This window comes from Vicugna pacos, unplaced genomic scaffold, assembly GCF_048564905.1.
Source record: "Vicugna pacos unplaced genomic scaffold, VicPac4 scaffold_19, whole genome shotgun sequence".
Classification (NCBI taxonomy): domain Eukaryota; kingdom Metazoa; phylum Chordata; class Mammalia; order Artiodactyla; family Camelidae; genus Vicugna; species Vicugna pacos.
In genome coordinates, this window is record NW_027328740.1 from 29697803 (window position 1) to 29769891 (window position 72089).

Sequence of the window (72089 nt, forward strand, 5' to 3'; positions counted from 1 at the left end):
GACCATGGTGCATGATCTTTTTTTACATGATGTTTGATTCTGTTTGTTAATTAATTCTTGAGGACATTTACATCAATGTTTATCAATGATATTGGCCTATAGTTTTCTTTTTGGGGTATTGTTTTTGTCTGCTTATGGTATCAGGTTGATGTTGGCCTTATGGTGTGAGTTTGGGAGTACTCTCTCCATATTAATCTTTTGGAAGTGTTTTAGGAGGACCGGTATGGATTTTTCTTTGTATGTTTGGTCAAATTCCCCAGTGAAGGTATTTGGGTCTGAATTTTGTTTGCAGAGATTTTTTATTGTATTGATAATTGTATTCCATTTCTGGTGATCTGTCTGTTCAAATGGTTAGTTTCTTCTTGATGCAATATTGGTGGGCTGAATGTTTCCAAAAACTTCTCAATTACTTCCTGGTTATCCAGTTTGTTTCCGTACAGTTGCTCTTGATATTTCCTTATGATATTTTGTAAATTTGTTGTGCTCTTTGTATTTTCTCCATTTTCATTTCTTATATTATTTGGGTTCTCTTTCTTTTCTTGTTGGTGATCCTGCCCAGAGATTTGTCAATTTTGTTTAAAGTTTCAAAAAAGAATTTGATTAATTTTTTTCTATTTTTTAAACCCTATTTCAATTCTTTCCTCCTTGATCTTTACTTTTTCCCCCTTTCTGTTGACTTTTGGTTTTGTTTGCTCTACTCTTCATGATTAGTTTACATAGAATGTCAGATTATTTATTTGAAATTGTACTTCTCCTTTGTGGAGGGCTTTGTCACTATGAACTTCCCTCTTAAACCTGCTTTCACTGTATTCCATAGACTTTTTGAAGTGTTTTGTCATATTTCTTAAGATATTTTTTAATTTCTTCTTTTAATTCATCAACTCCCTCCTTTGTTATAGTACCATGTTTTTTAATCTGGATGCTGTCATTTCTTCTCCCTGTTTTTCTATGATTTATTTCTAGTTTCATGGTATTATACTTAGAAAAGATGCTTGAAATAATATTTACCTTCTTAAATTGTTGAGGCTTCTTCTGTGCCTGAGTTTATAATCTTTCCTTGAAAATGTTCCATGTGTATTGGAAAAGAATGTATATTCTGTTTTTGGGAGAAGTACTCTTTTGGAAGTATCAACCATCTCCAATTATTTTATCATGTTTTAGTATCTTTGTTCCCTTATTAATTTTCTGTGTGAAAGAGCAGTCCAGTGATGGTAATAGGGTGTTATAGTATCCTATTGTGATTTTGTTCCCAGCGATTTCTCTCTTTGTATCTATTAGTATTTGCTTTATGTATTTAGGTGCTGCTATATTGAGTGCATAAGTATTAATGGGTATAAAACCCTCATTTTGTATTGCTCCTTTAATCATCATATCATGTCCTTGTTTATCTTTCTCTATGACCTTTCTTGTAAAGTCTATTTGTGTGAAGTCAGTACTGCTAGTCCTGCTTTCTGGTCATGTGTATTTGCATGCAATATATTCTTCCATCTTCTCACTTTCAACTGTGTTTTCCACTTACTAAATTGGGTCTCTTGTATGCTTCATTATGTAGGGTCTTGTTATATTATCCCATCTGACAATATATATCTTTTAATTGAAGCACTAAGTCCATTATCATTTGTGAGAATTATTGATAGACTGGTGTTTATTTCCATTTGGAACTTCATTTTCCAGTTGATGTGGTATTTCCTTTTTGTTCATTTCTTTTTCTTTTTGTGGCTTGATAGTTTTCTTTTATTATCTTGGTTTCTTTATGGATTTGCAATTTCATTGTAAGATTTTGACTTATGTTTACCTTGTTGTGTATTTATATTGACCCATAATGTATCTATTTATTTTAACTGATAATAATACAAACTCTTACCCATCCTACAGAGAAGAGAAACAAGAAGAAAATACTCTGTATTGTCCTGTTTCATTCTGTGACCCTTAAAAATTTTGATGTTCTCTTTTACAACATCATATTTATTCTGTTGTAAGTCATTGTAGATATTGCCTTTATAATTATGCCTTTCTCTTTTCTATAGAATCCTGCTTCTTTTGTATTTAGAGTAGATCTTTCATTATTTCATTTTCTCTTGCCAAATTCTTTAAGTATTTGCTTGTGTGGAAGTTATTTACCTCTCCTTCTATTCTCAAAGATAGACTTGCTTGATATAGTATCTTTGATTACAGCTTTCTTTCATTCAGGAATTTCAATATGTCTTGCCACTGCCTTCTGCCGGCTGTATTTGTGTAGGAAACGAGTTTACATTTATTATGTATATAATTATATATATATATATATATATATATATATATATGTAAAGAACACCTAGAAATGAAGTTAACACATAAGTTGAAAGCATATACGTTAAAAAACTGAAAATATTGGTGAAGGAAATTAAAACTGATCCAAAGAAATGAAAAGAACTCTTATGTTAATGATGTGAAACTATGTGGTTGAAACAACCTTTCAACCCAATGGAATCTATGTTTAATGTGATTCATGTCAAAATAACTATGAGATTTTTCCATTATATAGAACAAATAATATCAAAATTTATATGTAACCACAAAGATCATGAGTTGCCAAAATAATCTTGAAAAAGAGTATTAAATGTAATGGTGTAAAGTTCTCTGATGTTAAACACTCCTACATAGCTTTAGTAAATAAAACAACATGATACTGGCTCAGAAACAGACACAAATCAATAGAAGAGAATAGAGCACCCAGATATAATCCCTCACACCTATGATCAATTAACCCATGAAAAAGAAATCTAGAGTATAAAATGATCATGAAATTGTTATACTTTTTCTGTAGAGGTTTTACACAAATTTCACTTTAAATTCCAAAACTTTAAAATTATTTTATTTTTTTTTTGCATTATTGATTCCATGTTCACAAATCAAGTATAAATTTGTGTACAAAAGTATGGAGATTGGTTTTATTTCATAGACCCCAAAATTAAATTATTTAAAAAGATTTTGTGGGGAAAATATTTCCACATCACACTATAAAAATAAGCAACATTTATGTTTCATTTTAACTGGATGAATGAGAAGTAAACACAGGCGGAATGTTACACTTAGGTTGCTAGGAGACCAGTCGTTTTATGATGCCACAGCTACTCAGGTTGAGAACAATTGTGATGGCCTAGCAGTTTATCTGTGCAGTCCTGCCAAAGCAGCATTTGAAGTTGCAGTGCTCAAAATCATGCAGATTAGAAAAGTAACTGTAGAAAAAGTTATTTGAGATGACACATGTTTCTTCAGAATTTCAAGATGTGTCTCATAAAGATGGACCAACTGTTTCAGGTAACTCTGGTAGATGTCTATTGTGTGATCAAACATTCTCTGAGGACTTGGACTTGAGGTCTGTGATTGAAGAAAATGCTTTTCAGAGTTTGTCTGAAGAATCTTTGATAAAAAGACCATGTTACACACATTGTGTCTCTGAACCAGATGAAGATAATTATTTTCGTTCTCTGACATTTCCAAGAAATCTCTGGAAAATGGCTAGGAGTAACCAATATAAATCCATCTGGTGGGATGATAATGGATCTTCCATCGTGATTGATGAAGATATCTTTAAGAAGGTAGTTTTGGAAAGAAAGGCCTCTTTCAGAATATTTGAAACTGGAAGTATGAAAAGTTTAGTTAGACAGCTTAACCTTTATGGGTTTAGTAAATTGCGGCAGAATTTCAAAGATTTGCTTGTCTAGCTGACTTTCTGGCAGAAGAAAAAGAAGTCTCTGTTTTAAGCAAGGTATTCAGAAATTTTAGTAACCACTTGGTAACATATATGAAAGTTTATGTTGTACATCCATCAATGGTAATATATATTTAAAGCTAGATTTTGAAAATTGAATAAAATTACCAAGTCTTAAATTCTTTATTTTTTTCTAAAATTGGGGACAGTGCCATAAGTATTCAAGATTCAGAGAAACTTTGCTTGCAATTATGAATCCTATCAGAAATATATATAAAGGTATTTAAAGCTGCTTGTGAAAAGTGGCATTCACCGTTACTGCAAATGGTAACTTCTTTAATTTGATGACTATACTACTTAAATGTGTATTTTACAAATAAGGAAATTTAAAAAATAGTCAGCAATGTTCATATTTTGATTATATTTTCTTTCAATTGTAAACGTGATATCTGATGTTTTATACGTTAGGCTTATTGTAGTCTTGTATTTTGGTTTAAAATATTACTAAAATTTTTCTCTATTTTTGTAGCAGCAGTTCTACCATAATTCAAATTTTAAACGAGTCTTTCCCCAGCTTTTAATCAGAATAAGAAGAAGAGTTGGGATTAAAAATGCCTCTCTGTTATCTTCATTGGCTGAAGATTTCAACAAGAAGCACTTTATAGCAGGGGGTAATGTGGATAAACATAATTCTGCTTTTGTGACTGACACTAGTGGAGAAAGTGCATTTTTACCTGTTGCAAAATTAAATATGCCTCTAATTAGAAAGCCCCCTACTAGACAAATAAATGGTGATAAAAATACCCCTATCAGCGGTGATTTTTCTGCTCCATCATCAAGGTCAGTTAGACCACCAGAACAAATTGCAGTGGATCAGCATGCTATTTTAAATCAGTTGAACCTTGTCCACAGGCACACTCAAAGCAGATACACTGAAGCAAATGACCATATTATGAACTCATTAAAACTACAAATTCTACATCTCAGTACAGCATCTTGTCTCCCATGCAGAGTAATTATTTTGGATGGTGGAGACTTCTGTTTTTCCAAATGGATATCACAACATATCTGCCAAAGAAGGTCGTTCTTCTAAACTTCAACCAGGGAGCAACGCACGGTTTCCAGTGAGAGTGACAGCTGATACATCAGCTACCTCTCTTACAAGGCCAACTCATCAGCCAACTTCACTTTATGAACGTCATCCTAATTACAAGGGATCTACCAGAGGACTACCAGTTTATGCAGGATTACAAAGATTAAAATTGATGTTGGCAAATGTCGACAAATATCTGCAATTTTCTTATTTGAACAAGAAACATAGATGTGTACCTGTATTTACCTTATATTTTTTTAAATTAGGTTAAGTGTTAAATGGGAGACAAAGTTAACATTTACAGTTAAAATGAGATACTTGATATGATCATTTGATGGAACAATATGAGAGTAAATTTAAATACTGTCTTGTAAGGAGGAAGAGAAAATGGAAGAATTTGGAAAAAGACTAAAACATGGAGAGGGGGTAAAGCACTAAGTAGTTTCTTGTTCACCCTGAAAAGTATTAAAAGTGTTGTTAGGATAAGCTGGAACAGGAGATAAATGCAGGAACCGGCCCAGGGATCATGGTCTCTATTATGTCATTCCTGGAATCATGAAGGTCACATGATGTAGTCTCAGATGGCACATTCAGCATGTGGTAGAATTTAAGAAGTAATTTTATCTATGGTCTTCTTTGTGCTGTTTTCAAAGCATTAAAATTGGTACTTTCATTTCCTGCCCTCAAGAGTCTACATTATATTTTCAAGTCAATACTTTATGTTGCTTTTATGTTCAAGCCAAAGACAAGCTTACATCCTCAGGGTGGCACTTAATGCCTTTCCAAATCTAAGCCCACGAATCATCTTGGTTTAGTCATTTCTTTATAAATCTGGCATCTCACTACCTTGGTATATCTTTATGTTTCACTGTATGTGGAAATATATCCAGGAAAACGATTGTCAGCTATGTTAGCTTCAACCTCACCACATATACTCTAGCTCATCCTTGGACTTTGGGTGTCCTCCTTTCATCTACTTAGACTTTCCCAGTCTCAGCACAGAAACCACCTCCTCCTGATGTTTTCTGTCTATCCCCCTTTCCTTGTCTAACTTGGATACCAGTACAGTATGCCCAGCACATGTCACAGGATGCATTTTTGTATTAAGTGAATGAAAAACACATGTTGACTTTAAGCAAAATCTACTTTATTGAAACAACAAAACTCTCATGGTTTTCAAACTATTTCATTATGGTCTTTACTCTTCACCGCAAACTAGATCTTTCATATCCCAAGGACTAGTCACTCAAGACAGTAAGTGGAGGTAGGTACAGGAGACAAAGTAATATTTACTTCTTAATTCATGCCTCCAGAGGCATAAAGCAATCCGTTCTCATTTGCTGGAGTTTTTCCTGTCTCTTCATCACCCACCCAACACAAAACAGCTGATTCTCTTCCCCATACCAATAACTATACTGACTTATGATTAATTTACATCTTAGAATGAGAGCTTTTTCCAGAAGAGACAGTGACGTTGCAAACATTTAATGTAGGTTTATACACCCTACATAACTTGTGCCCCTTCTAACCTTCACAAAGGAAGTATCTAAGTGGTACTATCCCCTTGGTTGGGGTTCTCGTATTCAGTAACCAAATTGCAATCAAAAATATGTGGACTAGAAGGAGGTGAGGGTGGTGGAATTAAAAATTTGTCCAACTGCAATAATACCGAATTTATACAGATATTAGGAAATATAAAATATTCATGGACGTCTTTGATGGTTTCCCATTAATTTAAAATAAAAGGTGAAGCATATTCAGAATGTGAAATACCCTGAAATGCTGGGAAAATAGTAGGCAATTTCAGGGACCCTAAGGCTTCTACTCACAATGATGCAGCTAGTGTCATCTGATAAGACCGTAATGGCAACATTGAGTCCTGAAAATGTGTCTCCATTTGTGAAGAAAGCCTTTGATAATCTGGAGAATGGGCAAATTGACCAGTGTAACCTGTAACAACATCCCATAAATATGACCTTCACCAAGAGAATAAAAGAGCCCACTTGCAGCAGGAGAATTGTGTCTGGACAGCAGTGGTGTTTCCTACAACAGAAACATCAAGTTTTTAAGTTTGTCAGCTCAAATCTGATTGTGGCTATGTTGTTGCTTACATTAGCAGTCTGGGGTTCAGATGGGCTGGTTCAGCAGCTTGTTTCCAGCTCTCTTATCACACAGTGGGTCTTACCGTGATCATCTTAACAAGGTTCTATACTGATAAGTCAAAAGCTACAGTTTACTTTCAAAATTAGAAATTCTAAGGAAGAATATTATTTGTTTGCCCATCTGTAGTTTTCTACCTGGGAAAAGCTAGACTATTGGCAAAAGTACAAAAGTTGGCTGATGCTTTGAAAATTATACTCTGAGCTCTGCCCACTGAATTCTTCCCACTAAATACTACAAATCTCTCTATCACTGTGTGTGTGTGTGTGAAGATGGATTGTTAAGCAGTAACTACGTTTGTCTTAGTTGAGTCATCAGTGAATTTTTCCTCTGCACCTGTCAGAATGTCTGTGAATTAAGAGTTTCATTGAGCCACCAGATTTTCTTCAGATTAGGGAGAGGTAGATTATATTTTTCCCTGTATACTAATTGTTACCTGTTCATTGAATCCAGAGCTGATGCAAGGGCCAAGCCACTGAATCCTTGAATTGGACTGAGGCATATACATTCTGCAGTCCCCAGAGCCCAGCACTGGACTGTGTCTTCTTTTTAATTTAAACTTATGTCTAAGTTTTTTTCTTTTAATTCTCATTGTTGACACAACTTACTTTGGCTATGAACACCCGTTGACTAATTTATAGGGACTGGAACACTGACTTATTCCAGTTCACCTTGAAATTGCAATAAACTTTTTTCTTTGTATTACCTGGAATAGAGTGAGCATAGTCATCATTTTGAGAGCAGTCCTCAGTCCTAATAATGCAGAAATTTGCACTTCTTTGCCCAGCACTTGAGCAAGAATATTTGTTGTGTATCTGAGGGATTATCCTCACATACCCTAATGCAACCATGAGAAAACACCACATTGTTATTGAAAATCAAGACTTTGTCAGTATTGCATTCCCATTGCAAAACAGTTAAGAATTGTAGGAGTTCTGAGATTTTACCATGCTGAGATTTTTTGCAACCTAGCATGTTCATTTCCTACAGATGCTGTCGGGGAGTTGAGACCATTGGTCACAGACATTGAACTTTATCACTCACAACAAGAGCAGCCAGTTTTAAATTTGTATCCATTCCCTAATCTCAGATGAATACACAGAGTGAAATTTTGATGCCTACAGAAGCAGTGGGCTAAGATGAAGAAAACTTAAAGCATGGTAAGACCCTAATTTTATTAGTATCTTTATGTATAATTTATTTGAATCATTTATTTATTAGTATATTTACCTATGATAAGTATATCTTGACTCAAGTTTTCTTGCTGCAAAACAAATCATGAAAAATGACATGGGAAACCATGATCATTAAATTTCCATTTTTACTAACGCTTTTATTGACATATAATTGGCATAAAAGATTGTGTGAGTTTAGGTGCACAGGATAGGGATTTGATTTATAAGTATTAAGAAATAAATATCATAGCAAGTTTAGGGAGAATTCATTATCTAATTTAGATACAATTTTAAAGAAATACAATTTGTCTTTTGGTTGTGATGAGAAATCTTATGGTCTATCCCCTTAACAACATTCATATAGAACATAAAGCAGTAATAATTGTAATTTTCATGTTTTTACAGGGCATCCCTAGAACAGGTTTATTTTACTGCTGGAGGTTTGTAGCTTTTGAGTGCATTAATCAAATTCTCCTTTCCCAACCACTGCCTCTGTTATGTACAAATCAAATTATTTTTTCTATAAGTGTGTTTGTTTGTTTTTGAAGTGCACTTTAATCTATAACTCTGTGTTAGTTTCTCTTACATAACATAATGTTTGCTATTTTTAATACATGTCAAACTGATCACAACAATAAATATAGTTTTGATAGTTGCTATTTAAAGATAATTCATAGTTATTGACTATTCCCCACATAGTAAATTTCTTGTCCCTGATCTTTTAATTTGCAACTGGATAATTTTCTCTCTTAATTTTCCTCAACTATTTGTTTTTCTTCACCACATTTCCCTCCTTCATGTGAGCAACCTTTTATTTTCTATATATATAACTTCTTTTCTGTTTTGTTATGTTCATTTCTTTAAATTCCAAATATGAGTAAAACTATTCTAAATTTGTCATTCTCTGTCTGACATTTTTCACCTAACATATTACCCTCTTGTTCTACCCATTTTTTGCAAATGACAAAAACTTATTCTTTTTATAGCTGAGTGATAACCCATTGTATTTTTATGTGTGTGTGTGCATATATATATATATATATATATATGTTTAGTGTGCATATATATATAAAAATATAGATAAATCTGTAGTTAATAGATGGGTAGATATATATACTATAAACACACATTTCTTTATCCATCATCTATTGAAAAGCAATTAATTTGCTTCTATAGCCTGGCTATTTTAAATAATGCCACAGTGAATATAGGGGTGAATTTATCTTTTCAAATTTGTGTTTATGTTTTCTTGGGATAAGTATTTAGTTATGGAAATGTTGGTTCATTTTTAATTTTTAGATAAAACTCCATACTCTTTTCCACAGAAGCAGCACAAATTTACATTCACTCAAGCAGTGCAGCAGGGTGCTTTTTCTTACATCCTCAACAATATTTATATTTGTTTCATTTTTGATCGTAGGCATTCTGACAGGAGCGACATAATATCTCATTGAGTTATGGTCTTGCTTTTTTCTCATGATTAGTCATGTTGACCATTTTCATGTGTCTTTTGATTACCTTTCCCCCACTGTATATTCATTTTTTTGTAATGGGCTAAATGACCACAACTGTCTGATTTCATTTTTAGGCATTCTGTTGTGTTCCATTATTCTGTTTGTTTTATGCCACTACCATATTCATTACTGTATCTTTGTATTAAAGTTAAAAATCAGGGAAAGTGTTACATCCTGTTTGTTCTTTGTCAAAGTTGTTTGTGTTTTTAGTTTGTTTGTTATCTTTACTTTTGTTTTTTTTGTGATTTCAACTCTTTTGTGTTTACATGTAAATGTAATAATTATTTTTTAAAAGTGTCTGAAAATGCCATTTTTATTTTGAAAAGCACTGAATTTAATTTGTGTATTTTCTTGGCTAGTATTGTCATTTAAACAATATTTTTCTCCTAATCTATGAACACTGTATATCCTTTCATCTGTTTTCATTATCTTCAATTTCTGTTATAAATATTTTATAGTTTTTTGAGTACAGGTTTTTTACCTCCTTTTTTGTATACATTTCTTGATTTTTTTTTTGTAATGCAACTGTAAATGAGACAGTTCCCTCACTTTCTGTATCTGTTAACTTGTTGTTAGTGTGTAGAAATGCAAGATTTCTGTATGTTAATTTTACATTCTGAAATTTTACCAAATGCATTGAAAAGCACTCATAGCATTGTGGTGTTTTTTTACGATTTCTGTTTAAGTATTTCATCTGCAAACAGATTCTTATACTCCTTTTCAGAAATACCTATATTTTATTCACTTTTATTTTGGATAGCTATGGCTAGAATTTCCAATACTATACTGAATAACAGTGGCAAGTGTGAACATTCTTGTCTTCTTCCTGCTATTACAGTAGATGCTTTCAGCTTTTAATCAGTGAGTGTCATGTTAGCTGAGTTCTTGTCATATGCGACCTTAAATGTGTTGAGGTATGTTTCCTCATACCCTTTTTGAGGAGAAATATAATCATAAATAGATACTGAATTTGTCAAAACATTTTATGAGACTTTTGAGGTTACCATATAATTTTTATTTTTCAATTTGTTAGTTTGGTGTATCATATTGATTAATTTCTGGGTGATGAATCACTTTTGCATCAGTGGGATAAAAGGGACTTAATCATACTATATAATTCTTTTAATGTTTTGTTTGCTTTGCTAATATTTATTGATGTTTTTTCATGTATGCTTATCAGTAGTATTTAAACTGTAATTTTATGAGATATTTGTTCCTGTTTTAGTAATAGTGTGATACAGAAAGGTGGGGTAGGAAACCTTCTTTCCTTTGCAAATTTTTTGAATTCTCTGAGAAGTATAGGTGATAACTCTTCTGTATATGTTTGGCAGAAGTCACCTGTGAAACTGTCAAGTCCTGGAATTTTGTTTCTTGGGAGATTTTGTTTAATTACTTATTCAATTTCATTAGTGATAATCAGTTAATATTTTCTATTTCTCATTCCATTTTGGAGATTAGATCTTTCTAGGAAATTGTCCATTTCTTCTAGGGATTCCATTTTAATTGGCATATAATTTGTTGTATCATCTTATGATGCTTTCTTTTCCGTTGACATAAGCTGTAACTTCTCATATATTTTGCAGCTTTTTAACCTGCATTCTCTTTTTTGCTCATGAGTCTCATTAAAGTTTATCAGTTTTATTTATCTTTCAAAGGCCATTATGTAGTTTCTTTAGATATTTCTACTTTTAATCTTTATTTTATGTATTTATGTTCCAAACTATCAGCTTTCTTTCTTTCTACTAACAAGTTTGTTTATTATTTTGCTTCATCTTTTGTTTGTAAGATTATGTTATAAGAGATAGATATTTCTTATTTGTATAAGTGGGATTGTTTTCCTATAAGCATCCCTATTAATACTGCTTTTGCTATATCTCAAGGTCTTTGTTTTTGTTGTTATATTTCTTTTTGTATTTTTTTATTTATGCAGCAATCCATTGCTTGTTTAATGTTGTATGATTTATCCTCCACACTTTACAATTTTTCTCATGTTTTTCTTTTTAGTAAATTGCTATTCTCACAGAATCCATATGTTTCTTCACAAAACAAGGAGAAAAATAATAAAATTTACACTAAATTCTGAAAGGCACAAATTTTCAAAAATTATCCTTGAAAAATGAACAAAGCTGTGAGTATTATCCTCCCTGACTTTAGAACATACTACAAAGCTACAGTAATCAAAACATCAAAATATGTCACTAATAGAGTCACAAAGATCAATGGAACAAAATAAAGAGCCCTAAAATAAACACACACACATATGGTCAATTAGTCTACAATGAAGGAGGCAAGAGTATACAATGGAAAAAAGGCAGTCTCTTCAACAAGTAGTTTTGGGAAAACTGGAAATTACATGTAAAAGGTAAATGGAAGAGCCCTTCTTTCCATAGAATACAAAATAAAATAGAAATGGATTAATTTCCTAAATGTAAAACTTGAAACTGTACAATCTCTGAAAAAAACAGGAGCAGAAGTGCCTTTGTGATAAATCTTTGCAATATGTATTTTTGATCTATCTACTAAGTAAAAAAAAAGGAAAACTAACAATAACTTTTTAATTATACTGAGGAAAAAATAGATGTAATATGGGATACAGTGATTCCACTTCTTGTATAATTGTGAAATGCAAAACCATTTGCAGAGCAAAGGAAACCTTCAGCAGGACTTACGACAATACACAGAATAGAAGGAAGTTTCATACTATGAAACCAACAAGGTGTTAATATCCATTATGTATATATAGCATATTAAACTCATTATTAAAAAAAAAACACCACAACTTAAAAACAGTTGAAGGATCTTCATGGAAACTTTTCAAAAACAGACATGTGGATGATTTTCATGTACATAAAAAGAAACATAATGTTGCTATTAATTAAGAAACCATAAATCAATACCAGAATGAATTATAATCTCACAGCAACCAAAATGGCTATTAAAAAAAGTCTTCAAATGACAAACATTAATATGAATGTCAATAAAAGGGAACCGAGGTACACTGTTGGTGGAAATATAAATTGATGCATCCACTATTAAAAAACTGTGGACAGTGCTAAGGAAACTAGAAATAGGAACATTATATGTAGCCACAATTCCAGTTTTTGTTATAAATCTGATAAAAATGAAAACATTAAATTTAAAGGATATATTACCCCCAATGTTCTTAACATCTTTATTTATAATAGCCAAGGATAGAAGCACAAATCAACTGCCCATCAACAGATGATTGACAGAGATAGATGTGAGATATAGATAACATAATAAAAACTTAGTCATTGTCATATCAAAAAATAAAATTCTGCCATTTGGAACAATGTGACTGGACCCAGATAGTGTTGCATATAGCAAAATAAGTCATACAGAGAAAAACACTCTATGTTACCACTTTCATGAGGAAACTAAATGTATAAGAGAAATTATCATAAAAAAACAGAAACAGAATCATATATATATGTGTAGTGTACCAAGTAGTGATTTACACTGGGGACAGGGAAGAAGGATGGGGAATACAGAAATATGCAAGCTACTAATAATAAGTTAGAGAACCAACAGGGTTATATTTACAGCACAGAGAAATATTTTAATAATTTAACTGATTTTAAAGAGATTATAGGCATATATTATACTAAAATGTGCATGCATGTGGGAAAATATTGAAGGAAAAACCCAGGAAAAACAAAGTATTTTGTAGTACTCTGATATTAAGGGAGGTGATTAGTTCACTTTCTTTGCTCTTCTTATAATGTCCTTATTAGAATTTAAGATTTTAAACGTAAAAGTATATTCTTTGAGAAGAGTGTCATAAGTTTCAACTATTTCTGTCTCTCCCCTTAAATCTACAGTCAGTGAAACGATCACATCTCAAGAAAAATAACTACAACACAAAACAATACTCCAGAACACATGTGTACAGCTGAAGTTTGGTGGGCTAAAACACATAAAGGTGGCTGAACTGAGGGAAGAGCAGAGTTTGTGCCTGCAACCATGGTCCACTTACTAGGGTTTCTGAGCCCAGAGTTTCAGAGTTCTCAGTAGAATCAGGGTCTCATTGGTTCACACAGCATCAGCCTCCAACTGCACCAGTACTCATGGTCACAGGTAACTTGGAGGGAGCCAAAATGGAGACAGAATTTCCAACCTTTTGACACTCAGACATTCATGACAATCTCTCTACTTCCCATTCACAGTGGTGGAGACAATGTACCTTGCAACATTGGACATGGCAAAGGCAGTTGCCTGAGTTCAACTACCCATCTGTCTTTACACCTTTCCTCAATGTGTGCACTGTGTCTTAAGGGATATCAGATAAAAGGAAGGGTTCACCGGCCAAGTGACAACGGTGGCATTAACTACCAGAGAAGTCTAAGAAGTGACAATGTAAACAATCTTTTATCCAGACAGTAGCGACTAGAATGTGCCATTTTGAAATATTTTCAGAGGTAGCTCAGTTAAGCAAAACCAAAAATTGTGCAATATTGCAAACTACCAGAAAACAAAAGCAAGGACTCCAAATCCCAATCTGCTTTTTAGTGTCATCAGAGCAATAATTTACCAGGACCATGACCAATCACAGTAACATTATAGGGCACGCACACCCACAGATACACACACACAGACACTGACACAGACAAAGACACACATGCACAGGCAAATGCATACACACACACACACACACGCACACAAACATCAACACTGCAGCAAACAAATTTAAAGTCATGGAATATTGCCGTATAACTAATAGAGAATCCAAAGAGATGCCATACAAAAACTCAATACAAAAAACAAAACTCAGAAAGCAGTTTAGTGAGCTCAGGAATAAAATAAATGTTGATAATGTATACATTACCTAAGAGACTGAAACTATGAAAAACCAAACATTATTGGAGGACCACATGAACTTAATAAGTGATATGAAGAATGCAACAGAAAGTATTGGATGAAGACTCTCTTGTGGAAGAGAGATTAGCAAACTCACCAATACAAAACAAGAAATGATAGGAGAGGGCAGAGATTCAAGATATTAAAAAGTGAGGATATTCTACAATAGCCATCAGACTTCTTCAGGAAGTGCATATTAGAGTGAAATCCTGGAGGGGGAAGAAAGTTAGAAGGCAGTTGATGGTTTATTTAAAGTTGATATAGTTGATAACTTCCTTAAACTGGGTAAGGAACTGATATACAAGTCTGTGAGCCAACAAAACACCAATAACTTTAAGACAATGGGACCTTCTTCAAGATACGTCATATGCAAATTGGCAAGTCAATGACAGAGTAAAATTTTAAAAGCAGCCAAGAAAAGTTATGTTAATCTACATAGAAACCCCCATTAGGCTATCAGCAGTTTGCTGAGCAGAAAACATACGCCGAGGGTAATTATAAAGACATTTTCAAACTACTGAAATAAGAAATCTCCCACCCAAAAATACTCTAACTTGCACAGTTATCACTTATTTGTAAAGTGAAAATAAAGACTTTACCAGACAAAGAAACCTGAATGAGATGTAAAAAACAAAACCTAGACACCTTACAAGAGGTTCAGGAAAGAGCTATTCTAAGAAAAATAAAATGGCAAATATACGCAAAATATTGAACAAAATACTAAGCAAAGACCATGAGAATGTTGCAACTGTTTCCTTAGGTATGTTTTTAAATGCTTCTATTTTATATGATTTAAAGAGAGAAAAATAGTAATTCACTTGCAATAAATATAGGTACATCAATCTGGTAACATGTTCAAAACAGAAATAGAAATAATTTGAGTCAGTATTCATAAAAGGTAAAGACTAAAATTGAAACAATATTAAAGGAAGATGCTATCAGCAGAAAAAGGACTAAATTATACATGAGATGTTTTATTTTTAATTGAAGAACAGTAGATGTACTATATTGTGTAGTTTCTGATGTACAGTATAGTGACTCCAACCACTTTTTAGATTAGATTGCATTATAAATTATTACAATAATTGTAACATACAATTATTTTAAGTTATTGCTTGTAATTCCCTGATCTATACAGATTATCCTTGATGCTTATCTCCTTTTTGTATACTACTTTTTATCTCTCAATGTCCTACCATTAAATTGTCTTTCCCTTCCCCTTTGGTAAATATAAATTATTTCCCATATCTTTCAGTCTTGCCTATCTAATCTCTCTATCTCTCTACGATGTCTCTATCTATCTATCTATCTATCTATCTATCTATCTATCTATCAATCTAACTGTCTAGCTATATGTCTATCTATCATGTGTCTATGTATCTATCCTTCTATGTATCTACTTATCTGTCATCTATCAACAGATATCTATATATAGATGTACACATATATTTGTTATTCTTTAGATTCCACATATATATCATATTATATACTTTTGTCTTTGTCTAAGTTACTTCACTAAGAACAATATTTACTAGGTCCAATCATGATGCTGAAATAGCCATGTGTTATACTTTTTCATGGCTGAGTAATATTCCATTGCATATTTCCAGAATCATCATATCTTCTTAAGTCCATAGTCTACTGTGGACACTTGGATTGCTTCCCTGTCTTGCATATTATAAACAGTACAGTTGTGAACATTGATTTTACTCATTTAGGGTTTCTTCTCCAGATATTTCCAAGGAGAGGTGTTAGTGTTTCATATGGTAGTTCTGTTTTAGGTGTTAAAAAAATCTGAATATTGTTTTAAAAAAAAGTTGTACAAATTTACATTCCTACCAAGTGTATACAAGTGATTTGTTTCTTCAAAGTCATCTCCAACAGTTTCTATTTTACGACTTTTTGATAATAGCCATTTGACCAGTGTGAAGTGATACCTCAATGTGGTTTTGAACTGCTATTAACTAATAATTAGTAATGTTGAGCATTTTTATCACTAGCATGTTACTTATCTGTAGGTTTGCTTTGGAAAAATATTAACTCAGGTACTCTGCTCTTTTTTTGATTGGGTTTTTCTTTTTCACATTAAGTTGTGTAACCTAAATCCATGTTACATCTATTAACTTGCATCTATTATCCCCTGGTCACTTGCATTATTTGCAAATATGTTCTCCAATTACACAGGCAGTGTTTTCATTTCATTCAAATTTTCCTTATCTGTGCAGAAGTTTTCAAGTTTATTTAGGTCTCACTTGCTTATTTTTGCTTTTATTTCTTTTGCCTTAGGAGACTGAAACAAGAAAATATTCCTGTGATATATATCCTATAGTGTATCACCTATATCCCCTTCTAGAAGTTTTATAGTATCAAGTCTTACATTTAGGTCCTTAATACACTTGGAGTTTATTTTTATATATGATGTCAGGGAATGCTCTCATTTCACTGTTTTACATGTAGACGTCCAGGTTTCCAAACACCATCCATTGACAAGACTGTCTTTTCTCCATTGTGTACTCTTGCCTCATTTATCATTTATTCAGTGCTCATAGGTGTGTGGAATTATTTCTAGGCTCTCTATCTGATTTTATTGATTATACCTCTGTGCCAATGCCATGCAGTTTTTATTACTGTAGCTTTGTACTATAGTAAGGAATCTGGGAGGTTTATTCCTCCAGATTTGTTGTCTTTACTCAAGATCACTTTGACAATTTTTAATGGTTTCATGTAAAACTTAGAGTTATTTATTTTCTGGTTCTGTGGGAAATACTACAGCTTCATAACAGGAATTGCACTAAATCTGTAGGTTTCTTTGTGCAGTTCGGCCATGTTAACAATATTAACTCTTTCAATCCAAGAGCACAAGACATCATTCCATTTTATTGAAACATTTTTAATTTCTTTGTCAATGTTTTTTAATTTTCAGTGTTTAGATCTTTCATATATGTGGTTACATTTATTCCAAGATATTCGGGAGACTGGGATTTTAAATAGTATTGCTTTCAACGTCCATTTTAGAGTATCTCATGATTAACGTGTAGAAATGCAAGAGACAACTTTACATTAATATTGTACCCTGCTCCCTTGTTGAAATAACTTATTGTTGATATTAGTCTGTGTGGAGAACTTAGGACTCAATGTAAATTGTTATGTCATCAGTACTGGTGCCAACTTTGCTCTTTCTTTCCATTTTGCATTTCTTTTTCTTCCCTTTTCCTTTCTTCTTTTACTATGGAACAGAAGTGCTGAGAGTAGGAATCCTTGTCTTATTTCCGAATTTACCCAGAAGGCTTTCAGCTTTTCCCCTAAGTATTATAAATTGTTATAAGTGACCTATAGTATGTTGAGAGATGTTCCCATTATACTCTCTTTCATGAGAGTTCTGATTATGAATGTATGTTGAATTTTGTCTAATGCTTTTTCTGTGTGTATTGACATGGTCCTGTGAATTTTGTACTTCCTTTATAAAATATGTGTCATGCTGTTTTACTTGTGTATGTTGAAACATCCCTGTGACTCTGGACGGAGTCCAACTAATCATCGTGTATAATAAATTCTATGTATTGCTGGATTAATTTGTTGATGTTTTGTTGAGAATTTTTTAATGTATATTCATCAAGGATATTGGCTTTACATTTTCATTTCTTTTTTTTGGTAGTGTCTTTGACTGGTTTTGTTATCATGTTATTAGTGGCCTCATAGAATAAATTTGGGAATTTTCCTTCCTAATACATTTTTTGAAATAGTTTAGAGGAAAGAGGTTTTAGTGAAGACATCCAGGCATTTTGTTCAAAGGATGTTTTTAAAACTATAGATTTTATTTAAATTATGCTGATTGCTCTTTTCAAGTTTTCAGTTTTCTTTTTATTCAGTGTTGACAGGCTGTACTTTTAAAGAAATTTGTCCATTTCTTTAAGGTCATCCAGTTAGTTGTCACGTAACTGCTCAGAGTGATTTCATAATCTTTGTTTGCATTTCTGTACTATCAGAAATTATTTCTAACATTTCATTTCTTATTTTGTTTGGGTTGACTCTGTATTTCTTTATAATCCTGGCTAAATGCTTATCAATTTGTTAATATTTTTAAGAAAAAAACTGTTGATTTTATGAATTTTTATTTAATTTTTAATTTTTATTTTATTTATTTTCAACCTAATCATTAAACTTTACTCACTCTACTGTCTTTGTGTTTTGTTTATTCTTATATCTATTTATTTTGGCTGGTTAACATTTTCCTTTGTGTGAGGTTTTTCTTTTTCCTTGTAGAAGCCCTCAATTTTTCTAAACTTCCTTCTTAGATTTGCTTTGCTGCATCCCATATATTTGATAAAGCTGTGTTTTCATTGTAATTTGTCTTCAGGTATGATTTTATTACCTCTTTGTTTTCATCATTGACCTTGTTTTATTTTATTTTTTAAAGGATGAGGTTTAATCTCATATTTGTGCTTATCTTGTTCTTCTTTCTAGAGTTGATGCATATTTCCATAATTTTATGTATGGAGAAATATTTGCTGTAATCTGTATTTGCTTAAAGTTCCTGAGGCTCAATTTATGACATAATATGTGGTTAATTCCTTAGATAACATCCTGAGCACACTTGAGAAGTTTATGTGTTCTCCTTTTCTGATGCAATGTCCAATACCTGAGTTAGGTTCAAATGATCTAATATGCCATTAATACCTTTGTTTCCTTACAGATATTCTTTTGTGATGATATGGCCATCAGAATAGTGAGTTGTTCAACACATCTACTATTATTGTTTTATAATAAATTAATTCCTTCATGTCTAATATTTCTTTTTATTCTTAGGATCTACGGTGTTGGGTCCATATATAATTTAATGAGTGTAATACTGTATTTTTATATTGATCTCTTTTTTTATATAATCTCATATTTCACTTTCACTGGGGCCCTTATTTTAAAACGTATTTTGTATGAGTTGAGCACTGCAAACTGCACTTTCTTGTCATTTCCATGAAACATCTTTTCCATCTATTTGCTGATTGTGTTTAACTTCCACCATAAAGTGAGAATTTTTGGGGGGATGCGAAGATGGTTGAGAAGAATGATGCTTGTAGCTCACCCTTTCCCACAAATTCATCAAGACTCACATCCACAGACCTACTCAACTAACCAGAGAACCTGCAGAACTATGATAGAACATTGTCCTCTTCAAAGATAAAGATGCAAAAAATCTGGTAAAAAAAATGAATTAAGAAGAAAAGGCAAAACAGATTGGGACAGGTCGCAAAAGGTAAAGATGCAAAAAATCTGGAAGAAGACAATGAAGAAAGAAAGAAGAAAAGGCAAAACAGATTGGGACAGGTCCCACAGTGATGGAGCAGCAAAGAAGGACTGGTGCTCATTCACTGAGTTTCCCCTCTCCAACTGAGAGGTCGGCAGGATGGAGGAGGAGCCTCCAAGAATTGAACCTCTATATGTTATAAGTTGACTGACAGTACTAAGTTAAACAGGCACAGAGGATCCCTATGACACCAAGCCCAAGAGGCAACCTGGCAGCTGGGGGCAGGGCCATGCTGCCCGACCTGGGTGGAAGATGATGATGGTTGCACTGAGGCAGCCCAGGGGAATGGAGGGGGCTGTGTGCCATTTCTGTGGTTGCAAAGGGAAAACAACCTGGGCCCTCCATTAAACAACAAGGCAGACTAGCCCTGTGAGGGGAAAGGTGCATTCCAAATCTCTGAAAATCCACAAAAGTATCTAGGACAAGAGACCTGGGGTTCAGACACAGCCACCATAGCCTCTGGTGCTTTGCACCCTGGCAGCAGCGAGAGCAAAACCTCCATTCACTCCTAAGGACTTAGCAGCCTTAAGCGCCTAATGGGGACTTGTCTACAGTCTGAGACATATAAGATATTACTGTCCTATTCCCTCAGAGAACTTGCTCTGACAATGCAAACAAGGAGCTGGGTTTTGACCCAGACCAGTGACAGGGCACATAGCTGTGGAGAGACTGGCACCCTGAGGGGGCTGATGGCCCGCCAAATTTTGGGCTGTAATGCAGCCCCTGACCATGTGGCTGGGAGAGGGCTTGATGCCCACTACTGCCTGGTCTGTCTGAAACATGTGACTGAGGTATCAGTCAGGGCAGTGACAAGACAGCCCAGAGTAAAGAGAGCTGCTCTGGAACCAGTGTTGGGAGTAGGAGTGTTCTGCTTGTTGACAGACCCTGGAGCTGCACAGATGTGGGCTCCAATGGAGGGCTTCTGGAAAAAGCAAGCTGAGCTTCCAAACCAGGATGAATACAGAAAGAGTTCACATTAACAGTACACAGTAACCAGGACACTCTGACCACCCCCTTGTTTTAATCTGTTTTTACCTATTCCATTTTCTATTATCCTATTAATTATTATTTCTTGGGCACTTGTATATACCCCCCCTTTTAAATCCCAGTTAAATTTATAAAAATAATTTTATTATTATTATCATTTTTCAAAACTCTGTTTCAGCTTGTTCTTCTATTATGTATTATACAATGTTCTCAAACATTTATTACCACTTCTTTAAAATTCTTTGCCTCTCTCTCTCTTTTCTCTTTCTTAGTTGTATTACTACATAGGCATTAGGTAGATAAACTCCTTTAGGACCACAGTAGTTAACATATACTCCATAAACCACAGTGTCAGAGAGGTAGGAGCAAGATATAGAAGCAGACAAACCATTCCCAATTAAAAGAACAAGAGAAATCCCCTGAAAGTGTGATCAGTGAAATAGACATCAATATCATACTAGATCAAGATTTCAAAAGAGGAGTGATCAAATTACTGGAGGAAATAAAAGATAGTGTTTAGAGATGTAAAATATGTTAAAAATGAAATGGAAGCTATAAAGAAGAGCAGAGTAGAATAGGAAAACCCGTTGACTGAGATGAGGAATGATCTAAAGGTGTTGCAAAGCTGACTAGATAATGCAGAGGAATGAATTAGTGATCTAAAAGGCAGGAAAATAGAAAGCACCCAATCAGAACAGCTACATGAGAAACAACAAGAATCAAATTAAAAAAGCACAAGAGACCTATGGGATAATAGAAAGCATGCCAAACTTGGCGTGGTAGAAGTCCCAGAAGAGGAGGGAAGATCAAAGTAGATTGCAAAGGTGTTTGAAAAAATCATGACTGAGAACTTCCCAAACTTAAAGAAGGAATCAGATATCCACGTACAGGAAGCTCAGAGTGTCCCAGACAGGAAGAACTCAAACCCACAGCAAGACATATAATAAAGATGGCCAGATTCAAGGATAAATAAATGATTCTAAAGGCAGCAAGTGAATCTCAAACAGAGAGTTACAAGGAAATCCCCATAAGGCTCACAGCTGATTTCACAAAACAAATACTACAGAACAGAAGGGAGTGGCAAGATTAATTCAAAGTCCTGAATGAAAACAATTATATACATTAGGATACTTTAACCATCAAGGCTATACTCTATGATAGAAGAAGACATAAAAGATTTCACAGACAAAAAAAGCTACAAGAGTTTAGCAACACTAAACCCATGCTAAAAGATATATTGAAAGTTCTACTCTAAAAAGAAAAGCAGCAGGATGCTACAGAAATGTGAAACTCACAGCTGGAAAAGAGATAACTCATAAGCTACTAATAAAATAAACACAAAATTTTAAAACAAGACATAGAAATCATTGACAGTGGGAGAGGAAGGCAGGAAAATAGAGAATTTTTCTGGGGGTCTTTCATTTTAAAATATTTTGTTCTTGGTAGGATGGTTTTGAGATCATGTTACTATCAGTTTAATAAAATCAGTTATAGTAATGGTCTAATAGACTGTATAAAAGGGCAAAAACAAGACAAAAACATATTCAGGGAGTCACTAAAACTAAATAAAATTCATGATAATACAAAGGAAAATGACCAAACCAGAAAAGGAAGATTAAACGAACAAAGAGGAAACAACAAATCAACTGGAAAGATAAGGTCAAAATGGCAATAAACACAAACATATCATCGATTATTATAAATGTTAATGGACTAAATGCTCCAGTCAATGTCATTGAGTTGCAGGCTGGATAATAAAGCAAGAACCTTCAATATGCTGCATACAAGGGACCCACTTCAGTGAGAAGGGAACATATGGATTGAGAGTGAAAGGATGGATAAGGGTATTCCATACAAATGGAAAAGCCAAAAAGCAGGTGTTGCAGTACTGAATTCAGACAAAACATTCTAAAACAAAGGTCATAAAGAAAGATAAAGAAGGACATTTTATAATAATTGATGGAGTGATACAAGATGAGGCTAGCACACTCGTTAATACATAGGCAACAAATAGAAGACTACCTAAGTACATGAAATAATTAATGACAGATATAAAGGGGGATAGTGATGGGATTCTAATTATTGTTGGAGATTTCAACACTGCATTAACATCACTGGACAGATCATCGAGATCAAAAATAACTTAAGCAACAATGAAGTTAAATGATACAATAGAAATATTACACTTGGTGGATATTTTCAGAGCATTGTACCCCCCACAAAATAGTACAAACATTCTTTTCAAGTGCACGTGGAACTTTTCCATGATTCATCATATACTTGGGCATAAAAGAAACCTCAGCAACTTTAAGAAGATAGAAATTACCTCAAGCATCTTTACTGACCAGAATGCCATGAAGCTAGAAATCAACAACAGAGAAACAAAGGAGAACAAAAGGAAAACATGGGGATTAAACAATATGTTATTAAAAAATTATGGGTCAAAAAAGAAATCAAAGCTGAAATGAAAATTTACCATGGGACAAAAGAAAATGAAAGCAAAACCACACAAAATTTATGGGACACAGCAAAAGTAGTGTTGAGAGGGGAGTTTATAGCAATAAAGACCTCAGAAATGAAGAACAACCACAAATAAACAATTTAACCTATCAGGAGAATGAACTAGAAAAAGAAGAAAAAAATACCCAAAGGCAGCAGAAGGAAGGAAATCATAAATATTGGGGAGGAAATAAATAAAATAGAGTTTAAAATGACCATAGGAAAAATTCAACCAATCCAAAGGCTGGTTTGTCTAAAAAGTAAGTAAAAAGGACAAACCTCAGGCCAAACTCAAAAACAAGAAAAGAGAGACAGCACAAATTGCCAAAATATGAAAGGAGAATGTAGAATTTACAACTAATAAAATAGAAATACAGAATATCATATGAGAATATTATGAAAAGTATATTGAACCAAACTTTATAACCTAGAGGAGATGGACAAGTTTCTGGAAACATACTGTGCACCAAGACTGAATCAAGAAGAAACTGACCCCTTGAACAAGCAGAGCACTAGAAATGAAATCAAAATAGCAATATAAAACCTCCCTACAAATAACAATCCAGGACCGGACGGCTTCACTACGGAATTCTACCAAACATGCATAGAAGAACTCATACCTGTCCTTCTCAAACTCTTCCAGAAAATTGAAAAAGAAGGAATACTCCCAAAGTCATTCTATGAAGCCACAATCACCCTGATACCACAACCAGGCAAACACAATACCAAACAAGACAATTATTAGCCAATATCACTGATGAATACAGACGCCAATATCCTCACCAAAATAGTAGCGAAAAGAACCCAAAAACACAGAAAAAATTATACATTATGACCAAGTGGGGATCATGCCAGGGACACAAGGGTGGTCCAACATAGGCAAATTAATCAATGTAATACAGCACGTCAACAAGAGAAAGGACCAAAACCGCATGATCATCTCAATAGATGCAGGAAAAGCATTTGATAAAATTCAACACACACTTATGATAAAAAATCTCACCAAATTGGGCATAGAGGCAACATATCTCTGCATCATAAAAGCTATAGATTACAAACCTACAGCCAGCATTGTACTGAATGGTGAGAAAGTCAAAATCTTCACACTAAAATCTAGGACAGTAAAAGGATGCACACTATCACCATTCTGACTCAAATAGTCTGGGAAGACCTAGCCACAGTAATCAAACAAGAGAAAGAGTTAAAATGATTGCAAATTTGAAAGTAAGTGGTAAAAGTCTCACTATATGCAGAAAATATGTTACTATATATAGAAAACCGTACAAGATCCAGGCAAAAACTACTACAGCTGATCGAAGAATTCAGCAATGTAGCAGGTTACAAGATTAAGTTTCAAAAATCAGTGGCATTTCTTAACGCTAATGATTCAGATAATACTACAGAACTACAGTCAACATGACAGCATTGTATTGGTAGGAAATGATACATACAGTCCAACGGAACAGAATTGAGAGCCAGAAATAATCCCACAAACTTTTGGTCAATTAATCTTTGACAAAGGAGACAAGAAAATACAATGGAAGAGAGACAATCCCTTCAGCAACTGATGTTGGGAAAACTGGACAGCAGCATGTAAATCAATGAACGTAGAACACTCCCAATGAATCTAGAACACCATACACAAAAATAAACTCAAAATGGATCAAAGACTTATACATAAGACAAGATACAATAAACTTCCTATTGGAAAATATAGGCAAAACAGTATCTGACATACGTCTCATAAATTTTCTTCTAGAAAAAATAAAAGCAAGGATAAACAAATGAGACCTAATGAAACTTACAAGCTTCTGCACAGCAAAGAAACTGGAAGTAAAACAAATATACAAATTAAGGAATGGGAAAATATCTGAACATGAAACCGACAAAGGCTTGATCTCCAGAGTATATAAGCAGCACATCCAACTGAATAAGAAAACATAAATCACCCAATGCAAAAATTGGCAGAAGACCTAAACAAGCAATTTTCCAAGGAAGACATACAAATGATCAAAAGACACATCAGAAAATGCTCAATATCACTGATTATCAGAGAAATACAAATCAAAACTACAAAGAGGTATCACCTCACACCAATCAGAATGGCCATCATTCTTAAATCACAATGACAAATGCTGGAGTTTCTGTGGAGAATAGGGAATCTTCCTTCACTGCTGGTGGCAATGCAGATTGGTGCAGCCACTGTGGAAAACAGGATGAAGATTCCTCAAAAACCTAGGAATAGGCTTACCATATGACCCAGGAAACCTACTCCTGGCCATAAATCATGAAGGAACCCTAGTTCTGGATGACACCTGTACCCCAATATTTATAGCCAGCACTATTTACAATAGCCAAGACATAGAAACAGCCTAAATATCCATCGACAGTTGACTAGATAAAGAAGAGGTGGTATATTTATACAATGGAATACTGGTCAGCCATATAAAGTGAAAACATTACGCCATTTTCAGCAACATGGATGGTCCAGGAGAAAATCAGTCTAAGTGAAGTAAGCCAGAAAGAGAAAGTAATATACCATATGATATGGCTCATCAGTGGAATCAAAAAAACAAACAAAACAAAACAAAAAAAGCACAAATACAGAAGAGAAATAGACATGCAGACGTAGAATACAAGCTTTTGTTAGCCAAGGGGGCGGGGTGTGGGAAGGGATAGACTAGGAGGTCTAAATTTTATAATAGATAAACAGGATTATACTGTATAGCACAGGGAAATATATAAAAGTTCTTATGGAAGCCCACAGTGGAAAAAATGGGACAAAAAATGTATTTTTGTTCATTGCAACTGCAAAACTGTGCTCTACACTGGGATTGGAGACAATTTTGTAAAATGACAGTAAATCAATGAAAATTTAAAAAAATTAAAAAAAATGATCCTAAATATTACAGGTGTATATATACATTAGAGACAAAAAGAAAACTATGCAAAAGAGCAGTAAAACCAAAGATTATTTTTGTTTTTTTTAAGATAAGCAAAATAAAAAAAACCTCTAGGTAGGTGCATCATGAAGAATAAAGAGATACCCCAAAGAAATTAAGTAAGGAATAAAAGAAGAGAAATAACAATTGTTACCTCAGATACACAAAAAAGGGATCATTTTGTCAACACTTACATTCGAATAATCTTGACAACTTTGAAGAAATAGACAAATGTCTAGAAAGAGACAGAAATAAGGAGAAACAAATAATTTGAACAAACTATTTTCTAGAAGAAAGTATCTGCATTTAAAAAAATCGTTAAATAGAAGTGCAGATTTAAACAAATTGTGTGGAGAACAAAAATACAAAGCATAACTTATACTCTTCAAATTATTCAAAAATAGTGAAGATGTGGGAAACTCCCAAATTAATCCTATGAAGAATTTATCACCCTGATAGCAAAGCCAACAAACAAACTACAGGCAAAGGGAACTTCAAGCCAATAAATTTGACAGATTTTGATGCAAAAATTCTACAAAATATTATTAGCAAACTAAATCCAGCAATGCCAAAAATCAATCATACACCATGATCAACTTGGACTCATGGCAGTGTCACAAGAGAGGTTCAACATGCACAAATCAATCAGTTTGATACACCACGCTAACAAAAGGAAAAGAGAAAATGATGTGGTCATCTCAAAAAATACATAAAAAGTATTTCAGAAAATTGAACATTTTATTCATTAAAACAGCAACAACAGCAACAACAACAACAACAACAATAGGAACAACAACAGAAGCCTCTTACCAAAGTAGGATTCAGGAAACATATCTCAACATAACTAAAGTCATTACTTACAAACCCACAGACAATATAGTATACAAAAGTGAATAACTGAAAGCCAAATTAAGGAATAAGACAAGGATGCCCAATCTCACCATTTCTATTATACACAGTATGGGAAGTCCTAGTAACAGCAATAGGACAAGAAAAAAAGTTATTCAAGTTGAATTGAATGCAGTAAAACTGTTATTATTTTAGATGACATGATAATCTATATAGAGATCCCTAAAGATTCTCCACACCAGAACAACTAAAACTAATAAAGACATTTAGCAAAGTAGCATGATTCATGATTAATATAAAAAACTGTCACATTTCTTTACACTAACAATAAAATATTCCATTATTTTAAAAAATCCATATGAAATCAGGTCAAAACATGAAAAACCTCAGGAAAATCCAACATAATAAAATCTATAGGACACTTATAAAGAAATTTGAAGATGATGCAAAGAAATGGAAAGAAATCTCAAGGTCTTCATTTAGAGGAATTAATATTGTTAAAATATACATACTACAAAATATGTCTACAGATACAAATTGATTCAGATCGAACTACATGATATTTTCCACAGAATTAAAAACAGTCCTATGATTTGAATGGATCTTAAAAAGGACCAGAACTGCAAAAGAAACAATGAGGAAAAAGAACAAAGTTGGATTCATAACCCATAACCCTTCCAGATCTCAGACTATATTACAAAAATTCAGCAATCAAAACAGCACAATACTGGAAAAGAAACAAACATCTATATCACTGGAAAAGAACACAGATGCAGGAATAAAACATCACAACTATGGTCAACTAAAATATGACAAAGGAAACAAAAATATACAATGCCTTAAAGACAGTCTCCAGCAAGTGATGTTGAGAAAGCTAGACAGCCACATGAAAATCAATGAAATGAGAACAATCCCTCACACTGTACAAGAATAAATTAAAAATGTTTTAAATATATGAATCTAATGTGTGACACAATAAAACTTCTGGAATCAAACATAGGTTAAACAAAACAAAAATTGTAGCAAAATTTACTTATGTCACACTCCCAAGCTGAAAACAATAAAGTTAAAATAAACAAGTAGGTCCTAATTAAACTTAAAACTTCTACACAGAAAAATAAACAGAATCAATAGATGAGCTTCCAAATGGGAGAAAACATTAGGAAACATTGCAATCAAGAAGAGGCTAATTTCTAAAATACACAGAATGTTCATGCAACACCGTTTTGAAAATCTACAAACAACTCAGCCAGAAAATGAGCAGAAGACAATTCTGAAAAAGAGACACACAGATGACAAACAGGAATATAAAAACGTGCTCACAATGCAAATCATTATACAAAGACAAGACAAAAATAAAATAATGTTTTACCTCACACTAGCGAGAAGGGCTGTCATTAAAATGTCTACAAATAATAAAGACTGGGGAAGGTTGTGGAGAAACAGGGACTCTCCAATGCTGTTGGTGGGAAATAAAATTGGTGAAACAACTTTGGAAACAGTATGGAAGTTCCTTTGAATAATAAAAATAGACCTATCATATGACACAGCAATCCCATTCATGGGCACATAAAGCATAAAACATGAAATTAAAGAATCCTAGGGTAAAACATAAGAAGTACACTCTGATATTGGACTTAATTTGATTCTGCATATGCCTCCTCTGTCAAGGAAAGCAGAAATAAAACTAACAAAATATGATTGTGTCACACTAAACAGATTTACACTGCAGAAGAAATGATCAATAAAATTAACAGTCAACCAACACAATGGTAGAATATATTTTTAAGTGATAATTTACAATCAAGTGTTAATATCCAAAATATATGGCAAACTCTTACCCCAAAACAACATAAAAAAGAACAAACAATCCAATTTAAAAAAAGTCCATAGGAACTAAATAGATAGATCTGAATCAATTTTCTGTAGAAAACATAGAGTAGGCTTTATGACACATAAAAATGTGTTCAGAGTTACAAATTATTAGGAAAGTCATAAACCTAATATGAGACAAGACCTCACACTTTTCAGAAGGCTCTCATCAAAAAGAAAACAAATAGATGTTGGTGAGATTGTGGAGAAAAAGGAACAGCGTGTACACTGTTGATAGGAATGCAAAGTATTGATTCCATTGCATATATACATCAAATTTTCTTCATCCAGTTTTCTGTCAAGGGATGTTGGGTTTGTAGGCCCCTGTCTGAAGGCTCTAGAAAATAAGCCCTTGGGCTGAACTGATAAACAAGCTGTGAGGAATGTCACGTATCCAGGCTGGATAAGTAATGGCCTACTCAATGTATCCAGTATGGAAAGCTGGATAGCCTATGCTGGGTAAGATCGTCAGAGGAGGACAAACTAAGACAGGCAAAGCCGGCTGGATAAGAGATGGCCTACTTAATGAAGATCCGTGGTGAACTTTAAAACAATTCTGATCATTTAACATCCTGCGCTTACTGCAGGAGCATGGGAACATAAATAGCTTAAGATTATTAACATTGTTATAACCTAGATTATATGTGTGGCATTGTGCATGTCCTATATAAACCCTTCTTCTAAGAATCAAAAAACAGAGAACTGCTTCGCTTCTATCCACACAGTGTTTGTGTGTAAATTATATCGTGCCACTGACAGGGTTAATTTAATTTGTTGGGAGTATCTTAAAAGGATGTTGTATTATATACAATGCTCTTTCCGCACTTATTGTGATGATTGTGTGAGTTTTATTTCTCATTCAATTAGTGTGGCATGTCATCTTTATCGATTTGAATATTTTGAAGTATCCTTAAACCCAGGGATATATACCTTTACTCATGTATGTTTATGATACATTAAATGTGTTGTTGAATTCATTTTGCTTGTGTTTTGTTGAGAATTTTGGCACATATGTACATCAGGGATAATATTCTATTTATTGTATATAATGTCCTTTCTAGTTTTGTTAAGCAAATAAAGCTCGCATCATAAAATATGTTTGGAACCTTTCACCCCCTTCAAACTCTTGGAAGATTTGGGGAAGAATTGGTGAAAAATTGTCTTCAAATGTATGACAGAATTCACCAGTAAAGTCGTTTTGTAAATTTTTTCTGGCTTTGGAAGTTAGAATTATTGACTTACTCAAACACATTTTTGCTCTATTATCTTTCTAATTACTTCTTGATTCAGTATTGGAAGACATATGTTTCTGGGTATTTGTCTTTAGTTCTAGGTCATTCAAATCATTGGCTAGTGGTAATTTCTTATGATGCTTTGCATCTCTACAACATCAGTGGTAATATCTTATCTTTTATTTCTAATTTTATTTGAGTCTGTATTTTATTAGCCAACCTAAACATTTGTCCAGTTTATGTTTAAAAGAAACAGACTTAGGTATATTTTTTTCTAGCTTTCCAATTGCATCTCTTGTTATTTGCCATACTCTCTTTCATTCAATTTTCTTTTTATTCTTTCTGATTTCTCCTAAATCCATAAGGTGTAAAGTTAAGTAGTGTGAATCTTTGTATTTGATTTATTATTAAATATTTTTTATTTAGTTATTATTTATTTATTTATTTATTTATTTATTTATTTATTTATTTACATGTTTATTCATTTACTTATCATTGAATTATTGCCATTTACAATGTGTCAATCTGTGGTGTATAGCACAGTGTCCCCCTACATGCATATATTTATGTGCCTATTAAACATTACTTCACAATATTTAACTTACTGCCCTGTGTCATAAAGAGAAATTTTGAAAAAATTTACTTTTATATATAGAGGAAAAAATTTATGAATCTACAGCTCCCAAATATATCCTCTCACAGCCCCTTTCCGTTGTAATCATATAATTGCTTAGTAGATCTGTGAGTTTCTTTCAATTTTGTAGATGAAATCATAGTGTTCTCATCCAAATTTTTTTTAAGGTTCCCCATATGTCATGTCATGTATTATTTTTCTTTATTTTTCTGGCTTACTTCAATTAGATGACACTTTTTGGGGACATCCATTTTGCTGCATATGTCATTGTTTTATCATTTTTTATTGCAGAAATGTATTCCATTGTGTAAATACGGGATAACTTCTGAATACTGTTATCTGTTGTTGGACAATTAGGTTGCTTCCATGTCGTGGCTGTTGTATATAGCACTGCAAAGAACATTGGGGTACAGGTGTCTTTTTGAATTTGGGTTCACTTTGGTTTATACCCAGAAGTGTGATTGCTGGATCGTATGTTAAGCCTATTTTTATTCTTTTGAGGAATCCCCACCCTGGTTTTCGCAATGACTGCACCAAACTACATTCTTTCCAACAGTGAAAGAGGGTCATCTTTCTCCACAGATAACCCAGGATTTAATGTTTGTGGAATTTTGAATGATGACCATTGTGACTATTGTGAGGTGATACTTCATTAGAGTTTCGAATTGCCCTTCTCTGATAATGATAGTGAGCAATTTTTTTTTCATATATCTATGTGGCATTTGTATGTCTCTATTGGAGAATTGCTTGTTCAGGGCTTCTGCCCATTTTCAATTTGGGTTTCTTGTTTTTTTTAAGTATTATTATTAGTTTGTATGAACTCTTTATATTTTGGAAATTAAGCCTTTGTCAGTTGCACACTTCTACATATTTTCTTTAATACTGCAGGTTGTCATTTTGCTTTGTTTATGGTTCCCTTTGCTGTGCAAAAGCTTATAAGTTTTATTAGGTCCCATTTATTAATTTTATTCTTACATTCATTACCTGGGTAGTCTGTTCTAAGAGATCATTCCTGAGATTTATTTCAAAGTGTTTTGCCAATATTTTCTTCTAGGAGATTTACTGTGTCTTGCCTTACATTTAAGTCTTCAAGCCATTTTGAGTTTATTCTTGTGTATGGAGTGAAGGAGTGTTCTAACTCCATTGCTCTGCATGCTGCTATCCAGATTCCCAAAACCAGTTGGTGAAGAGATGGTCTTTTCTCTGTCATATTCCTGGCTACTCTGTCAAAGATTAATAGAACGTAGGCCTGTAAATTTATTCCTAGGCCTTCTATTCTGTTCTTTTGGTCCATATGCCTCTTTCTGTATGAATATCTTGTCATTTTGTTCATTGTGGCTCTGCAATAGTGTATGGAGAACAGGTAGTTTATTCCTCCAGCCTCTTTCTTTTTCATTAATATTGCTTTGGAAATTATGGATCTTTTATGACTCTATGTAAATCTTAGAATCAGTTGTTTCAGTCCCAAAAAGAAAATTTTGGCATAATTTGATAGGAAATCACATTAAGTCTGGGGATTGCCTTGGGCAATATGACCATTTTAACAATTTTGTTTCTTCCATTACGAGACCATTGGGCATCTTTCCTATTCTTCATTCTTTTTTGATTTCCTCAATCAATGTTTTCTAGTTCTCCATGTATATTTCATCACCTCCTTGGTCAGAATTTTTCTTAAGCATTTTTTTGCTTTGGGTGCAGTTATAAAAGCGGTTGTCTCTATAATTTGTTTTCCTGTTGATTCAATGGTAGTGTAAAGAAATGTAATTGGTTTTTTTACATTGCTCTGGGTACCATGCCCAGTTCCTTTTTCAGCCTAAGTAATATTTTGTGAAGCTTTTACAGTTTTCTATATATAGTGTCATGTCTTCCTATCATGACAATTTTACCTCTTCTATTCCAGTCTGAATCCTTTAATATATTTTCCTTGTCTGATCATTGTGGCTAGGAATTCCAAGACTATATTGTATTGAAATTGTGAGAATGGGCAACCTTGTCTTGTCTCAGGTTTTTGTGGGAAGGGTTTCAGTTTTTCACCATTGAGTATTTTGCTGGCTATATGTTTGTCATAAATAGCTTTCATTATGTTGAGATATGGTCCCTCTATGCACACTGTTACAAGAACTTTTACTGCAAATAGGTGTTAATTTTTCTCAAATGTTATTTCTGCATATACTGAGATGATCATGTGTTATTTTGTCCTCTCAGTTATTGATATGGTGTATTACAATTGATTTATTTGCATAAGTTAAACCATCCTTGTTTTCCTGGAATGAAGTAACATTACCATGGTGCATAATCTTTTTTTACATGCTGTTGGATTCTGTTTGTTAATACTTTCTTAAGGACATTTACATCTATATTTATCAATGATACTGGACTATAGTTTTCTCTTGGGGTAGTGTCTTTGTCTGGTTTTTGTATCAGGTTGATGTTGGCCTCACAGTGTGAGTTTGGGTGTACTCTTTCCATATCAATCTTTTGGAAGAGTTTGAGGAGGACTGGTATGTATTTTTCTCTGTATGTTTGGTATAATTCCCCAGTGAAGCTAGTTGGGTTTCAATTTTGTTTGCAGATATTTTTTATTGTATTGATAATTCTATTCAATTTCTGGTGATCTGACTGTTCAAATGGTTAATTTCTTCTTGATGCAATATTGGTGGGCTGAATGTTTTCAAAAACTTCTCCATTTATTCCTGGTTATCCATTTTGTTTCAATACTGTTGCTCATGTTATTCACTTATGATAATATGCAAATTTGTTGTACTCTTTTTAGTTTCTCCATTTTCATTTCTTATATTATTTGTGTTCTCTCTCTTTTCTTGTTGGTGAGCCTGTCCAGAGTTTTGTCAATTATGTTTACTATTTCAAACAAGACTTTGATTGTTTTTTTCTATTTTTTAATGTGTATTTCAATTCTTTCTTCCTTGATCATTCTTATTTCTCTCTTTCTGCTGAGTTTTGGTTTTGTTTGCTCTTCTTTTCATGATTAGTGAACATAGAACCTTTGATTAGTTATTTGAAATTGCTCTTCTACTTTGAGGAGTGTTGTCACAATAAACTTACCTCTTAAGCCTGCTTTAAATGTATTCAATAGATTTTGTGTAGTATTTTGACATATTTCTGAAGATATTTTTTAATTTATTCTTTTACATCTTCACCTCCCCTACTTGTTATAGTACCATGGTGTTTAATTTTCATGCTGTCATTTTTTCACAATGTTTTTCTGTGAAGGATTACTATTTTCATAGTATTATACTCAGAAAAGATGCTTCAAATTAGTTTTATTTTCTTAAATTTGTTGAGGCTTCTTCTGTGCCTGAGGACATAATCTTTTCTAGAAAATATTCCAGGTGAACTGGAAAAGAATGTATATTCTGTTTTGGGGAAGAGTACTGTTTTGAAAATATCACCAACTCTAATTATTTTATCGTATCTTTTTGTATCTTTCTTCCCTTAATAATTTTCTGCCTGAAACACCAGTCTAGTGATGGTAAAGGGGAGATATAGTCTCCGAATGTGATTGTGTTCCCATCCATTTCTCCCTTTTCATCTATTAGTATTTGCTATATGTATTTATGTGCTCCTATATTGAGTACATATATATTAATGAGTTTAAAACCCTCATTTTTATTGCTCCTTTAATCATTATTTCATGTCCTTGTTTATCTTTCTCTATGACCTTTCTTGTAAAGTCTATTTTGTGTGAAGTCAGTACTGCCAATCCTGCTTTCTTGTCATGTCCAGTTGCATGCAATATATTTTCCATCTTCTGAGTTTCAATTAATTTGTGTTCCTCTTACAAATGTGGGACTCTTTTATGCTTCATAATGTAGGGTCTCATTATATTATCCCATCTGACAATATATATCTTTTGATTGAAGCACTAAGTCCATTAACATTTATGAAAATTATTGATAGACTGGTGTTTATTTCCATTTTGAACTTCATTTTCCAGTTGATTTGGTATTTCCTTTTTGTTCATTTCATTTTCTTTCTGTTGCTTGATAAGTTTTCTTTTATTATCTTGGTTTCTTTTTGGCTTTGTTACTTCATTGTAAGTTTTGACTTATGGCCACCCTGTCTTGTATGTATATTGACACATTACTATATCTTTTACTTTTAACTGATAAGAATAGAAATTCTAACCCCTCCTATAGAGAACAGAAACAAGAAGAAAATACTCTGTATTGTCCTGTTTCACTCACTGACTCTTAAAATTTTTGATGTACTGTACTGCAACATCATGTTTATTCTATTGTAAGACATTGTAGCTATTGCCTTTCTAATTATGCCTTTCTCCTTTCTATAGAATCCTGCTTCTTTTTTTTTTAGAGTCGATTTACATTATTTCTTTTTCTGTTGCTAAATTCTTTTAGTACTTGCTTTAGTGGAAGTTATTTATCTCTCCTTCTATTCTAAAGAATAGCCTTGCTTGATAAATTATCTTAGATTACAGCTTTCTTTCCTTCAGAACTTTGAATATGTCATGCCACTGTCTTCTGACTGTTGTATTTGTGTAGGAAACTTGTTTACAAATATAATATATATAATTACATATATATGAATAGAATACATAGAAATGAAGTTAGGAAATAAGGAGAAAACCTATACATTAAATAATAGAAAACATTGATGAAGGAAATTAAAACTGATCCAAAGAAATGAAAATTTCTCTTATGTTAATGATGTGATATAATGTGGTTGAAACAAACATACTACACAAAGCAATCTACATTTAGTGTGATTCATGTCAAAGTAACCATGAGATTTTTCCATTTAATAGAACAGGTAATTTCAAAATCTTTATGTAACCACATAGACCATGAGTTGCAAAAATAATCTTGAAAAAGTGTATTAAATCTAATAGTGTATAGTTCTCTGAAGTTAAACAGTCCAACAAAGCTTTAGTAATTTAAACAACATGAAACTAGCTCAAAAACAGACACCAATCAATAGAAGAGGATAGAGCAACCAGATATAATCCCTCACACCTATGATCAATTAACCCATGAAAAAGGAAGCAAGAGTATAAAATGAAAATAGACATTCTCCTCAATAATTAGTGCAAGGGAGATTGAACATATAAAAGATTGATTAGAATAGATCCTCACATTGTTTACAATCCATAAGCAGAGAATATCTTTCTATTTATTTGGTTTACTTTTATTTCTTGCACCTGTAATTTATAGATCTATATTTAGATCTTTTATTTCACTTATCAAATGTATTCCTAGTTTATTCTTTTTGGTATAAATATATACACAATTGTTATCCTAATTTCTCTTGCTGATAATTTGTTCTTAATATATAAAAATGCAACGGATATTTGTATATTGATTTTGTATTCTGCAAGTTTATTAAGTTTGTTCATTATTTCTAACAGTCACTGGAGGAGTCTATGGAGTTTTCTATCTATGCATAATTATGCCATTTCTAAAAATTTTACTGCTTTTTTACAAGTTATATGCCTTTTATATTTTTTTCTTGACTAGTTGTTCTGGCTAGGTCTTCAAATAGTGTAATTTAGTACTTGTGAGAATGGGCTACCTTTTCTTATTAGTGGACCAGAGGAAAAGTTTCCTGTATGTTAACATTGAACTTGATGTTAGTCATGGGCTTTTCATATATGACTTTTATTATGTTTAGTTGAAATGTATTAAAAGTGAATTTGTTAAGAATATTTTTATAAAATGTAAAGATCAGATTGCTCAATAAATTTCCTACAATTTTTGAGATTGATGTTTTTGAATTCTCTGCTATTTAAGGGATTGTATCACATATATTGATTTGAATTTGATAAGTAATATTTATGAATCAGGACTAAATCCCTCTAAACTATAGTTTATAATACTTGTAATATGTAATGAATTCAGGTTGCTAGTGTTTATTTAGAATGGAATGTTCACATACTGAAAGAAAAATTTACATTACAGCTTGAGTTTACATTTATTTATTTAAAAAATTTATCCCTCATTTTGAATTTGGCTTATGTTTAATGGAATTTATTTTTAAATAAAGAATATAATTTTGGTAGAACTGGATTTACTACAGTTTACTGATACAGAACATAGCTATTATTTACATTTAGTGAACAAAACACTTGCCTTAAAATGCCGTATTTTACTAACAATGTCAACTGTTTCAGGACTGAGATACATATTCCTTCCAAAAATGCATTACCTGGCCTTTTCCACCCCAAATCACATATAGTGTTATTTCTTTGTTTTTTGATTGTTTGTTTGTTTGACCCTTAATGGAGACACTGCTTATTGAACCCAGGATCTTGTGCATAATTGTACTTATCAACATCATTTTGGAACACTTAACAGAAGACACAAGTGAATGGATTATAAAGATGTAAAGAAAATTTATTGCTTCTAGGGAATGAAAAACCTCTGATTGAAAGAATGGCAAAAATAAACATTTGTAAATATACAATAAGATTTTCTCTTATGTAATTTTAGAGTAGATTATTAAATTAAATTTGTTTTACTTATAGAAATGAATTACAATTTAAAACAAAAATTCCGCCTTATGGGATTTCTTAATTTGATGCATTATTTTATCTTATTTTATTTCATAATTATTAAACATTTATTTATATACAAAACAAATAAACTGACATTTAATCTGCTCATGTTTTGAATATTGAATTACTTCTTATATAGTACACAGATAAATACGTATTTCAATTTCCTAATCAAATTATGTTTCACTTTAATTACAAATGATATAGAAATAGATATATATTCTCTGTACATGTTTTACACGAATTTCACTTTAAATTCCAAAACTTTAAAATTATTCTATATATTTTGTGCAATATTTATACTCTGTTCACAAATCTGGTATAAATTTTAATACAAAAGGATGGAGATTGGTTTTATTTCATAGACCACAAAATTAAATTATTTAAAAAGATTTTGTTGGGATAATATTTGCAAATCACACTTTAAAAATAAGCATCATATATGTTTCATTTTAACTGGATGAATGACAAGTAAACAATGGCTGAATGTTACACTTGAGTTGCTAGGATACCAGTCGTTTTGTGATGTCACAGCTACTCAGGTTGAGAACCATTTTGAAGGCCTAGCAGTTTATCTGTGCAGGCCTGCCAAAGCAGCATATGAAGCTGCAGTGGTCAAAATCATGCAGATTAGAAAAGGAGCTGTAGAAAAAGTTATTTGAGATGGCACATGTTTCTTCAGAAATTCAAGATGTGTCTCATAAAGATGGACCAAGTGGCTCAGGAAACTCCAGTAGATCTCTATTGTGTGATCAAACATTCTCTGGGGATTTGGACATGAGTTTTATGATTGAAGAAAATGCTTTCAGACTTTGTCTGAAGAATCCTTGATAAAAACACCATGTTACACATATTGTGTCTCTGAACCAGAAGAAGATAATGATTTTCGTTCTCTGACATTTCCAAGAAAACTCTGGAAAATAGATTGGAGTGACCAATTTAAATCCATCTGGTGGGGTGTTCATGGGGTCTTCCGTAGTGATTGATGAAGATGTCTTGAAGAAGGAAGTTTTGGAAAGAAAGGCCCCTTTCAGAATATTTGAAACTGGAAGCATGAAAAGTTTACTTAGACAGCTTAACTTTTATGGGTTTAGGAAAGTGAGGCAGAATTTTCAAATGTGTGCTTGTCTAGCTGACTTTCCAGCAGAAGTAAAAGAAGTGTCTGTATTAAGAAAGATATAAAAAATTTTAGTTACCACTTGGTAACTTATATATAAAATTTTATTTTGCACATCAATCAATGGTAATATAAAAGTAAAGCAAGATTTTGAAAATTGTATTAAACTATTAAGTCTAAAATTCTTTATTTATTCTAAAAAATGAGGACAGTGACTTAAGTATTCAAGATTATGAGAAACTTTGCTTACAACTATGAATCATTCCAGAAATCCATATAAAGGTAATAAAGCTGCTTTTCAAAAGTGTCATTCACCGTTACCGCAAATGCTAACATTTAAATTTGATGACTATAATATTTAAATGTGTATTTTCCAAATAAGGAACTTCAAAATATTGTTAGCAATGTTCATATTTTGATGATATTATCCTTACATAGTAAACGTGGAATCAGGTTTTATACTTTAGGCTTATTGTAGTCTTGTATTTTGGTATAATTACTAAAATGTTTCTCCTTTGGTTGTAGCTGCACTTTTATCATAATCCAAATTTTAAACGAGGCTGTCCCCAGCTTTTAGTGAGAATAAAAAGAAAAGTTGGGATTAAAAATGCCTCTCTGGTGTCTTCATTGGCTGAAGACTTCAAAGAGCAGCACTTTAAAGCAGGGTATAATGTGGATAATAATAATTCTGGATTTGTGGCTGACACTATTGGAGAAAGTCCATGATTACCTTCTGCAAATTTCTAAAAAGAAAGCCCTCTACTAGCCACATAATTGGTGATACAACTACCCTGATCAGAGGTGATTTTTCTCCTCCATCATCAATGTCAGACCACCAGAACAAATTGCAGTTGGTCAACGAGCTATTCTAAATAAGTTGACCACTCTCCACTGGCACTCTCAAAGAAGTTACAATGAAACAAATGGCCGTGTTGTGAACTCCATTTAAACTACAACTTCTATTTCTCAGTAGAGTATCTTATCTCCCATACAGGGCAATTATTATGGACTGATGCTGGAGCCTTCTACTTTTCCAAATACATATCACAACATATCTGCAAATGAAGGTCGTTTTCCTAAACTTCAACCAGGGTGCAACCCACGCTTTCCAGTGCCAGTGATAGCTGATACATCAGCTAACTCTCTTTCAAGGCCAACTCATCAGCCATCTTCAGTTTATGAATGTCATCCTAATTACAACTGATCTACCAGAGAACTACCAGATTATGTAGGAAACAAAAATTATAAATGATGTTGGCAAATGTCGACAACTATCTGCTATTTTCTTATTTGAACAATAAACATAGATGTGTACCTGTATTTTCCTTAATATTTCTTAATAGAGTTAAGATTTAAACAGGAGACTAACTTGCCATTTAAAAAAAAGAGATATTTGATTGATAAAATCTTTTGATGGAACAATATGGGAGTAAATTTAAATAATTTCTTGTAAGGAAGAAGAAAAAAATGGAAGAATTTGGAAAAATAATAAAACATGGAGAGAGGGAAAAGTAATAAGTGGTTTTTGGTTCTTCCTGGAAAGTATTAAATGTGTTAAGTTAGGATAGTTTGGAACAGGAGATACATGCAGGAACCACCCAGGGATCATGTTCTCTAATATGTCATCCCTGGAATCAAAAAGGTCACATGATGTAGTCTCAGATGGCACATTCAGCATGTGGTAGAATTTAAGTAGTAATTTATCTATGGTGTTCTTTGTGCTGTTCTCAAAGCATTCCAGTTGGTGCTTTCATTTCCTGCCCTCAACAGTCTACACTATATTTTCTAGTTAATAATTTATGTTGCTATTATCTTCCAGGCAAAGAAAAGCTTACGTTCTCAGGATGGCACTTAATGCATTTCCAACTCTAATCACACAAAATTAACTCAATTTAGTTTAGTCATTTCTTTATAAATCTGGCATCTGACTACCTTGGCATATCTTTATGTTTCACTGTATCTGGATATATATCCAGCCAAATGTTTCTCAACAATGTTAGCTCCAAACTCAACAGTTTTATTCCAGCTCATCCTTGGACGTTGGGTGTCCTCCTTTTACCTACTTAGACTATCCTCCTCTCAGCACAGAAACCACCTCCTCCAGATGTTTTATGTCTATCCCGCTTTCCTTGTCGGCCTTGGATACCAGCACAGTAAGCACAGCACATGCCATAGGATGCATTTTAGTATTTAGTGAATGAAAAATACATGTTGACTTTAAGCAAAATCTACTTTCCTGAAAGATCAAAACTGTCATGGTTTTCAAACTATTTCGTTATGGTCTTTACTCTATACCACAAACTAGCTCTTTTCACAGTGCAAGGACTAGTCACTCAAGACAGTAATTGGAGGTAGGTACAGAAGACAAAGTATCATTGTCTTCTCAATTCATACTTCCATAAGTCTAAATCATTCCTTTCTCATTTGCTGGATATTTTCCTGTCTTTTCATCACCCACCCATCCCAAAATAGCTGATTCTCTTCCCCATACCAATAACTATACTGACTCCAAATTAATTTACTTCTTAGAATCAGAGCTTTTTCCAGAAGAGACAGTGCCATTGCAAACATTTAATGTAGGTTTATATACCCCACATAACATTTGCCCCTTCTTACCTTCACACGGGAAATTTCTAAGATGTACTAGACCCTTGGATGGGGTGGTGGTATTCAGTAATCAAATTGCGATGTAAAATGTATGGACTAGAAGGAGGTGAGGGTAATAGAATTAAAAATTTGTCCAACTGCAAGAATACCAAATTTCTGCAGATATTAGGAAATTTAAAATATTCATGGAAGTCTTTGACTCTTTCCCATTAATTTAAAAAAAAACACGAAGCATTTTCAGAATGTGAAATGCCCTAAATTACTGGAAAATTGTAGGTAAGGTCAGGGACCCTAAGACTTCTACTCACGATGATGCAGCCAGTGTCAGCTGATAAGTCTAGAATGGCAGAATTGTGTACTGAAAATTTGTCACCTGTTGTGAAGAAAGCTTTTGATATTCTGGAGAATGGGCAAATGGGCCAGGGTGAACTCTAGCAACATCTCACCAATATGACCTATACCAAGAGAACAATAGAGACCACTTGCAGCTGGAGAACTGTGTCTGGACAGCCGTGGTTCTTCCTACAACAGATACATCAAGCTTTTAAGTTTGTCTGCTGATCTCTGATGGTGGCTATGTTGTTGCTTACATTAGTCGTCTGGGGTTCAGATGGGCTGGTTGAGCAGCTAGTTTCCAGCTCACTTATAAGACAGTGGGTCTTACCGTGATCATCTTAACAAGGTTCTATACTGATAAGTTAAAAGCTACAGTATACATTCAAAATTAGATATCGTAAAGAAGAATATTGTTTGTTTGTCCATCTGTAGTTTTCTACCTGGGAAAATTAGAGTTTTGATCAAAGTACAAAAGTTTGCCGTTGCTATGAAATCTATTCTCTGAGCTCTGCCCATTGAATTCTTCCCACAAAATACTACAAATCTCTCAAACACTGTGTGTGTGTGTGTGAAGATGGATTGTTAAGCAGTAACTAAGTTTGTCTTAGTTGAGTCATCAGTGAATTTTTCCTCTGCATCTGTCAGAATCTCTCTGAATTAAGACTTTCATTGAGCCACCAGATTTTCTTCCGATCAGGGAGAGGTAGATTATATTTCTCCCAGTATACTAATTGTTATCTGCTCATTGAATCCCGAGCTGATGTTAGGGCCATGCCTCTGAACCCTTGAATGGGATTGAGGCATACATATTCTCCAGTCCCCAGAGCCCAGCACAGGACTGTATCACCTTTTTTATTTAAGCTTATGTCTAACTTTTTTTCTTTTAATTCTCATTGTTTACACAACATATTTTGGCTTTGAACACACGTTGAATACTTTGTAGAGTCTCAACCACTGAATTATTCCCGTTCACACAGAAATTGCAATAACTTTTCTTCCCTTGGACTACCTGGAATAGAGTGAGCATAGTCATCATTTTGAAAGCAGTCCTCAGTCCTAATAATGCAGAAGTTTTACACTTCTTTGCCCAGCACTTGAGCAAGAATATTTGTTGTGGATCTCAGGGATTATCCTCACATTCCGTAATGCAACCATGAGAAAACACCACATTGTTATCCAATATCAAGTCTTTGTCAGTATTGCATTCCCATTGCAAAACAGTTAAGAATTGTAGGAGTTCTGAGATTTAACCATGCTGAGATTTTTAGCAACCTAGCATGTTCATTTCTTACAGATGCTGTCGGGGAGATGAGACCATCGGTCAGAGACAGTTAACTTTATCACTCACAGCAAGAGCAGCCAGTTTAAAATTTGTATCCATTCCCTAATCTCAGATGAATACACAAATTGAAATTTTGATGCCTACAGAAGCAGTGGGCTGTTAAAATGAAGAAAGTTTAGGCATAGTAAAACACTAATTTTATTACTATCTTTATTTATAACTTATTAGAATCACCTATTTATTAGTATCATTATCTAGGATAAGTATATCATGACATAAGTTTACTTGCTGCAAATACGAACATGAGAAATGACATGGGAAAAATTACCATTGAATTTCCATTTTTCCTTCTGCTTTTATTGAGATATAATTGGCATAAAAAATTGTGTAAGTTTAGGTGCACAGGATAGTGATTTGATATACAACTATCATGTAATAAATTTCATAGCAACTTTAGGGAGAATTCATTATCTCATTTAGATACAATTTTAAAGAAATATAATTTGTCTTTGGTTGTGATGTGAAATCTTATGGTCTACTCTCTTAACAACATTTATATTGAACATAAATCAGTATTGCTTGTAATTTGCAAGTTAATATGGGGCATCCCTAGAACACGATTATTTTACGGCTGGAGGTTTGTAGCTTTTGAGTGCATTAATCAAATTCTCCTTTTCCAACCCCTGCCTTTGTTAATTAGAAATCTATTTTCATTTACCGTAAGCATGTTTGTTTGTTTTTGAAGTGTACTTTAATCTATAACACTGCGTTAGTTTCCCCTACACAACATAATGTTCACTATTTTTAATACATTTCAAACTGTTCTCCAGAATATATGTAGTTATGATTTGTTGCTATTTAAAGATATTTCATAGTTATTGACTATTCCCCATACAGTATATTTCTTGTCCGTGTTTCATTTAATTTGCAACTGGAAAAATTTCTCTCTTAATTTTCCTCAACTTTTTCTTTTCCTTACCCCATTTCCCTCCTTCTTGTGAACAAACTCTTTCTTTCTATATGTATAACTCCTTTTCTGTGTTGTTAAGTTCATTTGTTTAAAATTCCAAATGTGAATAACATCATTCAGTATTTGTAATTCTCTTTCTGACTTATTTCACTTAGCATATTACACTCTTGGTCTACCCATTTGCTGCAAATGACAAAAACTTAATCTATTTGGAGTTGAATAATAACCCATTGTATTTTTATGTGTGTGTGTATATATATATATATATATATAGGTAAATCTGTAGTTAAATGGATAGATACATATTTTATAAACTCATATCTTCTTTATCCATCATCTATTGAGCAATTAATTTGCTTGTATATCCTGTCTTTTGTGAATAATGCTGCAGTGAATATATGGTTGAATTAATCTCTTCTAATTAGTATCTTTATTTTCTTGGAATTAGTATCCAGATATTTAAATGTAGAATTATATTTCATTTTTTATTTTTAGATAAATCTCCATGTTGCTTTCCACAGTGGCAGCATATATTTCCATTCACTCCAGCAGTGCATCAGGGTTGTTTTTCTTAAATCCTCACCAATATTTACGTTTGTTATCTTTTTGATAATAGTCATTCTGACAGGAGTGACATAAAATCTCATTGGTTTTTGGACTTGCATTTTTCTGATGGTTAGTGATGTTGATCGGTTTCATGTGCCTGTTGGTTTCCTTTCCCCACTGTATATTCATTTTTTGTAATGGGCTAAATAACCATAAGTGTCTGTTTCCAATTTCAGGCATTTTTGTGTTCTATTATTCTGTTTGTTCTGTGCCACTACCATATTCTTTTCATTACTGTAGCTTTGTATTATAGTTTAAAATGAGGGACAGTGATATATCCTCTTTGTTCTTTGTTAAAGTTGTTTCTGTTTTCAGTCTGTTTGTATTCTTTTCTTTCTTTTTTTTAGTGATTTCAATTCTTCTGTGTTTACATGTAAATTTTAGAATTATTTATTTTAAGTGTCTGAAAATGCCCTTGGTATTTTGATAGGCACTGAATTTAATTTGTGCATTTTCTTGGCTTATGCTGTCATTTAAAAACTATATTTTTCCTCATCTATGAACACAGAATATCCTTTCATCTGTTTGCATTACCTTCAATTTCTGTTATAAATATTTTATAGTTTTCTGAGTACAGGTCTTTTACCTCCTTGGTTGGATACATTTTTTGATTTTTTTTGTAATGCAACTGTAAATGAGACAGTTCCCTCACTTTCTGTATCATTTAGCTTCTTGTTAGTGTGTAGAAATGCAAGATTTCTGTAAGTTAATTTTACATTTGAAAATTTTACCAAATGCATTGATAAGCCCTAGTAGTATTGTGGCACCCTTTTTAGGATTTCTGTTTAAAGTATGTCATCTTCAAACAGATACTTTTACTCCTTTTCTTAATTAGCTAAATTTTATTTACTTTTATTTTGGATAGCTATGGCTAGAATTTCCATACTATACTGAATAAAAGTGGTAAGTGTCAGCATTCTTGTCTTCCTCCTGCTCTTATTGGAGATGCTTTCTGCTTTTAATCAGTGAGTGTCATGTTAGATGAGTTCTTGTCATATAAGACCGTAACTGTGTTGAGGTATGTTTCCTCATGCCCACTTTGAAGAGAAATATAATCTTAAATAGATACTGAATTTGTCAAAACACTTTATGAGTCTATTGAGGTGACCATATAATTTTTATTCTTCAGGTTGTTTGTGTGGTGTATCATACTGATTAATTTTTGGGTATTCAATCACTTTTGCATCCCTGGAATAAAGTGGACTTAATCATAATGTATAATCTTCTTAATGTATTGTTTGATTTGCTAACAATTTAGTGGGGATTTTTGCATCTATGCTTATCAGTAGTATTTAACCTGTAATTTTTTGAGGTATTTGTTCCAGCTGTAGTAGCAATGTGATACAGAAATGTCCGGTAGAAAGCCTCCCTTCCTCTCGAAATTTTTGGAATTCTCTGAGAAATATAGATGATAGCTCTTCTTTAAATGTTTGGGAGAAATCACCTGTGAAGCTGTTAGGCCTGGAATTTTGTTTCTTGGGAGATTTTGTTTAAATACTTATTCAATTTCATTAGTGATAATCTGTTCTTATTTTATTTATCATTCCATTCTGGAGATTAAGTCTTTCTAAGAATTTGTCCATTTCTTCTAGGGTTTCCATTTTATTGGCATATAATTTGTTGTATCATCTTATGATGCTTTGTATTTCTTTGATATAAGCTCTAACTCCTCATTTATTTCTCAGCTTATTTATCTGTAACTCTCTTTTTTGGTCATGTGTCTGGTTAAACTGTACCAACATTATTTATCTTTCAAAAGCCATTATTTAGATTGATCAAATATTTATATTTTTAATCCATATTTTATTTAATTATGTTCTGTCCTTTCAGCTGTCTTTCCTTCTACTAACAAGTTTTTTTTTATTATTATGTGACATCTTTTGGTTGTAAGAATATAAGAGAGAAATTGTTCTTATTTGTATAAGTGGGATTATTTTGCTATAAGCATCCCTTCTAATACTGCTTTTGTTATACCCCATGAATTTTGTTTTTGTTGTCATTTTTCTTTATATATTTTCTTTGATTTATACAGCAATCCAGTTGTTGTTAATATTGAATAATTTATCCTCTACAATTTAGTATTTTTCTCAGGTTTTTTCTTTTAGTAAATTTCTATTCTCACAGAATCCATAAGTTTTTTCACCAAACAAGGAGAAAAATAATAAAATTTACACATATATCTGAAAGATCCAAATTTTCCAAAATTATTTTAAAAAATAAACAAAGCTGTGGGTAATACCCTCCCTGAATTTAGAACATAATACAAAGCTACAGTAATCAATACATCAAAATATGGCAATTAAAGAAACACATAAATCAATGGAACAAAATAAAGTGTCAGAAAATAAACCCACAAAAATATGGTGAATTAGTGTACAAAGAAGGAGGCAAGAGTATACAATGGAAAAAAGACAGTCTCTTCAAAAAGTCGTTCTGAGATAACAGGACAGTACATGTAATTGGTAGATGTAAGAGCACTTCCTTCCATAGTATAAAAAATGAGATAGAAATGGATTAATTTCCTAAATGTAAAGCCTGAAAATTTACAATTTTTGACCAAGAACATGAGCAGAACAGACTTTGAGATAAATCATAGCAATCTTTATTTTTGATCTGTCTCCAAATTAAAGAAAAAAACACTAATAGTTACAATTTTTAGTTTACTGAGGAAAAAATAGATGTACTATGCGATACAGGGATTCTATTTCTTGTATTAGTGTGAAGCGCAAAATCTTTTGCAGAGCAAAGGAAACCTTCAACAAGACATATAACAGACAGAATAGAAGGAAGAATTTCACACAATGGGACCAACAAGATGTTAATATCAATAATATATATATATATATATATATAGCATATTAGACTAGATATTTAAAAATAAAGACCCCAAAGTAAAAACAGTTAAACAATCTTTATGGAAACTTTACAAAAACAGACATGTGGATGATTTTCATGCTCATAAAAAGAAACACAACATTGCTATTAATTAGGAAACATAAATCCAAACCAGAATGAAACATAATTTTACAGCAACCTAAATGGAAATTAACAAAATGTCTACAAATGACAAACATTAATAAGAATGTCGATAAGAGGGAACCCAGGTACACTGATTGTGAAAACATAAATTGATGCATTCACTATTATAAAACTGTGGACAGTGCTCAGAAAACTAGAAATATAAGCATTATCTGTTGCAGCAATTCCTGTTTTCAATATAAATCTGAGAAAAAATGAAAAGATTATCTTAAAAGATATATTACCCCAAATGTTTTAACATCATCATTTATAGTAGCCAAGGGTAGAAGCACAACTCAACTGCCCATCAACAGATGATAGACTGAAATAGATGTGAGATATTGATAACATAATAAATACTTCATCATTGTATATTAAAAAGTAAAATTCTGCCATTTGGAACAATGTGACTGGACCCAGAAAGTGTTGCATATAGGAAAATAAGTCATACAGAGGAAAACACTCTATGTTGTCACTTAAATGAGGAAAATAAAGATATAAGAGAAATAATCATAAAAAAACAGAAAAAGAATGACATATATATGTGTAGTGTAACAAATAGTGGTTTCCTGTGGGGAAAGGGAAGAAGGATGGAGAAGACAGAAATGTGCAAGGTACAAATAATAAATTAGAGAACCAAAAGGGCTATATTTGCAGCACAGAGAATTATTTTAATAATTTAATTGATTTTAAAGAGATTATAGGGATATATTTTAGTAAAATGTGCATGTAGGTGGGAAAAACATTGAAGAAAAAACCCAGGAAAATCAAAATATTTTGTAGTACTATGATATTAAGGGAGGTGTTTTGTTCACTTTATTTAGTGTTCTTATAATGTACTAATTAGAATTTAAGCTTTTAATTGAAAAGGTATATACTTTTAAAACTGACATAAGTTTAAACTATTTTTGACTCTCCCCTTACATCTACAGTCAGTAAAACATTGACATCTGAACAAAAATAACTACAACACAAAAAAATACTCCACAACGCATGTGAACAGGTGAAGTTTGGTGGACTAAAACACACATTGGAAGCTGAACTGAGGAAAGATCAGTGTTGGTGTCTGCAACCAAGGCCACCAGAGCAGGATATCTGAGTCCACAAGTTCATAGAACCCAGTAGAAACAGAGTCTCAGTGGCTCACAGAGTTTCGGCCTCCAACTGTACCAGTATCATGATCACTGGTAACTAGGAGGGAGCCACATTGGAGACAGAATTTCCATCCTTCAGACACTCAGACATTCATGAAACTGTCCCTACTCCCCATTCACAGTGGTGGAGACAAGTTATCTTGCAACACTGGACATGGCAAAGGCACTTGTCTGATTCCAAATACCCACCTGTTTTTACACATTTCCTCAATGTGTACACTGATTCTCAAGGGATATCAGATAAAAGGAAGGGTTCACAGGCCCCGTGACAACAGAGGCATTAACTACCAGAGAATTCTAAGAAGTGACAATGGAAGCACATCTTTTATCCAGACAGTAGCGACTGGAAAGTGCCATTTTGAAATATTATCAGAGGTAGCTCAGGTAAATAAAACGAAAAAGTGTGCAAGCTACCAGAAAACATAACCAAGGACTCCAACTCCCAATCTGTTATTAAGTGCCATCAGAGCAATAATTTATCAAGATCATGACCAATCACAGTAACATTATAGGGCATGCTAACACACAGATAGACACACACAGACACTGAGACAGACACAGACACACATGAACACACACACACACCTGCACACACACACACACAATGACAACCCTGCAGCAAACAAACTTAAAGCCATGGTATATTGCCATAAAACTAGTAGAGAATCCAAATAGATGTCATACAGAAACTCAATACAAAATACATAACTGAGAAAGCAGTTTAGTGAGCTCAGGAATAAATGAAATGATGATAAGGAATACATTACCTAAGAGACTGAAACTATAAAATAACCAAACATTACTGGAGGACAAGGAGAACTTAATAAATGAGATGAAGTGTACAACAGAAAGCATTGGATGTAGACTGTCTTTGTGGAAGAGAAATAAGCAAACTCACCATTACAAAACTAGAAATTATAGGAGAGGGCAGAGATTCAAGATATTAAAAAGTGAGGAAATTCTACACTAGCCATCAGACTTCCTCAGGAAGTGCACTTTAGACTGTAACCCTAGAGGGAGAAGACAGTTAGAAGGCAGCTGATGGTTTATTTAAAGAAGTAATAGTCGATAACTTCCTGAACCTGTGTAAGGAACTGATATACAAGTCTGTGAGCCAAAAAAACACCAATAACTTTAAGACAAAGGGACCTCCTTCAAGATACGTCATATGCAAATTGGCAAGTCAATGAAAGAGTAAAATTTTAAAGGCATCCAGGAAAAGATATGATAATCTACAAAGGAACCACCATTAGATTTTCGGCAGAATTCTGAGCAGAAAACATATGCCAAGGGTAAATAAAATTGTATTTTCAAACTACAGAAATAAGACATCACTCACACAATAATACTTACACAGTTATCTCTTAGATATAAAGTGAAAGTAAAGACTTTAACAGACAAACAAAACCTGAATGAGATGAAAAAACAAAACCGAGACACCCTATAAGAGGTGTAGAAATGAAGTCTTCTAAGAAGTATAAAATGGCAGAAATATGCAAAACATTGACCAAAATTCTAAGAAGAGACCATGAGAAAGTTGCAACTTTTTCTTTGGTTATGTTATTAAATGCTACTATACTATATGGATTAAAGAGAGAAAAATAAGAATTAGGGGCAATAAATATAGATACTTCAAACTGGTATCATGTTTAGAAGTTTAAAAGAAATAATTTGAAACAGTAATCATTAAAAGCAAAGAGTGAAATAAAACAATATTAAAGGAAGATTCTATTAATGGAGAAAGGACTAAATTATATATGATATGTTTTATTTTTTATTGAAGTACAGTAGATGTATAATATTGCATAGTTTCAGATGTATAGCATAATGATTCCAGCCAATTTGTAGATTATATTGCAATATGAATTATTACAATAATTGTAACATAAAATTATTTTAAGCTATTGTGTATAATTCCCTAATCTATACAGATTATCGTTGTTGCTTCTCTACTTAATATATACTACTTTGCATCTGTCAATCTCCTACCATTAAATTCTCTTTCCCTTCCACTTTGGTAAATATAAATTCTTCCCATATCTTAGAGTCTGCTTAAGTCTTGTCTATCTAATCTCTTTACCTCTCCATCATGTCTCTATCTATCTCTCTATAGCTCTATCTACCTATCTATCTATCTATCTACCTATCTATCTATCTATTTATCATTTATCTATATATCTATCTATCATGTATGTATATATCTATACTTCTAACTATTTATCTGTCATATATCAATAAATAGCTATAGATAGATGTACACAGATATTTGTTATTCTTTAGATTCCACAGATAAATTAAATTATACACTTTTGTCTTTGTCTAAGTTAATTCACTAAGCACAATATTTACTAAGTCCTTTCATGATGCTGAAATAGCAATGTGTTATATTTTTTCATGGCTGGGTATTATTCCATCATTTATTTATAGAAACATCATATCTTCTTAAGTCCATAGTCTACAGTACACTTTTGGATTGCTTCCCTGTCTTGCATATTATAAACAGTCCAGTTGTGAACATTGGTTCTTCTCAATTTAGGGGGTTTTCCCCAGATTTTTCCTAGGAGAGTTATTACTGGATCATATGGTAGTAAACATTTTAGTTTTTACACAAATCTGAATACTGTTTTCCTTAGAAGTTGTACAAATTTACATTCCTACCAAGAGTATACAAGAGATTTCTTACCTCCACATCGTCTCCAACACTTACTATTTGTAGACTTTTTGATAATAGCCGTTTGACCAGAGTGAAGTGATACCTCATTGTTGTTTTGATATGCAATTATGTAATAATTTGTAATGTGAAATTTTATCACTTTCCTGTTACTCATCTGAATGTTTTCTTTGGAAAAATATTAACTCAGGTACTCTACTTTGGTTTTTGATTGGGTTTTTGTTTTTCATCTTGAGCTGTGTAACCTAAATCCATGTTATATCTATTAACCTACATTTATTAACCCCTGGTCACTTGCATTGTTTGCAAATATGTTCTCCAATTACATAGGCAGTGTTTTCATTTCATTGATAGTGTCCTTAGCTGTGCAGAAATTTTCTAGTTTGTTTAGGTTCCACTTGCTTATTTTTGCTTTTATTTCTTTTACCTTAGGAGACTGATATAAGAAAATATTCCTATGATGTATATCCTAAAGTGTATCACCTATACTCCCTTCTAGCAGTTTTATAGTATCAGGTCTTACATGTAGGTCCTTAATACACTTGGAGTTTATTTTTGTATATGATGTCAGGGAAAGCTTTCATTTCACTGTTTTACATGTAAATGTCCAGATTTCCCAACACCATCCATTGACGAGACTTGTCTTTTCTCCATTGTGAACTCTTGCCTCTTTTATCATAGATTCATTGCTCATAGGAGTTTGGAATTATTTCTAGGGTCTCTATCTGTTTTTACTGATTATATCTCTGTGCCAATGCCATAGTGTTTTTATTACTGTAAGTTTTTAGTAGGGTAATGTATCCAGGAGGTTTATACCTCGAGATTTGTTGTTTATTCTCAATATCATTTTGGCAATTTTTAATGGTTTCATGTAAAACTTAGAGGTATTTATTTTCTTCTTATGTGGAAAATACAGCTTCGTAACAATAATTGCACTAAATCCTTATGTTTCTTTGTGTAGTACTGTCTTGTTAACAATATGAACTCTTTCAATCCAAGAGCACAAGACATCTTTCCATTTCTTTGAATCATTTTTAATTTCTTTGTCAATGTTTAATAATTTTCAGTGTGTAGATCTTTCACATATGTGATTACATTTATTTTAAGATATTCAGGGGAATGGGGTTTTAAATGTTTTTGCTTTCAAAGTCCAATTTATGGTATCTCATGATTAATGTGGACAAATGCAAGAGACGTCTTTACATTAATCTTGTACTCTGCTCCCTTGATGAAATTATTTTTTGTTCATAATAGTCAGTGTGGAGCCCTTAGGACTCTCTGTGTAGATTTTTATGACTTCAGTCCTGGTGACGATTTTACCTCTTTCATTCAATTTTGTGTTTCTGTTACTTCTTTTTCTTTCCCTTTTCCTTTCTTCTATTACAATTGAACAGATGTGGTGAGAGTAGGAATCCTTGTCTTGTTCCCGAATTTACACAGAAGGCTTTCTGCCTTTCCCCTGAATATTATAAATTGTTATAAATGTCCTTTAGTATGTTGAGAAATGTTCCCATTGTACACATTTTCATGAGAGTTCTGATGATTAATGTATGTTGAATTTTGTCAAATGCTTTTTCTTTGTGTATTGACATGGTTTTGTGAATTTTGTCCTTCTTTTATTAGATATGTGTCATGCTGCTTGACTTGTGTATGTTGAACCGTCCTTGTGAATCTGGAAGGAATCCATCTGATCATCATGTATAATCCTTTATATGAATTGCTGGATTAATTTGTTGAAATTTTTTGAGGATTTTTGAATCTCTATTCATCAATGGTATTGGATTCTCATTTTCATTTTTATTTTTGGGGGGATTGTCTTTGAGTTGTTTTGTTATAAGGGTAATGGTGGCCTCATGGAATAACATTGGGAAATGTCCTTACTCCTTCATTTGTTAAACTAGTTAGGGGGAAAGGGGTTTTAGTGAAGGAATCCAGGCATTTTGTTCAAAGGGTGTTTTTAAAATTATAAATTTTATTTAACTTATACTGATTGCTCTACTCAAGTTCTCAGTTTTCTCTATTCAGTCTTGGCAGGCTGTACGTTTTTATAAATTTGTCCATTTCTTTTAGGTCATCCAGTTGGTTGTCATGTAACAGCTTATAGTGCTTTCATAATCTTTTTTTGTATTTCTATAATATCAGATATTATTTCTACTGTTTAATTACTCATTTTGTTTGGGTGCAGTCTCTGTATTTCTTGATAAGCCTGGCTAAATGCTTTCCTGTATGTTAACATTTTAAGAAAAATTAAAGCTGTTGGTTTTATGATTTGTAATTTATTTTTCAACTTTTTATTTATTTTCGACCTAATCATTAAAGATTTCTCGTTCTACTGCCTTTGGGTTTTGTTTGTTCTTATTTCTTGTGGTTTTGGGTGGTATGCTTGGAATTTTGTATGGGGTTTTTCTTATTCCTTGTAGAAGGCTTGATTTGTTCTCAGCTTACCTCTTAGATTTGTCTTTGATGCATCCCAAATGTTTTATGTAGCTGTGTTTTCATTGTAATTTGTCTCCAGGTATGAATTTATTTCCCCTTTGATTTCACCATTGAACTTGTTTTATTGTATTTTTTTAAAAGATGTGGTTTTACCTCATGTTTGTGTTTTCCTATTCTTTCTAGAGTTGATGCATAGCTTCATACATTTGTGTATGGAAAAATACTTGATATAATCTATAATTGCTTAAAATTTCTGAGGCTTATATCATGTCCTAATATGTGGTTAATTCCTTAGATAAAATCCTGTGCTTACTTGAAAAGTTTATATGTTCTGCTTTTCTGATGCAGTGTCCAATAGCTCAGTTAGGTTCAAATGATTTAATATGCAATTAAGACCTCTGTTTTCTAACAGATATTCTTTCTGAATGATCTGATCATCAGAAGAGTGAGGTGTTAAACTCATCTACTATTATTGTTTTATAATGAATTAATTCTTTCATGTCTACTAAAATTTCTTTTTATATTTAGGATCTATGCTGTTGGGCCATATATAATTTACTGAAAGTAATTCCCAAATTTTTTTCTTGATGTAAGTTTCTTTATATTATCTCATATCTCTTTCATTTTGGCCCTTATTTTAAAATGTATTTTGTATGATTTGAGCATTGCTATCTGCACTTTCTTGTCAATTCCATGGTATACCTTTTCCATTTATTTCCAGACTATGTTTATCTTCCACCATAAAGTGAGAATTTTTTGGGGGGAGGCAAAGATGGTGGAGCAAAAAGATGCTCTTAGCTCACCCTTTCCCACAAATGCACCAAGACTCACATCCACAGACCCACTAAGCTAACAAGAGAACCTGCAGAACTCTGACAGTACATTGTCCTCTTCAATAGATAAAGATGCAAAAAATCTGGCAGTAGAAAAGTAAGAAAGAAAGAAGAAAAGGCAAAACAGAGTGGGACAGGTACATCGGGGAGGGAGAAGCAAAGAAGGACTGGTGCTCATTCACTAAGTCTCCTCTCTAGAACTGAGATTTCGGTAGGATGGAGGGGGAGCATTCAAGTCTTGGACCTGTACAAAGTATAAGTTGACTAACAGAACTATGATAAACAGTCACAGAGGATCCCTGTGAGGCCCAGCAAATGATGTAGCCTGGAAACTGAGGACAGGGCCATGCTGCCCGAGCTGGGTGGTAGATGGGGATGGCTGCACTGTGGCAGCCTGGGGGAATGGTGTGGGCTTTGTGCCATGGTTGTGGGTGCACAGGGCAGAACAACCTGGGCCGTCCATAAAACAACAGCACAGATGTGCCCTGTGGGGGGAAGGTTGCATTCCCCATCTCTGAAAATCCACAAACGTTTCTAGGTGAAGAGAGCTGGGGCTCAGACACAGTCTCCATAGCCTCTGGTGCTTTGCGCCCAGGCAGCAGTGTGGCAAAAACTGCATCTACACCTAAGGAATTAGAAGCCGCAAGTGTCAGACGGAGATTTGTCTATACCATGAGGCACATAGGATCCTACTGTAATGGCTCCTCAGGGAACTTGTCTGCCAAGAAAACAAGGAGCTGGATTTTGGCCCAGACCATGGACAGGGCAGTCCCTCAGTCTTCCCTCAGCCCACTTCTGTTGTGCAAACCCAAGGCAGAGAGTACAGTGTCACAGAGCTTCAGAGTGGTTGGCACACTGAGGGGGCGGGTGGCCCCCACATTTTCTGCTGGAATGCAGCCTCTGATGATGGTGCTGGGAGAGGGCGTGATGCCCAATCCTTACTGGTCAGTGTGCAACATCTGACTGCAGCATCAGGCAGGGCAGTGACAAGACAGCCCAGAGTAAAGAGAGCTGCACCTGACCCAGTGTTGGGTTTAGGAGCGACCTGCTTGCCAACATGCCCTGGGAGCAGCACAGATAAGGGCTCCAATGGAGGGCCTCTGGAACAGGAAGATGAGCTTCCAAAACAGGATGAATACAGAAAGACTTCACATTAAAAGTACACAGTCACCAGGAGGACACTGACAACCCTCTTGTTTTAATCAGTTTTTACAGGTTCCATTTTCTATTACTCTCCTAATTTCTAATTCTTATACAATTATATATACCCCCATTATAATCCTATGAAATAATTAAAAATATTTTAATTATTAATATTTTTCAAATCTCTGTTTCAGCTTGCTTTTCTATTATTCATTATACAATGTCTTCAAACATTTATTTATCCCTTCTTTAAAATTCTTTATCTCTCTCTCTCTCTTTTCTCTTTTCTAACAAGTATTATTACATAGGCATTAGGTAGATAAACTCCTTTAGGACCACACTAGTTAACTGATACTCCAAAAACCACATTGCCAGAGAGGTAGGAGCAAGACGAAGGAGCAGAGAAACCATTCCCAATTAAAAGAACAGTAGAAATCCCAAGAAAGTATGATCAGTAAATAGACACTGATATCCTAGTAGATCAATATTTCAAAAAAGAAGTGATCAAAGTACTGAAGGAAATAAAAGAGATAGTGTTTAGAGATAAAAATATGTCAAAAATGAAATGGAAGCAATAAGGAAGAGCCGAGTAGAATAGATAAACTCGTTCACTGAGATGAGGAATGCTCTAAAGGAGTCACAAAGCTGACTAGATAACACAGAGGAATGAATTAGTGACTAAGAAGACAGGACAATATAAAGCACCCAATTAGAAGATCTACAAGAGAAACAAAGAGAAACAAATGAAAAAAGCACAAGAGACCTATGGGATAATAGAAAGCATGCCAAACTTGGCGTGGTAGAAGTTCCAGAAGGGGAGGGGAGATCAAAGGGGATTGTAAAGGTGTTTGAAAAATTCATGACTGAGAACTTTCCAAACTTAAAGAAGGAATCAGATATACAAGTACAGGAAGCTCAGTGTCCCAAACAAGAAGAACCCAAGCACACCCACAGGAAGACATATAATTAAGATGGCCAGAGTCAAGGATAAAGAAATGATCCTAAAGGCAACAAGGTCATATCAAATAGTGAGTTACAAGGAAATGCTCAGAAGGCTTCCAGCTGATTTCACTACACAATTTCTACAGGTCAGAAGGGAGTGACAAGATATACTCAAAATCCTGAATGAAAAAAATGATACACCATAGGATACTTTAACCAGCAAGGCTATCCTTTATGATAGAAGGAGACATAAAGAATTTCACAGACAAGAAAAAGCTGCAAGAGATTAGCAACACTAGACCCATGCTAAAGGAAATATTGAAAGGTCTCCTCTAAAAAGAAAAGAAGCAGAATGCTACAGAAATGTGAAACTCACAGCTAGAAAGGTGACAACTCATGAATTACAAATAAAATAAACACAAAATTTTAAAACAAGACATACAAATCATTGAGAGTGGGAGAGGGAGGAAGGAAAATAGAGAATTTTTTTTCTTTCTTTTTAAAATTTTTTGTTCTTGGTAAGATGGGTTTGAGATCATGTTACTATCAGTTTAATAAAAGCAGTTATAATAATGGTCTAAAAGACTTATAAAAAAGAGTAACAAGAAAGCAAAACTTATCAGGGAGTCACTAAAACTAAATAAAATTCATGATAATACAAAGGAAAATTACCTAACCATAAAAGGAAGATGAAAGGAACAAAGAGGAAATAGTAAATCACCTGGAAAATAAGTTGAAAATGGCAATAAACTCAAACCTATCATCAACTAAAATAAATGTTAATGGACTAAAGGCTCCAGTTGAAAGTCATAGAGTGGCATGTTGGATAAGAAAGCAAAAACCTTCAATATGCTGCATACAGGAGACCCACTTCAGAGAGAAGGACACATATAGATTGAGAGTGAAATGATGGAAAAGTGTATTCCATAAAATTGGAAAAGCCAAACAAGCAGGTGTTGCAGTACTGATTGCAGACAAAATACTCTTTAAAACAAAGGCCATAAAGTAAGATAAAGAAGGACATTTTATAGTGATTGAAGGAGTGATACAATATGACGATAGCACACTCGTTAATACATATGCACCAAATAGAGGAGCAAATAAGTACATAAAATAATTACTAACAGATTTAATTATTAATTAACAGATTATTAATATTATATGGACATAAACTGGATAACCTACAGGAGATGGACAACTTTCTGGAAACATACTGTCCACCAAGACTGAATCAAGAAGAAACTGACCCCTTGAACAAGCATTGCACTAGAAATGAAATCAAAATAGTAATGTAAAACCTCCCTAAAAATAGCAGTCCAGGACCGCACGGATTCACTGAAGAATTCTACAAAACTTACAAAGAAGAACTCATACCATTCCTTCTCAAACTCTTCCAGAAGATTGAAAAGGAAGGAACACTCCCAAAGTCATTCTATGAAGCCACAATCACCCAGATACCACAACCAGGCAAAGACACTACCGAAAAAGGGGATTATAGGCCAATATCACTGATGAGCACAGACGCCAATATCCTCACCAAAATAGTAGCAAATAGAATCCAACAACACAGATAAAAGATTATACTTCATGACCAATTGGGGATTATGCCAGGGACAGAGGGGTGGTTCAACATATAGAAATTAAACAGTGTAATACATCACATCAACAAGAGAAAGGACCAAAATCACATGATCCTCTCAATATAAGCAGGAAAAGCATTTGGTAAAATTCAACACCCACATATGATAAAAAATCTCACCAAACAAGGCATAGAGGGAACTTATTTCAGCATCATGAAAGCAATAGAAAACAGAACTACAGCCAACGTAGTACTCAACGGTGAGAAAGTCAAAATTTTCCAACTAAAATCTGGGACAAGACAAGGATGCACACTATCACCACTCCAACTCAATATAATCTTGGAAGTCCAAGGCCCAGCAATCAAACAAGGGAGAGAATTTATAGGAATGCAAATTGGAAAGAAGAGATAAAAGTCTCACTATATGCAGAAAATATGTTACTACATATAGAAAACCCGGCAAGATCCAAACAAAATCTACTACAGCTGATCAAAGAATTCAGCAAGGTAGCAGGTTACAAGATTAAGGTTCAAAACTCATTGGCATATAATTATGCTAATGATTCAGATAATACTATAGAGCTACAGTCACCATGACAGCACTTTATTGGTAGGAAAACCCACATATAATTCAATGGAACAGAATAGAGACACCAGAAATGAACCCACAAACGTTTGGTCAATTAATCTTTGATAAAGTAGGCAAGAAAATACAATGGAATTGAGACAGTCCCTTCAGCAAATTCTGTTGGGAAAACTGGACAGCAGCATGTAAATCAATGAAGCTAGAACACTCCCAATGAATCTAGAACACCATACACAAAAATAAACTCAGAATGGATCAAAGACTTAAACATAAGGCAAGATACAATAAACTTCCTTTAGGAAGATATAGGCAAAACGTTATCTGGCATAAGTCTGAAAAATCGTCTTGTAGAAGAAATAAAAGCCAGAATAAACAATTGAGACGTAATGAAACATACAAGCCTCTGCACAGTATAGAAATCAGAAGTAAAACAAAAAGACAACCTACGGAATGGGAAAATAATTTGCATATGAAACCAACAAAGGCTTGATCTTCAGAGTATATAAGCAGCTCATCCAACTGAATAAGAAAAAATAAACAACGCAATCCAAAAATGGGCAGAAAACCTAAACAAGCGATTCTCCTAGGAAGACATACAAATGATCAAAAGACACATCAGAAAGTGCTCAATATCACTGATTATCAGAGAAATGCAAATCAAAACTACAGTGAGGTATCACCTCACAGCAGTCAGAATGGCCATCATTCAAAAATCCACAAATGATAAATGCTGGAGAGGCTGTGGAGGAAAGGGAACCGTCTTCACTTCTGGTGGCAATGCAGTCTGGTGCAGCCACTGTGGAAAACAGAATGGAGATTCTTCAAAAGCCTAGGAATAGACATATCATAAGAAACAGGAATTCCACTCCTGGGCATAAATCCAGAAGGAACCCTATTTCAGGATGACACTTGAACCCCAATGTTCATAGCCAGCACAATTTACAATAGCCAAGACATGGAAACAGCCTAACTGTCCATCGACAGTTGACTGAATAAAGAATAGGTGTTATATTTATACAATGGAATACAATTCAGCCATATACACTGACAACATAATGCCATTTTCAGCAACATGGATGCTCCTGGAGAAAATCAGTCTAAGTGAAGTAAACCACAAATAGAAAGAAAAATACCATATGAGATGGCTTATCAGTGGAATCTAAAAACAAAATAAACAAATCAAAAAAAGCACATACTCAAAAAAGAAATAAACTCACAGACATAGAATACAATGTTTAGGTTGCCCACGGGTCGGAGGGTGGGGAGAGATAGACTTGGAGGTCAAAATTATAGAATAGATAAACAGGATTGTAGTGTATAAGACAGGGAAATATATAAAAGATCTTGCGGCAGCTCACAGAAGAAAAAATGGGACACAAATTTATCTATATTCATTGTAACTGAAAAATTGTGCTCTATGCTGGAATTGGTGACAACTTTGTAAAAAGACTTAAAACCAATAAAAAAAAGTAAAAAAAAAAGAAAAAAACATGATCCTAAATATTACAGGTGCATATATAAATTATAGACGAAAAGTAACTCTGTTACGTGTAGTAAAACCAATCATTTTGTTTTATGTTTTCTTTTTAAGATGAACAAAATCATAAAACCTCTAGCCAGGTGCATCATGAACAAAAGAGAAAAGCACCAAAGAAATAAAGTCAGAAATAAAAGAAGAGAAAAAACAATTGTTCCCTCAGATATACAAATAAGTGTTCATTTTGTCAACAATTATATGCCAATAACATATGCCAATGACAACTTAGAAGAAATAGACAAATGTCTAGAAAGAGACAGAGATAAGGAGAAACAAATAATTTGAACAAACTGATTACTAGAAGAAAGAAATATTCTGCATTTAAAAAAATCATTAAATATTAGTTCAGATTTAAACAGCTCCCGTGGAGAACTGTACAAAAATACAAAGCAGGGCTTATACTCTTCAAACTATTCAAAAATATTGAAGATGTGGGAAACCCCCAAGTTAATTCTATGAAGATTTCAACACCCTTATAGCAAAACCAACAAACGAAGTATGGGCAAAGACAAATTTAAGCCAATATATTTGATAGATTTAGATGCAAGTATTCTACAAAATATTACTAGCAAACTAAATCCAGCAATACCAAAAATGAATCATACACCATGATCAACTTGGATTTATTGCAGGGTTACAAGAGAAGTTCAACATTCACAAATCAATCAGTTTGATACACCACATTAACAAAACTAAAAGAGAAAATGACGTGGTTATTCCAGTAAATCCATCAAAAGCATTTCACAAATTTCAAAATTTATTCATTAGAACAGCAACAACAGCAACAACAACAACAACAACAACAAAAACAGCAATACAATCTCTTAACATAGTAGGATTCAGAAAATATATCTCAACATATCTAAAGTCATTTATTACAGAACCACAGACAACATAATATGAAAACGTGAAAAAAATCAAGCCAAATTAAGAAATACTACCAGGATGCCATTCTCACCATTTCTATTAAACACAGTATGGGAAGTCCTAGCAACAGCAATCAGAAGAGAAAAAAATTATTCAAGTTGGATTGAATGAACTACAACTGTTATTATTTTAGAGGACATAAAAATCTATATAGAGAACCCTAAAGATTCTCCACAGCAAAACAACAAAAACAAATAAAGACATTTAACAGACTTGCATGATTCATGATTGATATACAAAAACTGTCACATTTTTTTACACTAACAATGAAATATTCCATAATTTAAAAAAATCCATATGAAATCAGATCAAAAAATGAAAAACCTATGAAAAAAACAAGATAATAAAATCGAAAGGGCACTGAAAAATAAATTTGAAGATGATGCAAAGAAATGGAAAGAAATCTCAAGGTCTTAGTTTAGAGCAATTAATATTGTTAAACATACATACTACAAAAGATGTCTTCAGATATAAAGTGATTCAGATCGAAATACGTGATATTTTCCACAGAAATTAAAACAGTCCTAAGATTTGTAATTAAGTGCAAAAGATCCAGAACTGCAAAAGGAACAATCAAGAAAAAGAACAAAGTTGGAGGCATAATCCATAACCCTCCCAGATCTCAGATTTTATTACAATAATACAGTAATCAAAACAGCAAAGTTCTGGAAAACAAACAAACATTTATATCACTGGAACAGAACACAGAGGCAGAAATAAAACATCACACCTATGGTCAACTAAATAATGAAAAAGGAAAAAATATACAATGATTAAAAGACAGCATTCAGCAAGTGATGTTGAGAAAGCTAGACATCTACATGTAAATCAATGAAATTAGAACACTCCTACACACTGTACAAAAATAAAGTCAAAATGTTTTAAAATCTGAATCTAATACATGACACAATAAAACTCCTGGAAACTAACATAGGAAAAAAATAGATAAATTGTAGTAAAACTTTCCTATGTCACTGTCCCAAGCTGAAAACAATAAAAGCAAAATGATCAAATAGGTCCTAATTAAACATAAATCCTTCTACACAACAAAATAAACAGAATGAGAAGATGAACTTCCAAATGGGAGAAAACATTAGGAAACAATGCAATCAAAAAGAGGATAATTTCTAAAATACCCACATCGTTCATACATCTCCATTTCAAAAATCTACAAACAGATCAGCCAGAAAATGAGCAGAAGACAGTTCTCTACAAAAGACACACAGATGACAAACAAGAACATAAAAACAAGCTCACATTGCTAATCATTATACAAAGGCAAGATAAACATAAGATAATGTTTTACCTCACATTAGTTAGAAGGGTTGTCATCAAAATGTCTACAAATAATAAAGACTGTGGAGGTTGTTGAGAAAAAGGGACACTCCAACGCTGTTGTTGGGAATGAAAATTGGTGCAACCACTTTGGAAACAGTATGGAAGTTCCTTTAAATAATAAAAATAGACCTATCATATGACACAGCAATCCCACTCCTGGGCATATAAAACATAAAACCTGAAAACAAAGAATCTTAGGGTAAATATAAGAAGTACACTTGACTTAATTTGATTCTTCAAATGTCTCCTCTGGCAAAGGAAGCAGAAGCAAAACTAACAAAATATGATTGTATCAGTCTAAACAGATTTACACTGCAGAAGAAATGTTCAATAAAATGAAAAGTCAACCAACACAATGGGAGAATATATTTGCAAGTGATATTTTCCTATCAAGTGTTAATATCTAAATATATGTTAAACTCATACACAACAATGAAAAAGACCAAACAATCCAATTAAAAAAATGCCATAGGAACTAAATATATAGATCTGAATCAATTTTCTGTAGAAAACATACAGTTGGCTAAATGACACATGAAAATATGTTCAGAGTTATAAATTATTAGGAAAGTCATAAACCAAAAATGAGACAATACCTCACACAAGTCAGAAGGCTCTCATTAATAAGAAAACTAATAGATGTCAGTGAGATTGTGGGGAAAATGAAACACCGTGGACACTGTTGATAGGAATGCAAAGTATTGATTCCATTGCATATAAACATCAAATTTTCTTCATACATTTTTCTGTCAAGGGATGTTGTGTTTGTAGGACCCTGTCTGAATGCTCTAGAGAATAAGCCCATGGGCTGAATTGACAAACAAGCTCTGAGGAATGTCACATATCCAGGCTGGATAAGAAATGGCCTACTCAATGTATCAATTATGGATGGATGGAGAGCCTATGCTGAGTAAGATCCTCAGAGGACGACAACCTTAGACATGCACAGCCAGCTGGATAAGAGATGGCCTACTTAATGTAGTTCCGTGATGAACTTTAAACAATCCTTGATCATCTAACATTCTGTGATTACTGTGGGAGCATGGGGACATAAATAGCTTAAGATTATTAACATAGTTGTAACTTAGATGATATGTGAGGCATTGTGCATGTGCCATATATACCCTTTTTCTAAGAATCAATAAACAGAGAACTGCTCCACTTCTGTCCACACAGTGTTTGTGTGTATATGATATCGTGCTACTGACTGTTAATTTAATTTGTTAGGATTATGTTAAAAGGATGTTGCATTATATACAATGCTCTTTCTGCACCTATTGAGATGATTATGTGAGTTTTAGTTCTCATTCTATTAGTGTGGCATGTCACCTTTATTGATTTGAATATTTTGAAGTATCCTTAAACACAGGGAAAAATCCCTTTACTCATGTATGTGTATGATACATTAAATGTGTTGTTGAATTCATTTTGCTTGTATTTTGCTGAGAAATTTGGCACATACATCAGGAATAATATTCTATATTTTGCATATAATGTCCTTTATAGTATTGTTATGCAAATAAAGCTGGCATCATAAAACAAGTTTGGATACTTTCACACCCTTCAAATTCTTGGATGGTTTGGGGAAGAATTGTTGAGAAATTTTCTTCAAATGTATCACAGAATTCACCAGTGAAGTCATCTTGTAAATATTTTCTGGTTTGGGAGGTTTGGATTACTTATTTACTCATACACATTTTTGCTCTATTTAACTTTCTAATTTCTTCTTGATTCAGTATTGGAAGACATATGTTTCTGGGAATTTGTCTTTTGTTCTAGGTCATTCAAATTGTTGGCTTGTGGTAATTTCTTATGATGCTATGCATCTCTACATCAGTTGTAATATCTTCTCTTTTATTTATAATTTCATTTGAGTCTTTATTTTATTCACCAAACTATAAGTTTGTCCACATTATGTTTAAAACAAACAGACTTAGGAATTTTTTCTATCTTTTCAAATGTTTCTCTTGTTATTAGCCTTAATCTCATTCATTCAATTTTCATCTTTATTCTTTTTGTTTTCTCCTAGATTCTTGATGTTTAAAGTTAAGTAGTGTGAATATTTGTATTTCTAATATAATTAAATATTATTTATTTATTTATTTATTTATTTATTTATTTACTTTCTTTCTTACTTTCTGATTTACTTATTTATTCATTTATTTATCATTGAATTACTGCCATTTACAATGTGTCAAACTGTGGTGTATAGCACAGTGTAAAACTTCATGTGTATACTTGTGTGCCTATTAAAGTTAACTTCACAATATTTAACATACTGCCATGTGTCATACAAAAGAAATTTTGAAAATATCTATTTTTATATATAGCGGAAAACATTTATAAATCTACAGCTCCCAAATATATCCTCTACTATCCCCTTTCAGAAGTAACCATAAGATTATTAATTAGATCTGCAAGTGTGTTTCAGTTTTGTAGATGAAATCATAGTGTTCTCATTCAAATTTTTTTTTAAGGTTCTACATATATCATGTCATGTATTATTTTTCTTTCTCTTTCTGGCTTACTTCAATTAGAATGACACTTATTGGGGACATTCATTTTGCTGCAAATATCATTGTTTTATCATTTTTTATGGCACAATATTTTTCCATTGCATAAATATGGCATAAATCCTGTATACTGTTATCTATTGTTGGACAATTAGGGTGCTTCCATGTCGTGGCTGTTGTATATAGCACTGCTAAGAACATTGGGGTGCAGATGACATTTTGAATTAGGGTTCTCTTTGATATATACCCAGAAGTGAGATTGCTGGATCATATGTTAAGTCTATTTTTATTCTTTTGAGGAATCCCCATCCTGTTTTCCACAGTTACTGCACCAAACTACATTCCTAACAACAGTGTAGGAGGTTTCCCTTTCTCCACAGCTTCCCAAGCATTTATTGTCTGTGGACTTTTGAATGATGGCCATTGTGAATATTGTGAGGTGATACTTCATTATAGTTTTGAATTGCCCTTCTCTGATATTTATTGTGAACAATTTTTTCTTTCATATATCTGTGTGGCATTTGTATGTCTCTAACGGAGAATAGCTTGTTTAGGGCTTCTGCCCATTTTCAAATTGGGTTTCTTGTTTTTTTTATGTATTATTATTAGTTTGTATGAACTCTTTATATTTTGGAAATTTAGCCTTTGTCAGTTGCATCAATTCTAAATATTTTCTTTAATTCTGTAGGTTGTCATTTTGCTTTGTTTATGGTTCCCTTTGCTGTGCAAAAGCTTATAAGTTTAATTAGGTTCTATTTATTAATTTTGCTCTTACATCCATTACCTGGGTAGGCTGTTCTAGCGGATCATTGCTGCAATTTGTCTCAGAGTGTTTTGCGTATATTTTCTTCTAGGAGATTTACTTTGTCTTCTCTTACATTTAAGTCTTCAAGTCATTTTGAGTTTATTCTTGTGTATGGAGTGAAGGATTGTTCTAACTCCATTGCTCTGCATGCCGCTATCCAGCTTTCCCAACATCAGTTGGTGAAGAGATGGTCTTTTGTCTGTCATATTCTTGGCTACTCTGTCAAAGATTAATTCAACATAGACCTGTAGATTTATTCCTAGGCCCTCTATTCTGTTCCATTGGACCATATGCCTGTTTCTGTACGTGTATCATGACATTTTGATTATTGTAGCTCTGCAATAGTTTATGGAGACCAGGCAGGTTATTCCTCCAGCCTCTTAATTTGTCTTCAATATTCTTTTGGAAATTATGGATCTTTATTGTATCTATATAAATCTTATGATCATTTGTTTCAGTCCTAAAAAGAAATGTTATGAATTATTTGATAGGAACTCAGATTTAATCTGTGGATTGCCTTGGGTAGTATGGCCATTTTAACAATATTATTTCTTCCATTACGAGACCATTGGGGATCTTTTCAATTCTTCAAATCTTTCTTGATTTCCTCAATCAGTGTTTTCTTTTTCTCCATGTACAAGTCATTCACCAACTTAGTCAGAGTTATTCTTAAGCATTTTAAAATTTTGGGTGCAGTTATAAAAGGGGTGGTTTCTATAATTTCTTTTCCCCTTGATTCAATGTTAGTGTAAAGAAATGTAATTTGTTTTTGTACATTAATCTGGCTACCTTGCCCAGTTCCTTTTTAGCCTAAATATATTTTTGTGAAGCTTTTACAGTTTTCTATATATAGTGTCATGTTTGCATATTGTGACAATTTTACCTTTTCTTTTCCAGTCTGAATACTTTTATTCCTTTTTCTTACCTGATCGTTGTGGCTAGTAATTCCAAGACTATATAGAATTGTAATTGTGAGAACGGGCATCCTTGTCTTCTCTCAGGTTTTTGTGGGAAGATTTCCAGTTTTTCACCATTGAGTATTATGCTGTCTATATGTTTGTTGTAAATAGCTTTCATTATGTTGAGATATGGTTGTACTCTGCCTACTGTGATAAGAACTTTTATTGCAAATAGGTGTTAAATTTTATCAAATGCTTTTTCTGCATCTACTGAGATGATCATATGCTTTTTGTCTTCTCTTTTGTTGATACGGTGTATCACAATTGATAGATCGATTTGCATATGTTCAACCATCCGTGTGTTCCTGGGATGAACCTAACTTGTCCATGGTTCATGATCTTTTTTTACATGCTTTTGCATTCGGTTTGTTAATAATTTCTCAAGGACTTTTACTTCTTTGTTTATCAAAGATATTGGCCTATAGATTTCTTTTTGGGGTAGTGTGTTATTGTGGTTTTGGTATCAGGTTGATGTTGACCTTATGGTGAGACTTTGGGAGTACTCTCTCCATATCAATCTTTTGGAAAAGTTTGAGGAGGACTGGTATGGATTTTTCTTTGTATGTTTGGTCAAATTCCCCAGTGAAGCTATTTGGTTTTGAAATTTTTTTGCAGAGGTTTTTTATTTTATTGATGATTCTATTCCATTTCTTGTGATCTGTCTGTTCAAATGGCTAATTTCTCCTTGATGCAATATTGGTGGGCTGAATGTTTCCAAAAACTCCATTTCTTCCTGGTTATCCAGTTTGTTTCCATACAGTTACTCATGGTATTCCCTTATGATATTTGGTAAATTTCTTGTACTCTTTGTAGTTTCTCCATTTTCATTTCTAATATTATTTGTGTTTTCACTTCTTGTTGGTGAGCCTGTCCAGAGATTTGTCAATTTTGTTTACAATTTCAAAAAAGAGATTGATTAATTTTTTTCTTTTTTTAATCTCTATTTTAATTATTTCTCCCTTGATCTTTATTTTTTCCCTCTTTCTGTGGACTTTTGGTTTTGTTCGCACTTCTTTTCTTTATTAGTTTACATTGAATGTTAGATTATATTTTGAAATTTTTCTTCTACTTTGAGGAGGGCCTTGTCACTATGAACTTCCCTCTTAAGCCTGCTTTAACAGTATTCCATAGACTTTGTGTAGTGTTTTGTGATATTTCTCAAGATATTTTTTAATTTCTTCTTTTACTTCATCACCTCCACCCCTTGTTTTAGTACCATATTTTTTAATCTGGATGCTGTCTTTTTTTCTCCCAGTTTTTCTGTGATTGATTTCTAGTTTCATGGTATTATACTCAGAAAAGATGCTTAAAATAATTTTTATCTTCTTAAATTTTTTGAGGCTTCTTCTGTGCCTGATTACATAACCTTTCATAGAAAACATACCTTGTGCACAGGAAAAGAATTTATATTCTGTTTTGGGAATAAGCACTCTTTTGAATATATCAAGCATCTCCAATTATTTTATAATGTACTTTAGTATCTTTGTTCCCTTATTAATTTTCTCTGTGAAAGACCAGTCCAGTGATGGTAATGGGAAATTATAGTCTCCTACTTTGATTGTGTTCCCAGGGATTTCTCTTTTTTTATCTATTAGTGTTTGCTTTATATATTAAAGTGCTCCTATATTGAGGGAATATATCTTAATGAGTATAATACCCTCATTTTGATTTGCTTCTTTAATCATTTTATCATGTCCGCGTTTATCTTTTTCTTTGGCCTTTTTTGTAAAGTCTCTTTGAGTGAAGTCTATACTGCTAGTCCTGCTTTATTGTCATGTGCATTTGCATGGAATATATTTTTCCACCTTCTGACTTTCAATTGATGCGTGTTCCTCTTACTAAAGTGGGTCTCTTCTATGCTTCATAATATACGTTCTTGTTATATTATTCCATCTTATAATATATATCTTTTGATTATATTGATAAGTCATTAACATTTGCGATAATTATTGCTAGACTAGTGTTTATTTCCATATTGAACTTCATTCTCCAGTTGATTTGGTATATTCTTTTTGTTCATTTCTTTTTGTTTTTGTGGCGTGATAAGTTTTCTTTTATTATCTTGGTTTCTTTTTGGCTTTGTGACTTCATTGTATGCTTTTGACTTATGGTTACTTTGTTTTGTATGTATATTGACCCATACTATATTTATTTATTTTATCTGATAAGAATACAAACTCAAACCCATCCTAAAGAGAACAGAAACAAGAGGAAAACACTCTGTATTTTCCTGCTTCACTCTGTGACTCTTAAAAATTTTGATGTCCTCTAATACAACATCATATTTATTCTGTTGTAAGTCAATGTAGATATTGCCTTTCTAATTATGCCTTTCTCTTTTCTATAACATCCTGCTTCTGTTTATTTAGAGTATATCTTTCTATATTTCATCTTCTCTTGCTAAATTCTTAAGTATTTACTTGTGTGGAAGTTATTTATCTCTCCTACTCTTCTAAAAGTTAGCCTTGTTTGATAAAGTATCTTAGATTACAGCTTTCTTTCCTTCAGGACTTTGAATATGTCTTGCCACTGCCTTCTGCCTGCTGTATTTATGTAGGAATCGAGTTTATGTGTATAATGTACATAATAATATATATATGTAAAGAACACATACAAATGAAGTTAACAAATATGGTGAAAACCTATACATTAAAAAACAGGAAACATTGATAAAGGAAATAAAAACTGATCCAAAGAAATTAAATGATCTCTTACATTGAAGATGTGAAACAATGTGTTTGAAACAACCATACTACACAAAGGAATCTACATTTAGTGTGATTCATGTGAAAATACCCATGAAATTTTTCCAATAAATAGAACAAATAATTTTAAAATGTATATGTAGCCACAAAGAGCATGAGTTGCCAAAATAATCTTGAAAAGGGGTATTAAATGTAATGGTGTAAAGTTCTCTGGTGTTAAGCAGTCCTACAAAGCTTTACTAATTAAAACAACATGATACCGGCTTAAAAACAGACACCAATCAATGGAAGAGAATAGAGCAACCAGATATAATTCCTCACACATATGATCAATTAACCCATGAAAAAGGAAGCAAGAGTATAAAATTAAGAAAAGACATTCACCTCAATAATTACTGCTGGGGAGATTGAAAATGTAAAATATAGATTAGTTTATTTCCTCACATTGTTTACAATCCGTGAGCTCAGAATATCTTTCTATTTATTTCATTTACTTATATTTCTTGCACCTGTAATACATAGATCTATGTTTAGAACTTAAATTTCACTTATCAAATTTATTCCTATTGTATTCTATTTGGTATAAGTTTACACACAATAGTTTTCATAATTTTTATTTCTGATAATGTGTTGTTATTATACAAAAATGCAATGGATATTTGTATATTGATTTTGTATTCTGCAAGCTTACTAAGTTTGTTCATTAATTGTAACAGCCACTGCAGAAGTCTATGGAGTTTTCTATCTATGCCTAATTATGTCATCTGTAAAAACTTCACTACTTTATTACAAGTTGGATGAATTTTATATTTTTTCTTGACTAGTTGTTCTGGCTAGGACTTCTAGTAGTGTAATTTAGGACTTGTGAAAATGAGCTACTTTTTCTTATTACTGGACCAGAGGAAAACCTTCCTGTATGTTAACATTGAGCTTGACGTAAGCCATGGGTTTTTCATATATGGCTTTTATTATGTTTTGTTACATTCTATCTAGAGCGAATTTAAGAATATTTTAATATTAAAGTTAAGATCAGATCTGTCAATAATTTTCCTACATATTTTGAGATTGTTATTTTTGAATTCTTTGTGTTTTAAAGGGATGTTATCTCATATATTCATTTGTATAAGTTAAATAATATTTATGAATCAGAACTAAGTCCAATTTAACTATAGTTTATAATACTTAAAATATACCATGATTTCAGGTTGCTAATATTTATTTAAAATGGAAATTACAGATACTGAAGGAAAAATTTACATTGTAGTTTGAGGGTACATTTATATATTTAAAAATTTTATCTCTTATTTTGAATTTGGCTTATGTTTAATGGATTTTATTTCTAAATAAATAATATAACTTTTGGTTGAACTGGATTTACTGCCGTTTACTGATACAGAACATAGCTATTATTTACAATTAGTGCACAAGACACTTGCCTTAAAATGCCATATTATACTAACAATGCCAACTGTTTCAGGACTGAGAAATGTATTGTTTCCTAAAATGCATTACCTGGTCTTTTCCACCCCAACTGACATAAACTGTTATATCTTTGTTTTTTGAATGTTTGTTTGTTTGCCCCTTAATGGAGGCACTGCTTATTGAACCCAGGAACTTGTGCATAAGTGTATTTATCAACATAATTTTGGAACATTTAACAGAAGCCCTAAGAGTATGGATTAGAAAGATGACAAGAAAATTTATTACTTCTAGGGACTGAAAAACCTCTGAGTGAAAGAATGGTAAAAATAAACATTTGTAAATATACAATAAGATTGTCTCTTTTGCAATTTTAATGTAGAATATTAAATTACATTAGTTTCAATTATAGCACTGAATTACAATTTAAAACAAAAATTCCCCCTTTCTGATTTCTTAAATTTGATTGATTACTTTAGTCTAATTTTATTTCATAAATATTAACAATTTATTTATAAACATACCAAATAAACTGATATTTATTCTACTCATATTTAGAATATAGTGCTAGTTATTGTAAAGTACACAGATAAATACCAACTTCCATTTCCAAATCAAATTATGTATCACTTTAATTACAAATGATGATGAAATAGTTATACCTATTCTGTACAGGTTTTATACAAATTTCACTTTAAATTCCTAAACTTTAAAATTATTTTATATATTTTCTGCAGTATTTATACTCTGTTCACTAATCTGTCATAAATTTGTGTACAAAAGGATGGAGTTTGGTTTTATTAAAAAGACCCCAAAATTAAATTCTTTAAAAATATTTTGTGCAGATAATATTTGCAGATCACACTATAAAAATAAGCATCCTATATGTTTCATTTTTACTGGATAAATGAGAACTAAACACTGGCTAAATGGTACATCTGGGTTGCTAGGAGACCAGTCGTTTTGTGATGTGACATATACTCAGATCGAGAATGACTGTGATGGCCTAGCAGTTTATCTGTGCAGTCCTGCCAAAGCACCATTTGAAGCTGCAGTGCTCAAAATCATGCAGATTAGAATAGTAGCTGTAGAAAAATTTATATGAAGTGGCACATGTTTCTTCAGAAAATCAAGATGTGTCTCGTAAAGATGGACCTACTGATTCAGGAAACTCTGGTAGAACTCTATTGTGTGATCAAACATTCTCTGGGGACTTGGACTTGAGGTCTATGATTGAAGAAAATGC

At 32.9% G+C, this 72089-nt stretch overlaps 1 long non-coding RNA gene across 2 annotated transcripts; it reads left to right on the plus strand.

The window, feature by feature from the left end:
• The first annotated feature begins 3099 nt into the window (after window positions 1-3099).
• LOC140693053 (uncharacterized) lies at window positions 3100-39791 on the plus strand. 2 transcript variants are annotated; one of them, XR_012068704.1, is made up of 4 exons: window positions 3100-3300; window positions 7938-8107; window positions 19208-19240; window positions 39472-39791. It is a non-coding gene; the product is annotated as an uncharacterized lncRNA (long non-coding RNA). The 2 variants fall into 2 exon arrangements; XR_012068703.1 differs by lacking the exon at window positions 39472-39791 and having other exon boundaries at window positions 19208-19301.
• Window positions 39792-72089: the final 32298 nt, after the last annotated feature.